Raw genomic sequence first — 72,089 nt, 5'->3', positions numbered from 1 at the left:
TATAAAGTGAAAAGAAAATAAAAGAAATAAAAATATAGAATTTTAATTCCATTTTGACCCAATTAAAATTTTAGTATCAATGGGCTTTGGACAACTTAATTGAATGAATTAAATAAATAAAAAATGGAGATAAATATATAAAGGGAAAAACCCTCTTCTCTCCCCTATTTAGTTACCACCCACTCTCTCTCTTTCTCTCTTTCTTTCTTTCTTCTTCTTCCTTCTTTCTCCATTGACACCCATTCTCAAAACTCAATTCCTTGCTTTTCCTCCATGGGTTTTCCATCTAATTGGTAGAGAGCATCAAATTAATCTTTGATTTAGAGATTAAAAGCAAGGGGAAACAAAAGATTAGAAGAAAATTGAAGATTTGGGGAGTTGGAAGGAAGTCATCAAGAGGTAAGTTTTTTAATGCTCATTTAGTTAGACAAACCTTAAATTAAGTTAGATTATGATGAAATTTCATAAGAAAATGAAAGGAAACATGCATGGAACCTAAACTAGGGTTTTGGCCAAATTGGAGAAAAATTAGGGTTTCATGTATTTCAATGAAGATGATGATGAAATCAAGCTTAGTTGAAGTAGTATGCATGATTAGAGTAAAGAAATTGCATGAAATGCGTATAAATTTAATTATGGGATATTAGGGTTCATGAGAAAATTGGGTTTTGGTGCTAGAGAGTGAAATTGGTGTGTGTATGGTTAAATTATTATCATTTGAGGTTTACTTAGTTTGAATTGACATTGGGTTGATGAATGGAAGTAACAAAATGGTAGGATTAGGGAAAATTACAAACTTTTGTGTTTGAAAATTGTGGGTTTTGTGTTAGGAAGTGCCATTAATGTGTTAATGCTAAATTATAGTCATTTGGGTGAATTAAATGTGAATTGAGGTTGGTTAGAGGGAACAATTGAAGAAATGAAAAATTGAACTTAGGGCACAATTTTGCACACTAAATTTAGTGTGTTTAGAAGCTCATAACTTGAGCTACACAACTCCAATTGGTGTGAAACTAATTGGAAACAAAACTTAAGACATAGGGCTAGAATTTTCGTGAAGATATCCTGCCCCATAAATGACCTTAAGCTACTCGAAATGAGCCTTGAAATGGGAGATAAAATTCTAGAACCTGCAGAATTTGACCATATGAACAGTAAATTTTGCATGGCCATAACTCTCTCTAGAAAAGTCCGATTTAGGCGATTCTTGAACCAATGGAAACCTAAGACATAGTAGAACATTTCGTATGAAGAACTTGAGGCCAAATTATGAAAATGTGTTTTACTTTGAGACTTATGAAAATGTAATTTTTGTAATATTTAGTCTATCAATATTTCAAATGAATGTTTACATGGAATTTTAACTATTTTCATGCAGTTTTCGACAAAAGAATTGATAAGATAAAAAGCTATGGTTTGTTTTAAAATCCTTTGTGACATAACTAATGGGTTATCGGTAGGTAGAGTTTGGTAATTCATTAGGTATGCTACGAGAACATGTCATGCCTTACAAGGGATAAGGTGTGACACTCTAAAACTCTATACACATAATAAACATTTTATTATAGGCCCTTAGGAGCCATAAAAACATGGTTTGTCACCTTGGAAAATAAGGGTGAATAGGCCTAGCAGAACCCACTTCGGCTGTTGAAGTCTTGGACTTCGGTTGCTGAACCTAAGAATTTTTTAGATTTTCCTAAGAAACTACATGCTTCGGCTACTGAATCTGGGAATTTGCAGAATTTCCAAGTCGAAAACCTATAAAATCCTTCTCCCCTCAACACACAAACTCACTTCAAGGTTTTAAAACTCAAACAAAATATATAAACATGTCCCTAGGTGATACACTTGTAACATATAGATATTTTCATGCACTACTGCATTACATTTTATACATAGTCAAGTGCATGCATTTTGCTTAGTTTCATAGTTTTTTGTTAATTTGGTTAATCTCTACTTAATTTCATATTCTCTATATCTTTTCAGGTATTTTAAAGGAAGTCCAAGGCATGGGAGTCAATTAGACAAGTTTGAAAAGCAAAAGAAGTAAGAAAAGCTACTGCACAACATTGCACGGGTCGTGTAAGCATGAAACCTAACCCGTGTAATCCTCTAGCCAAGGAAAATTAAAGAAAACATGAGAAGCCACAGTAAACGGGTCATGTAATTGCCCCCATGTACTTCACATGCCCTCGTGTAAGTCTCTAGAAACCAAAACATAGAAAGCTAAAGAGAGGTGACAGTACACAGGCCGTGTACTATAACTCGCATAAACTTAAACACCCCTATGTAACATGCTGCTTCCATCTGAATGAAGCCCAATTTTACCCAAAAACTCACACAACCCTGGGCCATGTAGTACTACATGGGCTGTATACTTTGTAGCAGGTAGTTTTCTGATGCGACTCCAACTCTATTCCATGCTTTTCGAATAGACTTCTAAGGCTTTTAGGACTCTAAAACATAACTCTGAGGTACCTGATATAAATATGAGATGATTGAAATGAGGAGAAGAACCATTACAAGAAGTCTTTCAAGTTAGAATTAGTTTTAGCAAGCCCTAATTTTCCAAGCCGTTTGAAGAGAATTTGCATCAACATCAAGAAAAAGGGCTTTCAGCTGAAGTTCTAAAGATTCAAGGCTGTAGAATCTTTGTTCTAAGTTTTTTTGTTTTGTTTCTTCAAATTGCTTTGTGTTCTTTTATTTCAATTACAATATATTTGTTAAACTCACCATGAGTGAGTAGTTTGTTTAATTCTAGAATTAGGAGAGTAGCACTCTCACTTTCTATTATGGAAACATACTAAGTTTATTTAAAGGATTTGAGTTTCGTTCTTTAATTCAATCCTCTATGTTCTTAATGAATGCTATGTGTTGGCACCCACTTAGGCATGATATAAGATACTAGTTGAAAAACTGAAAGGTGAAAATTAGTATTGAAAATCATAATTTTGAACCTAAAAAATCTGACCTAGAGATAGGCTGATATCCTTTGTGAAATTTCATAATTAATCAAAGAGCTTAGAGGATTTTAATTAAGATTGATCACCACAAAAGTAGGGTTCAATTTAATTAAAATACACCTTAGTTGCCTTGAGAGAGGACCTAGGATATCTTATGATTAATTTCCATCAAAGTAATGATTCTCAATCTGTTAAATAGGTGAAGTTAAGTCCACAATAGGGTTAAAGTGTCAAATCTTAATTCAGAAATTGTTTAGTAAATTGATTTTTAATATATAGCTTTGTCTTCTTTTAATTCTCAACAATAATAGTTTAGAATTAATCTCTCAACATATTAGGTAGTTTAAACAGTTAAAATTGTTGTATAGCTTAGTACTTACACTTATAAATTTCTCATGGAAATGATACTCTACTCACTACCATATTACTTGTTCGTGATCCGTGTACTTGTGAGGTTGTAAACTAGCAAACACTAAGGCCTATAACTTGAAATTACACTCAATTTCAACATACGTCATCCAAGAACACAAAACTTTGGTTTTCCCCAAAACTAACATAACATAAACAAAGATTCCCTCAAATCCATTAAGGGAAACTAGCCATATAAGGCACAGAACACTTAAATATTGTTAAACTAATAATAAAACATGAAATTTCAACATAAAATCACAAAACCCTAACCTTAGTATGCATAAACTTCCCAAAACTCATCTTAAAATTGAAGTTATAAAAACCAAATTTATGTATATAACATAAATAAACATTCCCTCAAATCCATTAAGGGAAACTAGCCATTTAAGGCCCATAACACTTAAACATGACTAAACTAACAATAAAACATGAAATTTTAACATAAAATCATAAAAACCTAACCTTAGTATGCATAAACTTCCCAAAACTCATCTTAACCACAGCTTCACATGAAATTGAAGTTATAAAAACCAAATTTCTCATTAACATGCTTGGATCTTCTTGTTAGAACAAGAAAAAAGAAAGTTACCTCTTTTCTTGGAGCTTGGAAGTGAGATAACCAAAGACCTAAAAGTTGAATCCATTTCCCCAAGCTTCTAAATGGAAGAATCCACCTTCAAAACTTGTAAATGTTAAGGAAATCTCTTTAAAACCTTCTTGCATGTCTTCAAAAGTTTAGAGAGAGAGAAAAGTGACGGTTCGAGTCACTTTTGGATAGAAAGACAAGCTATTGGCCATTTATATGTCTAGGGAATTTCGGCTATCAGAAGTCATAGTTTTGGTTGTCAGAGTCCATGCTGGTCAAAAAAGATTTGAACAATAAAAATAGACTTCAGCTGTTAAAAGTCATTACTTCGACTGCCGATATTCCTTCTACCCAAAGAAATACATAAAAACTTTTAGGGATGAAAACCTTTAAAAAATTTTCATTTTTAAATACATTTTGAACTCATCACATATGCATACATACATACAGATATATATATATATATATACACACACACGCTCGTGCACACACACACACATATACTTCTACCACTATTTCCTTATCAGTGGAATCTTCAAAGTCACCAAAATATTCCATCTACGATAAAAATTTCTACGTGGGGATATGGTGGGTGTTACAATTAACTAGGACATGCTAACCCACACTAAGTTTTGAGTGGTGCAAATGGAGTAGAGACTACTATGAGTAAAGTAGAATATTTCTCAAATCCATGCTTCTTGTTATCTTCCCCAACTCCTTATTAATGATGCCCATTATGTGTTATTTTTATATGGATTTGGATGTTCCCCTATTTTCTTGGATAATAATAATAATAATAATAATAATAATAATAATAATAATAATAATAATAATAATAATAATAATAATAATAATTATTATTATTATTATTATTATTATTATTATTATTATTATTATTATTATTATTATTATTATTATTATTTGATATGTTTATGCATAGTAATATAGGTATGCAAGAGAGATTATGGATATTTACCTTTAATACATTATTAGTATTATTGCTAATTTTTCATTTTGGTGTATGATATATTGATACGAATGGATTTTCTTTTCTCCACTTTTATGCAGATATAATGTAAGTTAAGTAATATGTGTGTGTGTGTGTGCGCGCGCGCGCTCTCGCTTCTATACTCAAGCAAGTATCTTCTCTATTAATTTTATCCCATTAGTTTGGAACATTCGGGGACAAATGTTTTTAATAGGGGAGAATGTAACACCCCTCGCTTAGATGCGTTGGAATATACATCTAGGAACAAACCATTTCCCTAACTCAGGTAACTTGAATCTTAACTAAAACTAATAAAATAATAGAAGCTTATAATAATAATAATAATAATAATAATAATAATAATAATAATAATAATAATAATAATAATAATAATAATAATAATAATAATACAAAACTAATCACAAGGAAAATTCTAGAATAAACTTTGTTAAATATACTTTCGACTGCCGAACTTATTTAGACAGAAATATAAAGTAGGGGTTTGAGATATTTTCTTCTCTATAAACTTCTCTCTAAGGGCTTTCCTCTCATCTTTCCTTTTCTTCCTATTTTTTCCCTTCTTCCTTTCTCTTTCAAACCCTTATAACTAAAAAGTAACTAAAACCCAAAGAATGCTATGGAATCTTTTAGGGGAGGAAGAAACTATGAATTTGAAGAAATTAGTGTTAAGGAGGAGATTTAAGGATGTCAAACTCAACCTTGAGACTTTGAGGGCAAGAACCAAGGTTTAGGCTTTGAGCTAGGAGTAAGTATTGAATGGAAAAACTCTTTCCAAGGTGAGTAGAAATAATAAAATACTTTCTTAAATCTTATTTTACCTCACATGTGCATTCACGCATCATTAAATTATTTTATTTAGATATATTGCATTTAGAGCAACATGTATAGTTATATATGCATTTAAATCACAAAAGTGTTGCATTGTATCTTTGTGTTGTGTGGTAGTTGTGGATGACCCATTGATTCCCAATATAATGAAAGGAAATGGAAGCATGCATGCAATATGAGCTCAAATGAATGTAGGGTGTTAGGTAAGGCAATTTTGTGTCTCTGCCATTTGCTTGTATGAAATGAATGCCAAGAGGAAATCCTAAGGTGCTTCCATAATGGACCTAGCACATTAAACAAATGAAATGATAAGGGAAAGAGGAACATTTGGTGATATTGTTACTTTACTGTGAATTGTATGTGTTGTGGAAATGTCACGTGATTGTTGCATTCATGTGCTTGAATAATATTTAAATTGTACATTTTATTTCCCTATGTAATTCTCTACTCATTAGGTTATATATACTTACTCCCATTCTTTTGTCTATCTCCCACTTTTGTCTTTCCCCTTTAAGGACAAGAGTAAGGGATATAGTCAATAAATTTTGGATAAAAAAATGTCCAAGGTTTGATACAAAAATTATGTATATTCTTTTGTACTATTTTGTCAAACTATATTGAGATATGTATAATTTTTTGCTACATTTTCGCATTGTATGTAACACCCCTATTTGTATAGCCTAGTATATTTTACTGTTCCGGTGACTGGTATTGGTCCAGACAATTAAGGAGATTAGAACCACACTTAAGACAACTAGAGAAGCCATAAATACAAATAATTAGTAATTGCCAATTAGTTAAGTATAAATAAGAAAAACAGAATATAAGAAGTTAAACGAGCCGAGAGTCACAGCGATGGGTGACCTTCTCGGGAAGGACTGCGAAGTCATTTTAAACTCAAATTTCGAACTGTAAAATGTGACGCTGCGGTCCTTAGGACCCTTATGAATGCAATGGAAAAGAGAAAATCACAAAAAAGAACTGTTAAGTCAGTCAAATAATTAGATCAGGGAGTGGGAAGAAATATTGAATTATTTGCAAACCGGGATGAACCGGCGAGGGGCAATTTGGTCAATTGACCCCGAGAGTTGACTCCTGACCTAACTGTCAAATAAAATCAGAGAAAAAAAAATTTCAGAATCGAGCATTAAATTAAAGAACTAATAGAAAAAAAAAAAGAAAATGAAAAAGGTGTAGGGAGATGACATCATGCATGATGCCATAAATGTTATAATTAATAAATTAATTAAATTGATTTTTTTTGGGGTCTTCCATAAGCTAAAATAGATAAAAGAAAAGAAAAGAAAAAAAAAAATAAAGTCATCTTCCTTACCCAAACTTGCCGCCTCACCTCTCTCTCCCCATTCATTCACCTTGTTCCACCATTGTTAAGGGAAAGGAAGCTTAAATTTCCCTACTCTATCCATAAATTCACAAAGTCTCAACACAAAAAATTCTCCTTACATGTTGAGGAAACATTAGAGAGTAAAAAGAAGAAGAAAGAATTGAAGAAAGGAAAGCCCAGAAACCCTCCAAGCAAAGGTTAGTCTTCTAACTACTAATTATCTAATCAAATGCATATTTAGTTATTGAAATGTGCTTAGAAACTAAAGAAATGAAATAAAAACACTTGTAGAGGACTAAAATGAAATTTGGCCAGCATGATGGGGAGTGTGTTTTGCATGGTTTGATGGATTTAAATGAGTTTAGAAACTTTATTTAGTTGAATAGTTAGGATTAAAAGCACTAAATGTGGTTAAATGCATGAGGTTGGTGAATTAGGGTTTTGAACATTAGGGTTTATGAACCAAAAATGTGAGAAATGAGTAAATGATGTCTTTGACCTATTGTGAAGTGAAAAATGGTCATTTGTGACCAAATGAGTTGTGTTGGAATGGTTGGAATTAAAGCTAAATTCGGAGGGAGTGTGGTCATGTTGCTGGCAGCATGACCAAGTCAATTTTGAAGGACCAAAAATGAAATTTTACAAGTCCAATTGGTATGGGACCAATTGGGGATGAAAATAGACACTAAATGACATAATTTTCATTTAGGAACCATGCCCAAAAAGTGACCAAAACCTAGTGAACAAATTGACTCAATTCTGAAAATCTCAGTCTGTCCCTGTACAAACTGACCAAATGAACAGTGTTTGTTCCTTTGGTCATAACTCAAGCTAGGTAGGTCAAAATAACCTGAAATTTTACCAGTGGTTAGATTAGATATATTCCTAAAACTTTCATGAAGAACACAAACCCAAATTCTGCCAGCAACCAAGCCATTTGGCCACCCCAAATTGGTGACCCAAAACTGCCAGCACCAAAATTGCCCAGAAAATCTGGGTTGTGTCCAATCCGGCAGCCATGGTTCAAATGGCCATAACTTGAGCTACGAAACTCCAATTGGAGTGATTCAAAAAGAAGAATAAACTTAAGACAATAGGGAACATTTTCTATGAAGAAAGGGTTTGCCAAATTCTAACAGTAGAATGACCAATGGAACAGTGCAACTAGGGACACCAAAACTGAAAATTTGACAATTTTGCCTAAAGGGCTTAAGCGTTGAGAAAATGAACAAAACCAACAAATTTAATGACCAAAATGTGGTATGTGGGTGAAGTTGGAGTTCCCATACCTATTAAGCCTTAAAAAGTCAATAATTTGACTTGAATTGTGTAGTGAATAGTAACCCGAAACACAAAAACTTCGAGAACGTCGAATTTAGCACATTAAAGCTAGGTAAAAGTGAAGTTAAATTTATTTTTGGATTTATGCTAAGTTATGGTACTGAAACACTGTGAAACTGTGTGTTTCAGCTGAAAAAGGTTTGGAAGCTTTGAGAGACTGAGTCAAGGCCTAGAGGCGACTCACGTTAGGTTTGTGCACAATAATTCTTGTTTAAATATTTTATTCTAAAAAATTTGACTTCTGTGATTAATTATGTACTGTGTTGCCATTTTATAATTGTAAATATGACTTTGGAAATTAATCAGATTTCTCATAAATTATTTAAATAAATTATTTTGAATTGATTTTGTGTTCACACTTAGCCTGACAGTATCACATTATTCCTCCTCCATTTATGGGGTTGAGATCGTTTATTTTTCTCCCTCTTTGGCTTGCCAGTTGAGGTTGAGATCGGATGAGTACTCATTAGCTAGCTAGCCACCTCCCTCATTGATTTTGATTAATGGGATTGTAGATTGCTTTGTTGTGGTGTACAACATGGCATTGATCGAAAATTTTGTGTCATGGCTTAAGTTGTATATGCTTTTGGCAACACTGTGTTTATTAAATTATTTGACTAAATTGTGTTATTATGAGCTTTGATAATTTGTGAAATGTGATTGAGAAATATTTAAATTGTGTTTCATCAATGAATGATTTATGTATTGTATTTTAAATTTTTATTGTGCACCACTGAGTATTTTTATACTCGTGATAGCTTATTTTCTTTATCATGAGATAAGAGCAAGAAAAAAGCAGCAGAGTGAGCTGCTATTGAATTGAGGACCACACTGATCTTTAGTACGGGTATTATTTTATACCCTTGTAGTTAATTTTGATGTAAATATTATAATGCTTTATGTATCAATGTAAAGTTGAGCAGTTGTAAAATAAATTATAATAATATTATTTTTTGATTGCCTTCTGTAAATTAATATTTGTACTTGTGAATTTCATACTCTATGCCTTGTGAATGAAGTTATTAAATATTTTGAGATGATAAATTTTGATTTGGATTGCTTTATGTATCAATGTAAAGTTGAGCAGTTGTAAAATAAATTATAATAATATTATTTTTTGATTGCCTTCTGTAAATTAATATTTGTACTTGTGAATTTCATACTCTATGCCTTGTGAATGAAGTTATTAAATATTTTGAGATGATAAATTTTGATTTGGATTGTGGAATTATTTTGAAGTGAATTGAATTGAGTTGATTTGATATTAATTGAAGGTTGGGAGTTGAGAAAATTATTGGAAGTATTTTTTTTTTTCAGGTATTTGAAGAACTATTTTCTCCAAATACAAACGGAACTCTGTCAAAATTTTTATGAAATTTGCGGCAAAATTAAAATGGACAAAATTTTTTACTAGTATTTAAACTTTGAATAAATGGTTTTTAATTCCTACCAAAATGCTCACCACTTCCACAATGTAAGAAAATAGTTTTAAAATCCCTTGTAGAGTACTTAATGAGTTATCGGTAGGTGAAATTCGGTAGTTCATTAAGTATTCTACGGGATCATGTTATGCCTTACAGAGGGGTAAGGTGTGACATTGTACTTGCTGATGTCAATTTTTCATATTAATGTAATATCATTAAGACTATGACTAGTTTATAAAATAGTATGTTTTCAAATGAAAATTAGAATGAAGGTGTTGAAAGATCCCTTTTACACAGATTCCATCTTAAATGAAAGAATATAAAAGAATATGATGGAAGGATTGCCCTAGTCTTATGAGTTAAGCTCAAATGAAAAAGAAATGGAATCTAGTAGTAAATTGGGAGAATTCAAGGGAAATAATACTTTGTGTCTATAAATGAATAAATTTTCCCTTATATGGGTATAAAGATAAAGTAAGAATAAAGAAGGAAGGCCAAGGCTCAAACTTGCTAAGGGTTATTATGGCCTTATGCCTCTCAGTGGTCTAATGTCAGTAATGGTTCTAGATTTGGGTTGTTATATTAGTAGTATACCCCAAAGCATATCATTGTATTATATCATGTAACATTTATTCCCATTTAATAGCAATTATATTTTTCTTTTAAATTTGAATGGTTTGAATTTAATTGAAAAAGTCTTTTAATATCTTGTTAAATGTTTTATTCTTAAGTTGTTAAGAATGTGAGTGACAGAATCTTCTAGTACAAGATATTTGGTTCACAAGCAAAGATACCTCATTGGGAATGATTTATCCAGATTGATTGACACTTATGTTTGTGTCCATGAATTAGTATGAGATACTAATGGGATGAAGTGGCGAGTCTCATACCATAAGACAAACATAGTGGGCATTTATGAGATATGTAGGCCGAACTAGTGGCATAAGATGACTTGTACATGGAGTTTACTCTTTTCAATTCAAAGTCATCTAGATCATAATAGTGCATATAATTCCTTGACCTGAGATAACATAGGTATCTTTTATATTGGTGGCTTGAGTTTGATATTACTTTCATACTTGTACTATGTATGGGTATATGGGCATGTATCGGCTTTGACTAGTTATATATGCAGATAGGTTGTCACACTCTACGCCTCCGTAAGATGTAACATGATCCCGTAGTACACCTAATGAATTACCGTACTTCGCCTATTGGTAACCCATTAAATATACTACAAGGGGTTTTAAACAATCTCTTACTTCTTTTTAAAGTGGTGATCACTTTTGACAAGTGTTAAAACTTTTTAATCGAAGTTAAATCACACATTAAGTTTGAAATAGCCACAAATTTTATAAAAATTTCGGCAGAGTGCCGTCTGTATTTTGAGTAAAATAGTTCTTCAAAAACCTGTAGAAAACACTTCCAATATATTTGTTTCAGTCCCAAACTCTAATATGGCTCAACACAAATCAATTTTCTCAAACATAAGTCAAATTCAATTTAACATCACTTTCAGTAGTTTCAAAAATAGAATGCAAAATGTTACTAATTTCATTTTAAAGCTTATTGCATTTTATTGCCATTTTCCAGATTTCTTGGCCAATGTTTACTGTCTATTGGACCAGGCTACAGTGTAAATTTAATAGATTGCTCTTCATTAAATTGTTTCTCATTGTGTCTTCTTTAATTTCCTTTTTGAATCACTCCATTTGGAGTTGTATAGCTCAAGTTATGGTTAATTAACCATAACTAGGTCAAATCTAAGTTTTAGTTTCCTTTTTAGGCATTTTTCGGTTCTGATTTTACTAATTTATTTGGACTATTTGTAATCACATTGAGGTCTAGCATTCTTCATGAGTATTGTTGCCCTATGTCTTAGGGACAACCAAAAATTTGGCTTACCATTTTTCAAGTCTAATAGAATTCTTTATAGACAAATTGCTAACTTGGACTCAAAGGTCCTATATTGGCATGGTCCTCAATTAGGTCAATGGCTTTGACCTCAAATTATGACTTTATACATTTATAATTTGAGGAAGTTATCTAAAACAATGTTTTAGGCCTCTTTCTTAGCTTTCCAGATTGGTATAGCTCATTTAAATTGGACACTTCTGGTGGGAGATATGCTTATTTGAATTTTCTGGATTTTATGGTCAAATGTGCTAATTCTAGATTTAGTGTGCCAACTTAATCAAGTTAATTGACCTAGTTCCCTTGATTTTTGGTTTTTGTTCAAATCACCAATATTGTAGATCTATGTCTTATTGAAATTTTGGAACTGATTTCATGTCATTTGGAGTTCTATGGACCAAGTTATGGTCATTTTACTAATGCTGGTCAAGTTGCACTTATATTGCAAAGTTTAGGTCATTTTTAGGTCAAAGTCAATTCGGCCAGTTTTTGTAACCCAAATTGTGCAAGCATTTTGACTTGGTTCTGGTCATTTATGGGCTTTGGTGTCTTCATAAGAGTTGTAGTTCTATGTCTAAGCTTTCCATGGTATAAATTTCAGGTCATTTGAACATGTTTTGAGTGAGTTATGGCCAAAATATTGACCACTATTCAAATAGTCAAATTTCAGGTTTGCAATGTTACCAATCCAGATTTGGTCAATTTTCATGTCACTTTTTGGACATAATTTAGGTAGGCTTCCAACATGAAAGTTGGCACATTTTGTGCCTAGTTTCATCTCCAATTGGCCTCATACCAATTGGGGTCACAATTTTTCACTTATAGCTCAATTTGCATACTGCCCGTACTAACCTAAAACTGCATTTGAGAATTTACACTTCTAATGTTTACCATTCACATTTCAATTTGGTCAAATGACCAACAACAACTCAATTTAGTAATTTGTCCAGCAACAACTCAGTTTAATGAAATAAAATGTCCAACAATAGGTCAATACAATCAATATCCAGCCATAATTTAATTGATCAAGTATCTAGTAATTTAATCCATGTCCAAGTACAATTCAACTCTCCAAACCCAATTCAACTAATCAAAATCCATAAAATACAATCCATTGCTCTTAAATTAACATTAATTATACATGAATTTAAGGCCTTCCTAAGCACATCAAGGCTACCCAATTTACACATATATTTCAAGCTCCCATTTTCAATTCACAACCTCACTTCACATACCCAATTCAAACTATACCCACGGTAATCAAACTCTTATATATTTAAATACTCTAATCAACCTTAATTCCCATCAAATACAAGTAAAAATAAGTCACTAACCATGCATTTTCATGGCTGCCAAAAGGTACCCCCATCAATAACTCAATTAATTCCTTAAAATTTTCAATCAAAATACTCTCCATAACTTCAACACAAACTTTAGTTAAGCAAGGGAAGAAAATAAGCACTTACCTCTTATTGCAGCTTACTAAAACCTCACCAATCTTGCTTCAAATTACCATCAAATGCTTCCTTGTGATGTGGGGATTAAAGTTAATGAAGCGAGCCTTAGGTTTTGAGTTGAAATTGGTGGAGTTATGGGAGCTTTAAAATTTGGCCATGGAGGTTTCTAATGGAGGAAGACAAATTTGGCTAGGGATAAAATGAGGAATAAGATGAAGATTGTGCTATCCTCATGTGGTGTTATATGGCCACTAATGCTCCACTAACTTAATTTAACATTAATTTATTCATAAATTTCCATTATTCCAAATTTCCACCCCTTAATTTCCTTTAATCACATTTTATCTTTAATTTCATTTTTCATTAAATTTTCAAAATATAATACCACTTATTTCTCATGAAAATTTAGGTCAAAAGCCAACTCTAGGTGTTAAATGACCAAAATGCCCCTCTTCGAGTTGCATTTCTGATTTTTCGGTGACACCGATTTTTATCAGTTTCTTAAATTTTTTGTTTTTCTTTGTACTAATTCTTTAATTTTCTTTGACATTTCTAATGTCAATTATACTTCAATAAGTCTTTAATTATGTCTCGATCACCCATCGCTATATCGGCTCATTGAACTTAGTTTCACTTTCTCTCTTTTATTTTTCTTTAATTTTTCTTGTTTTTTCTTTTTATTTATTTCATCATTTTATGCCTGTTATTATCACTGAAGTGTAGTTTCAGACGTTCTGACGTGTCCGGACCGACATTAGGTCATTGGAGTAGTCGAATGTACAGACTACGTAAAATGAGGGTGTTACATAGGTGTTAGTCAAGATAGGATCCATTGCCCTAAGTAAATAGGGATAAAATTCTATGTCCATTTAATTATTCATGATGAATTTAAGTTCCTGGCTAGGATAGATAGACTTAGTTAAAAAAGAGTTTCTGACAGGATAGTCTTATTAATCAAGTTTTAGAATTAAAAAAAGACATGATTCCAAGCAAAAGAGTTTGACATGAACCATGATTCTAGCTGGAATTAGGATTTTGTAACGAAGAGATTTTAGTGCATGGTACGTATGATCAAGGTTCATGAATTGGGAAATTAATTCAGAAGTAATTGGGTAGTCATGGCACATTATACTAGATGTCAACCATGATTTATGAGAACTTAAATGAAAAGGGAATTTCATTTTAAGTTTGAAATGGATCCAATAATATTAAGGAATTAATATTATTCTCATTGCCAATTAATAATAAACCTGGTAAGTCACACACATAAGAGCACAAAGATCAAAGTAAAATTAATTTGATTAATTAATTAAATAGTTTAATTAAGTAATTAAATAGTTTAATTAATTAATTAAATTAATAAATTTAGTTTGTAATTAGATTACAAAGTTCCTAGCATGAATTGAAACTAAATTTGCTAATAGAAGTGTTAAAGTTAATATTTAAAGTGTTTAAATATAAACCTGAAAAATCAAGCATATGGAATATGGAAGAAATCAAATTTTGACTAGTTTGACTAAGCTAAAATTTGACTATTTGACTTAGTAAAAAATGAGAGGTAAAATATTAATTAATCAATGGTTAATTAATTAGTTAATCAGTATTTAGAATACTAATTAATTAAGTTTAATTTTCTTAATTAAAATTAAAGGTATGACAAATGGACCAATATGAGTTAGAAAACAAATTTGGTCTTGAAATAAAAAGTTGACATTTATCATCTTAATTTTAATTAAAGAAAATTAAAAGATAAATATGAGAAGAAAAAGAAATCAATTGTCTTCTTCTTCTTCTTCTTCTTCTTCTTCTTCAGTTGCCATCCCATTCTCTCTCTCTCTAAGAAAAGTTTCTTTCTTCCTTGCTCAAATTCAAGAGATTCAAGTGTTGCACTCTTGAATTAAGCTTGGAGAAAGTGTTTCTCAATACTTCAATTCATTGGAAATCAAAGAAAACCCTAAAGACTCGCATCCTTCACATTGCCCAAACCATAAAAGAAGGGTAGCAAGGGTTTGAGTTGATCCAAAGGGCTTTGATCAAAGAGGCTTGTGTGGACAAGCTAGAGAGCTAACACTTAGTGGCTTCATTACCCAGATTAGAGGTGGAATATTGATTCTACTCCTATTTGGGTGAGTTTTCCCTAAAACCCTAAGTTGTTAGATTTTGAGAATTTTTTTGTCTAATAGCTACTTAGGCATGTTAGCAATTGACCAGAACTATGTGTTTTTGCAATAGTGTAAAGTGTGTATGCATGTTGCATGAAACCTAGGGTTAAAATTGATTAAGACTTGTTTTGGTGCATTTTTCTTTCAATTGGTATCAGAGCCACCCTAATTTGCCATTAGGAACTGTGACACCCCTTACCCGTCTACAGTATATCCGGGTAAGATATGTCACAAACCGAAACTAGGTATGGATGAACAATCCTCAAATGCTCATCAATAAAGACCACTACGAACCGATCTAGGTATGGATGGAAGATACGGTTCATAAGGTCCATGAATGCCGCTGGTGCATTTGTTAGGCCAAAGGGCATCACCAGAAACTCATAATGCCCGTACCGGGTCCTGAATGCAGTCTTGGGCACATCTACATCTTTCATCCTCAACTGATGATACCCTGATCTGAGATCAATCTTAGAAAATACTCCTGCTCCCTTCAACTAATCAAATAGATCATCAATTCTAGGCAATGGATATTTGTTCTTCACAGTCACTTTATTCAACTGCCAGTAATCGATGCATAGCCTCAAAGTCCCATCCTTCTTTTTCACAAACAGCACTGGAGCTCCCCATGGTGACACACTGGGGCGTATGAACCCCTTATCAAGCAACTCTTGCAACTGAGTTTTCAACTCCCTCAATTCAGTGGGTGCCATCCTATAAGGAGCAATGGAAATGGGTGCTGTACCCGGCAGTGTCTCAATAGCAAATTCAACTTCCCTTTTTGGTGGCAAACCAGGCAATTCTTCAGGAAATACCTCTGGGAAGTCTCTCACTGTGGGTATATTACTCAGGTTTGACTTAGCCTGCCTAGTATCCACCACATGTGCTAGGTAGGCTTCACAGCCTTTTCTCATCATTCTTCTTGCAACTGTGGCTGAGATAACATTGGACAAGAAATCTGTCCTTTCAACCACAAATGTAATCTCATTACCCTCTGAAGTTTTCAGAGAAATTCTCTTCAATTTGCAATCAACTATTACCTGATGACGTGACAACCAGTCCATTCCCAAAATCACGTCAAACTCATGGAAGGGCAACTCAATCAGGTCTGCCAAGAATTCATACCCCTGAATCCTTAACGGGCAACCCTTGTATACTTTGTTCACCACTACACTGTGGCCCAATGGATTAGTGACCAGAATGTCTTGGTCACTCTCCCCTATTAGTATCCCCCTTTCTACGGGTAGGTTGATGCAAATGTAGGAATGAGTGGATCCTGGATCCACCAATGCATGCACAGGTGTATTGTAGAGGGAGAATGTACCCCTAATGAAGTCTGGGGCATATTGCTCCTCCTGAGCTCTCAGGGCATAAGCTCTTGCAGGTCGTCTGCTGTCAGGCCTCTCTGCTGGCTCAGATGCAGGCCTCTGTGATGGTCCTACAGCCTCAGACTTGCCAGATTTTCTACCCCTCTATGGTGCAGGAGCAGGTCTGTCTGTTTGTGTTGGAGCAGCTGTAGTAGTTCTGTGTGGGCAGTTTCTCAACTAATGCTCTGTCGACCCACATCTTAAGTAGGCACCAGTTACTCTCCAACATTCCCCCTTGTGCCATTTCAGACAGTGTGGACATGCAGAAGATGTTGGGGCTGGTCCCCTGAACCCCATCCCTGGAGAGCTGCCCACTGATGGTGTGGACTGACCTCTCCTAGGTGTGAACTATGGCCTGGGCCCTTGAGACTGACCCTGACCGTGTGGCTGACCCGAACTCTATGCAGATGGACCCCTGAACTTCTTCCCAGGTGCAGGAGATGAGCTAGACTGACCTGGTCCCCTCTTTTGCTGTCTCTCCCTTCTGGTCTGCTCACTTATTCTTACTTTTTCAACCCTTATTGCAGCTTCCACTAACTTGCTAAATTCTGTGATTCCCAAGGAAGTGAGCTGGATCTTAATGTTATCATTTAGTCCCTCTTCAAATCTCTTACATCTTTCAACTTCATTAGGGACTATCTCCCTTCCATAGCGGCTTAATCGGACGAATTCCTTCTCATACTCGGCCACTGATAGCTGTCTCTGCCTCAGGTTAATAAACTCTCTTCTTCTCTCTTCCAGGTATACAGTACCCACATATTTCTTCTTAAATTTGGAGAGAAAGAAGTCCCAAGTTACAGCTTCTGGCTGCACTTCACTGGACACAGTATCCCACCATTCGTATGCATCGTCTTGCAACAGGGATATGGCAGCCTCTAAATTTTGCTCTGGGGTGCAGTGGAGTTATTTTAAGACTCTGCCCGTTCTGTTCAACCAATTCTCGGCTACAATAGAATCATCTTCTCTCTTGCCGAAAAAGTCCACCGCTCCAAACTTTCTTAGCCTTTCCAGGTGTGATTTCTGCTGTGGAGCTGGTGGTGGTGGTGGTGGTGCTAGCATTACCCCGGCCATTTGTCTAAAGAAGTTGGCCATTTGTTGGAACATGGCCTGTGGAGGCTGAGCAGGCTCTGCTTGGGCTGGCGAAGCAGGTTCTCCCATGCCCCCAGTCTCAGCTGCTGCAGGTGGAGCATGGCTCTCCACTTCCTCCTCGACTGCTCTTTGAGATGAAGGGTCCATATCCTATTCAAAATAGGAAAGACAAACAGATCTGCATTAGTGTCACCTCGACTCTTACAAATGCAATGCATGGTATGGACTCAATCTAGGCCCAGAAACGCCTAAACCGTGCTCTGATACCACTAAATGTGACACCCCTTACCCGTTTACAGTATATCCGGGTAAGATATGTCACACGGTGTACCGGCACACTCTATTTTACCTTAATTGATTTTTGTCATAATTTTGAATATAGTTTATGAAATATAATTTATTTAAGCCATTTATCAAAATTATTATTTATTTGAGGTTCCGAAAATTTTAAAGAAAATCCGGCAGAGTACCGGCTAAAAATGGAGAAAACAGTTTTTCGGAACCTGTTAAAAACACTTCCAAATAATTTCCAAACAATCCCAACTTCAATTCATCAACAAAATCTCAATATCAAGATCTCAACAACATTTCTCAATTTCAGTTCTCAATCATCCATCACATATTATAATCAAGTATAAATCGCAAATAGATATTTACTTTTCCAATTCACAAATACAATTTTCATAATTTACATGAACATTAATATACATTACACAAGTTTAATTACATATGAGAAAATCAAAATTTATTACAGAATGCCAAAATGACACCTAGTGTCCTACCAATGCACTGCAGAAGTTGAGGTGACACGGACATCATGCGTAATCTGCAGGATGGATTCACCCGATCGTGGTCTCACGGGCTCACGATCTGTATCTCCGGTACCTACGGCGTGGCAAAACGCGCTAAGCAATAATGCTTAGTGGTGCAATAATATAATAAAAGAAAATAGCAGAAAATAAATATTTATAGAATGTGTATGATTTGTTTGTTTGGTATTGGTATATCCATCATTTCATTAACTTTGTTCACTTTCATTCATTTGGTTGCCCAAGTAACCTACACTAGACAACTGGACTGGATAAATGGGTAAACTGGCTCTGGGTACCTAGTACCTCGGGCCGTCACACCATCGGTCACATATGCATCTCCCGGTGTGCAACAGAACAGCTAACAAGCTGTAAATACATCAGGCACAAGGCCAAATTTCAATGCAAGGTCAGAATGGCTAAAAGCCATAAAATCACGGAATGGCATATTGCCATGTACAGTACTGCTAACTGAACCCTATTGGCATGCCAAACTATCCAAACCAATCTTGTTAGGTATACTAGGGCATTTGAAACTTTTAAATTCTTCAATTTGTGAATTTCAAGTTTTGGTGTTACTATTCACCTCATTGGTCAACAAAAATGTTGACTTTTGGATAGAAAATATGTACATTGACTTTGGCACTCCCAACATACCACATTTGGCATTCAAAACTTGTTGGCATTAAGCATTTATACCATTTCAAAGTTTAAACCAAGGGAAGCAGAATTTTCAGATTTTGAAGCCGGACTTTACTATTTTATTGAGCACTGTTACAGTGGGAATTTGAGGAAATGGTAAACTTGAAAGTTGTTCCTTATTTTGTCTAGTTGAATTTCCTTTTTTGAATCACTCCATTTGGAGTTTTTTAGCTCCAGATATGGTCAAAAACCACAGCTGGCCGGATTGCCAAAACTGCAGAGTTACCAAATCTACAGTAACATGAACAGTGACTATGACTGCCATTTGGGTTAGGTTCTGGACATAATTTGGGGTAGGTTTCTTCATGAAAGTTGTTTGTCTATGTCTTAACTTGTTGTTGTAAAACTTTCAGGTCAATTGACCATTTCTACAGTGAGTTATGGCCAAATGAACAGTTACTGTTCATTTGGTCATTTCTGCAGGTGCTGTTGCAGGGTATCCGGATTGGGGCCAACTTTTGGTCCTCTTGCTTTGGTCTTTTGAGCATGGTTTCTTCAGAAAAAATGTGCCATTATAAGCCTAGTTTCATGTCCAATTGGCCAAACACCAATTGGACCAACACAGCCAAAGTTATGGCTGTCTAATTGGACTAGAATCTCAGTCACCATTGCTGCTGTCCCTAGGCAGCATAGTCATTCACTTTGCCATGCTATTTTTCAGTCCAAATTATGGTTAAATTTCCTCAAATGGTCACTAATTGACCATTAGAATGTCCTTTAACAATTTCATAAGCCAAGTCCACATTTTCACCCTCAAAACCCTAGTTTCTATTTCAATTTACCCATACATCTTAGTTAAGCACACTAATTCATTATCTATGTAGATATATAGCTTAAACATAATCTCCGATTCATTCTAAGTCCATTAAAACCATCAAAAACACTCCATCATTGTTCCTTCCTTAGGGCTGCCGAAATTCAAGGCATGCATAAACATAAATTTCATTCATTTAAGTTACAAATTCTTACTCACTTTAAGGCTTTAACATGGAATAAAGGAGATTTAAGTATATATGTGCACTAACCTTGTTGTATGCCAATCAAAGCTTGAAAAAAGCTTCTTTATTTTCACTTGTTTTTGCTGCCCAAGTATTGCACAAATTGTGATGACCAATTTTTGTGAAAGGAAGATGGGGTTTTATGGTGGGATGAAGGGAGAAATCAAGCTTACAAGGAGGCTTTCATGGAGGTTGAGAGAGGTGAGGGAGAGGGCTGCGAAATTTGGAGAAGAAGAGCAGAAAATTTGTTTAATTTTTAACTCATTTCTTTCCTTTTTAAGTGGTTTAAGAGTGCTTGTTAAAGTGTGATTGGTGGAGGCCTTTTTGATGACATCATTATGATGTCATAATTCAAGTTTTCATTCAATTTCTTTTCTTTTCTTTTCTACTAACTTTAAATTAGTTTTTCATCAACATTAATTCATATTTTATGTCATAATAATTATTTACTCAACTGGACAAGTCGGCCAAAAATCACCTCTGAAGGCGAAATGACCAAAATGCCCTCCGTTTGGCTTAACGGGTCAAAATTGTCTGTACCGATTGAAAAATTTTTCTAGGTATTTTCTTGGCATTCTAATGCCATGGGAACCTCAATAACCCTTCTCTGGAGTCCCAAAAATTATTTTATTATTTTTCCCCCGAGTCTAGGGCTCCTAGTTGCGAGAACCGCAACTTCCCTCTGGGTTACCCATCGCTAGGGCACCGGCTCGTTTAACTCGGTTGTATTTTATTTCTAAAACTTTTACTAAATTTTTATTATTAATATTTGAGTTAATTATGGTTCTTCACTTTAGTTTAAATATTTTTCCAGACGTTCTAGCTGTCCGGACCGACACCGGTCACCGGAACAGTAGAATGTACGGAGTTGCTACCGGGAGGGTGTTACAGGAACATTTAATCATGTTGTATGATTTTTGGGACAACTATATGTTGCATAAGATGCAAGTGAAAACAAGTAAAATCAAAAGAAAATTGCCTGAATTGAAGGAGCGGAAGTATGAAAAACACAAGTTTAGATCATTGAAATTCAAAATTTTCATCTAGGGTTACATGCATCATGCAAGATTCATTTTTATCCATTTGATTTCAATGATAAACACCATATTAAAACTCTTTTAATATATTTTATGGATCTACATTTGCCATTTAAAATTTTAGAATTAATCAAATTAATTACTAGAACCCTAGTTTAGATCAAGAATAAGTGCACTAACCTCTTGATGCATTGCAGTGTGTTTGACACCTTTGGGATGCATCTTTAGGACACCAGATATTGTCCCTCTAGCTTGTCCATACCAAGATCACCTATGGCAGCCCTTGAACAGCTTCTAAAACTTTTCTATAAATTAGAAAATCAAGTTTTGCCTTTTAAGAGATTACAGATGTAAACAGGACACAAGAAGCAATTTCTAGTATTTTTAATTCAAGAGATTGTTTGCTAATCTCTTTGAATTGATGAGAGAATAAGAAGAAGAGAAGGGAATGGCAGCCAAGGGTGGCAGCACAAAGAGAATGAGCAGTTTTTATAATTTTTTCTTTCATCCTTACACTTATAGAGTTAGGTTACCACTTAAAACCCTTGCCACATGTCACCTTTTCATTAGCTCTAGGTTTAATTGACCCAATCACATTGTGTCAAGTGTCAAACTTATATTTAATCTTGACTTTGATCATCTTAAATGACTAAAAGACATATGGCAAGCTTATGTGTAATGCCATGTGTCACCATCTCATGGTGCCACATGTCACCCTGCGAAATGACCAAAATACCTCTGTGTCTTAATTTTGAGTTCTCAATCCAAAATAATTATTTCTCTTCCTCTAATCAATTTATATAAAATATAAATTAATTAATTAATCTCTATTAATTAATTTCTCATTAATTAAATTCATATTTAAATACTTTAAATATAAATTTAACTTATACTATACATCCAATAACCTAGATTTGGTTTCAAGCTATGCTAGAGACTTTGCAATCTAATTGCAAACCAAACCTAATTAATTAATTAATTAAACTCTTTAATTAATTAATTAATTAAATCATATTTAATTTGGTAATTACTTGTGTATGTGTGTGACTTACTAGGCTCATCACTAATTGGCAATGAGACATGATATCAACTCTTAATATCATCAGAACTCTTTCTTACCATAAATGATTTCTCTAAATCATTTTATGCACCTCATAGACCATGGTTAACACCTAGCATAGCATGTCATGGCCACCCACTCAGTAATAAGGTTTACCTTAAATGAACCTATAATCATATGTTACCATGCACTAGAATCTCTCTGTTACAAAATCCCAATTCGAGCTGGAGTCATGGCTTATGTCAAACCCCATTTGCTATGAATATTATGTTCTCATTTAATTCCAATTCTTGATTAAAAAGATTTTCTCATCAAAAACTCTTTTCTGATTAAATCTATCTATCCTGGCCAGGAACTTGAAACATCAAGAGCAATTAAATAAACATAGGATTTTATCCCTATTTACTTAGGGTAACAGATTTCATCTTGATCAACAATTACCTCCATATATAACTAGTAGGAGCCAACACATGCCCATATATCCATACACAGTACAAATATGAAAGCAGTAACTCAAGCCACCTATATACAAGATAACTGTGCTATCTCAGGTCTAAAGATTATATGCACTAATATGATTTATGACAATACATTAACAAGAGTAAACTCTATGTGCTTGTCATAAATGTCACTAGTTTGGCCTACTTATCATGTATAAGTGCCTATCATGTTTGTTATATGGCATGAGACTCACCATTCCATCTTATTTACAACTCATATAAATAACTTGGAAACAAACATGATTACAATCTTTCTGGATAAGTCATGTTCTTATTGTGAAGTATCCTCACTTGTGAACCAATTTATGATACTTTGTGCTAGAAATACTGTCACTCATATTCTTAACAACTTAAGAATAGAATTTCTAATAAAATATCAATGGACCTTTTCTATTACACATAGATATATTATGTAAACTGAAATGTGAAAATGCCTTTTATTAATAAAATATATACAAGATACATACTAAATGATATGCTCTAAGGCATACTACTAACAATCTTCCACTAGCAATAGAGCCATTCATTACAATACCTTAGACCCATCTTCTCAAGATGTCGGTCTAGCTGTGCTTGTGACAATGAATGGATCAGCCGGATTTTTCAATTGATGCTATTTTCTGCATGGCTACATTGCCTTGCACAGCTATCTCTCTGATAATTTGGTAGCGCCTTTCTACATGTTTGGATTTCTAGTGAGGCTGGGGTTCCTTATATCCAAACAACTTCTTTTGCTACATCTGATGCCATAATATACTCTGCATCGGTAGTGGAATCTGCAGTCATACTCTGTTTGGAACTCTTCCAACTGACTGCGCATCCATTATAAATGAACACAAACTTAGAGGTAGACTTTCTATCATCGATATCTGATTGGAAATCAGAATCAATTTAATCATTCAATTATAAGTCACCATCTCCATAAATCAAGAATAAATCTTTAGTTCTTCTCAAGTACTTAAGGATATTCTTGATAGCTATCCAGTGTTCCAAACTTGGATTGGGATTGGATTGATACCTGCTAGTCAAACTAACAACATATGCGATATCTGGCCTAGTACACAATATTGCATACATCAAACTTCCAATAGCCGAAGCATATGGAATCCTGGCCATTTTATTTCTTTCTTCAGGTGTCTTAGGAGACATCTCTTTAGAAAGGTGGATACCATGTCTCACTGGTAACAATCCTCTCTTGGAATCAAGCATGTTAAACCTCTTTAACACCTTTTCCAAGTATAGACTTTGGGATAAACTAATTATTCTTTTCGCTCTATCTCTATAGATGCGAATCCCAAGAATATAGGTTGCCTCCCCTAAGTCTTTCATAGAGAAAGTATTTGACAACCATACCATTATAGTTGTCAACATACCTGTGTCATTACCGATCAACAAAATATCATCCACATATAAGACGAGGAAAGTGACAGCACTGTCACTAACCTTCTTATATACACATGGCTCATCCTCATTTTTTATAAAACCAAATGGCTTAATAGCTTCATCAAAACGGATGTTCCAACTCCTTGAAGCTTGCTTCAACCCATAAATGGATCGCTTTAGCTTGCATACTTTGGAACCATCTTAGGATTCAAAACCCCTAAGTTGTTCAATGAAAATGTTTTCTTCAATGTATCCATTGAGAAAAGTTGTTTTGACATCCATTTGCCAAATCTCATAATCATAGTATGCAGCTATTGCTAATAGAATCCTAATTGATTTAAGCATGGCAACAGGCGAGAAAGTTTCCTCATAGTCGATTCCTTGCCTTTGGCGAAACCCTTTCGCTACTAGCCTTGGTTTATAGGTCTCTACCTTTCCATCAAAATCAATTTTCTTCTTGAAAACCCATTTGTTCCCTATAGGTACAATACCTTCAGGTGAGTCAATAAGATCTCAAACTTGATTCTTATACATGGAATCAATTTCAGATTTCATAGCATCAATCCATTTTGAAGAGTCTATATCAGATATAGCTTCTTCATAGGTAAGTGGATCATCTCCATGATCTACTTCTTCATGAGTAGACAACTGTAACACCCTCACTGTAGCAACTCCGTACATTCTACTGTTCCGGTGATCGGTGTCGGTTCGGACAGCTAGAACGTCCGGAAAAATATTTAAACTAAAGTGAGGAACCATAATTAACTCAAATATTAATAAGAAAAATTTAGTAAAAATTTTAGAAATAAAATACAACCAAGTTAAACGAGCCGGTGCCCTAGAGATGGGTAACCAGAGGGAAGTTGCGGTTTTCGCAACGAGGAGCCCTAGACCCGGGGAAAAATTCATAAAATAATTTTTGGGACTCCAGAGAAGGGTCATTGAGGTTCCTATGGCATTAGAATGCCAAGAAAATACATAGAAAAATTTTTCAATCGGTACAGACAATTTTGACCCGTTAAGCCAAACGGAGGGCATTTTGGTCATTTCGCCTTCAGAGGTGATTTTTGGCCGACTTGTCCAGTTGAGTAAATAATTATTATAACATAAAATATGAATAAATATTGTTAAAAATTGAATTGAAAATGAGTAGAAAAGAAAAGAAAAGAAAATGAAATAAAAGTCATATTTATGACATGAGCATGATGCAATTAAAGTATTTTCACCCAACCAAATTTTGACACATCATTATAAACCACTTAAACATGAATAAAAGGAGATAAAAATTGAAAAAAGTGGACAGCCATCTTCATATTTGGGCTGCAGAAACGTTGAGAGAGAGAGAGAGAAGAAAAAAACTCCATGAAAGCTCTTGTTCAAAGCTTGATTTTCCCTAAGCTCTCCACCCCAAAACCCTAAACTTCCTTCACAAAAAATTATCCCTAAACCTTGAGGAAGCATAAGGCAGCAGAAATTTGAGGAAATTTTGAAGTTGGGCAAGTCCAAGTTAGGTCACAAGTGAGGTTAGTGCTATACTTTCACTCTCACTCTTTTAATCCTTGTTAGAGCATCACTTTAAGTTAAGAAATTGTAAGAATTTGAAGTAAATCATATATGTTAGGGTATCTTCAATTTTTGGCAGCCCTAAGGAAGGATGAGTTTGATTGTTTTAATGAACTTAGAGTGGTTAGAAATGATGTTTAAGGTATGAATATGCATGGATGTTGAACTAGTATGCTAATTAAGGTTTATGAGTAAATTGAATTGGACATTAGGGTTTTGAGAAGTGAAAATTTGACTTGGCTTATGAAATTGTTAGAGAACATTTTAATGGTCAATTAGTGACCATTTTAGGTAAGTTAACCATAAATTGGACTGAAATGTAGCATGGTAAAGAGAATGAGTGTGCTGCCTTGTGAGGGTAGCAGGGTGACTGAAATTTCAGTCCACTTGGACTGCCATAACTTTGGCTGTATAGGTCCAATTGGTGTTTGGCCAATTGGACATGAAACTAGGCTTATAATGGCACATTTTTGCTGAAGAAACCATGCCCAAAAGACCAAAGCAAGAGGACCAAAACTTGGCCCCAATCCGGATACCCTGCAACTGATTCTGCAGAATGACCAAATGAACAGTTTTGGCCATAACTCACTGTAGAAATGGTAATGGCAATCAATTCCAACAAGTTTTAAATAAAAAATGTGGTATGTTTGGGGTGTTAAAACCAATACACCTATTTTCTATCCAAAAGTCAACATTTTTGTTGACCAATGAGGTGAATAGTGACACCAAAACTTGAAATTCAAAATTTGAAATTAGAAATGCATCTAGGGGACTTTAAATTGCAATTGGCAATTAATACTAGCAAATGTAAAACTCAAAATGTGGGATCTTGGTGTAATTAGAATTAACATATCCCTTAAGTATGAAAAAGTCAACATTTTGGTTGACTAGTAAGGTGAATAGTAATCAAAATGAGTAACAAACTAAGATGAAGACCTAGAACCAATTCTAAGCTTAAATGCTTAGAATTGTATGACAAATGTGGACTATGTATCTTAGTCAAAATTGTTAAAAGGAAATTAAGACCATAAATTTGAAATCCATGAAATATTCATGGATTACTTGAAACATGAAAAATAAGTCACCTAATTGATGTGAATAGATAGTTAGGGCTTATATGCCCATCACAAATGGAATTCATAAAATATTAATAACTCAACTTGAAATATAAAATTGTGACTACATAAGTAGATTCTTAAATGTATAAATGAGAAAGGAAAATGTTTTGAATACAATGGTACATGTGAACCATTGTTTAGAATTGTGATCAATAAGAATAACATAATGAATGAATAAATGAACTATATTAATGTATGAATGAGACATTAGTTCTCATTATTATAGAAAGGAGAAGTATTTTGAGTACAATGGTATAAAAGGATAATTGATGTGAATTGTGATCATATAAATGATCAAATGAATGTATGAATTATAATTGAAATTTCTCATGAAATAATGAATTCATAAAACACAATATATTAATATTTAATGATATTATGTGCCCTTGTATTGCCTAGACACGTGTGTCAGATTGGATAGATTGGCATGCCAATAGGGTATTGTTTTAGCAGTACTGCGAAAGGCTTTATGCCTGTATTCATGGCTTTATGCCCGTATTTATGGCTTTATGCCAACATTCATGGCTTTTATGCCCGATTATGTGTTATCATGGCTTTTTAGCCATCATTTATCGTGGTTGACGTTCTGCGTCCCATGGTATGACGGCCCGAGGCACCGCGGTGTCCAGTGCCAACGACCCGTTATCCAGTTTAGTCAGCCTGACGTAGGTTACTTGGGCAGTGTAATTTATTGAGATAAGTTAAGAATATTAGCAATTAAAAATATTAGAAATAAAATAAAATAAATGAGTAAGATGATCTAAAATAAATTAGGATAGTTATTTATTAGAAAGAATTGAAATGAACTGGACAGATATCAAAATTTACTTATTATGAAATAATCTGAGACAACCTAGCAAGTATAGAGAAAATGCTAAAAGATTAGCAAAGAAAATTATAACATAAATAAATATTGCAAATGTGCTTATATAACAATATAAGCATAAATTTATTATTTTCAAATCATTTTTCTTTGTACATTATTACTGTACATTGGCAAATAAACACTTTCAAAGAAGACTAAATTAGGATATAACACATTAAATTTTAGAAACCGCATGTGAAATATAAATAAATCTTGATTATTTGAATTATGTTTTATTTTTATATTTATTTGTATATCATTTCCTTGTTATATTATCGCACCACTAAGCAGCAATGCTTAGCGCGATGGAATTGTTTCCTTCGCGCAGGTACTGAAGCTAGAACCCAATGGACGTTTGACTGGAAATTTTGGGAGTTTTGATCTGCGGAAGTATCTGAAGTATTCAAGGTTGTCACCTCCTCAGCAATGCATGTAGATAGGGCCCATATAGATCCTATTTTGTATTTTGTATAAAATGCTAGATATTGCATTATGATGTAAATTATGAAATTTTGTAATTATTTCGTAAATTATGTAAATTAAGGAAATTTGAAAATTTTGATTATATAATTTGAGAATGTTTACATATGAATTGAGTATGCATGGAAATAATTATAAAATTGAAATGTATGAATGAGATTTGAAATATGAGAAAATTATGAGAATGATTGATGAGATAATTATGATTAGCATGGATAAGACTTTATTCTGAAAATATTGTTAAAACTTTCAAACAGGTAAATAGTAAAACACGTCAACTGGTAATAAAATAGGAGAAACTCCGCTGGTTTCTCCGTCGAAAAATAATTAATATTAAAATATAACGAGATCAAAATATGAAAGGAATAAAGTAAGATAAGATAGGATGCTCCGGCACCGAATGTAGCACACTTTGCTCGGCTACACTGTAGTCGGGTGAGAGGTGTTATAAGGAAGGATGAGTTTGATTGTTTTAATGAACTTAGAGTGGTTAGAAATGATGTTTAAGGTATGAATATGCATGGATGTTGAACTAGTATGCTAATTAAGGTTTATGAGTAAATTGAATTGGACATTAGGGTTTTGAGAAGTGAAAAATTGACTTGGCTTATGAAATTGTTAGAGAACATTTTAATGGTCAATTAATGATCATTTTAGGTAAGTTAACCATAAATTGGACTGAAATGTAGCATGGTAAAGAGAATGAGTGTGCTGCCTTGTGAGGGCAGCAGGGTGACTAAAATTTCAGTCCACTTGGACTGCCATAACTTTGGCTGTATAGGTCCAATTGGTGTTTGGCAAATTGGACATGAAACTAGGCTTATAATGGCACATTTTTGCTGAAGAAACCATGCCCAAAAGACCAAAGCAAGAGGACCAAAACTTGGCCCCAATCCGGATACCACACTGCAGACTGCGAAATGACCAAATGAGCAATCGTTCATTTGGCCATAACTCACTGTAGAATGGTCAAATTGACCTGAAATTTTTACAGCAACAAGATATGATATAGACAAACAACTTTAATGAAGAACATCACCCCAAATTATGCCATTAACCCATTCAAATTATTGGGCAAAGTTAAGTTATCAAACCTGCAACTCTGCAGATTTTCACTTGAGCAGTAATGTTTGGATGGCCAAAGTTGGACAAAAAATCTACCAGACCCAAAATCTCAGCATGAACAGTACACGTGAACAATAAACTTATTTTGGCCATAACTTGAGCTACAAAACTCCAAATGGAGTGATTCAAAAAAGGAAATTCAACTAGACAAAATAAGGAACAACTTTCATGTTTACCATTTCCTCAAATTCTTACTGCAACAGTGCCCAACGGAATAGTAAAGTTGAGTTACAAAAATTGAAAATTTTGCTTCTCTTGGTTTAAGCTTAGAAATGGTATTAATGCTTAATGCCAATAAGTTTTAAATGCAAAATGTGGTACATTGGAAGTGTTAAAACCAATGCAACTATTTTCTATGCAAAAGTCAACTTTTTGTTGACCAATGAAGTGAATAGTGACACCAAGACTTGAAATTCAAAAATTGTGAAACTTAAAAGTGCAAAATGCCCTAGTAGGCCTAATGTGATTGGTTTGGATAGATTGGCATGCCAATAGGGTATTGTTTTAGCAGTACTGCGAAAGGCTTTATGCCTGTATTCATGGCTTTATGCCCGTATTCATGGCTTTTATGCCCGTATTCATGGCTTTTATGCCCGATCATGTGATATCATGGCTTTTTAGCCATACTGACTGCATACGTGGTTGACGTTCTGCGTCCCATGGTATGACGGCCCAAGGCACCGCGGTGTCCAGTGCCAACGACCCGTTATCCAGTCCGGTCAATTTGTATAGGTTACTTGGGCATGGAAAAGTATAACTGTAATTGAACTGATTGTTAAAGAAAATACGAAAATTAAATATCAGGAATGATTATGATAGAATACAAAGAAACTCAAGATCATGAAGAAACTAATTAACAAAATGCATGAAGAAGTTAATATCATAAAACGTAATTAGCGCTCGACTAAACATTAAGTTGGTAATTATTCAGTTCTTATGAACACAATGGCTAAGAAATTATGATTTTTATTTGCATATTATATTTTCTTGTATTATTGGCACCACTAAACTTTATGCTTAGCGTGTCGCTTTTGCAACTCGTAGGTACTAAAGATTTGGACAGAGGGCCCAGTAGACCACAGATTCGGTAAGGCAGTTCACAGTTCTGCATAGTATCCGTGTCACCTCACCATCCACAGTGCATTGGTAGGACACTAGGTCCCATTTTGTATTTTGAGAGTTTTTGTAAATTTTGTAATTAAACTCTTATTTTATCATGTGTATTTGAAACAAATGTAATATAATTTTGTATTAATGTAAGTACTTGTAATTTGTGATTATAAATCACATGTGAGAATTTATTTATGATTTGAGTCTAATGATGATGTGAAATGAATGAATGACAAATAGAGAAATTGTTAAGAAAATTGTGTTTGTGAAAGGAAAAGTGAATGTGTATCTGTAATTTATATATGATTATCACATGTGATGAATGATTGAGAAATGAATGGTTGAAAAATGTTGAGAGTTTGGATATTGGAGTTTGAGATGATGGAATACAAATATTGGAAGTGTTTTTCACAGGTTCCGAAGAACGGTTTTCTCCATTTTTAGCCGGTACTCTGCCGGATTTTCTATAAAATTCTCGGAACCTCAAATAAATTATGATTTTGATAAATGACTTAAATAAATTATATTTCACAAATTATATTCAAAAGCATGATATAAATTAATTAAGATGAAATAGAGTGCTCGGCACACTGAGTGGCATAACTTGCTCGGCTACACTGTAGTCGGGTAAGGGGTGTCACAACAACTCTTGTTCTTCTTCATAAAGGAAACCATATCTCACTGGTGGGTAAGATACCCTGGTTGTTCTATGAGGAACAGTTATAGATGCTTCATCAATAGGTATTGGTTGACTAGATGGATTTATATCCATCTGATCTATTGGTTGGTCAGAATTCTCTAATTCTAACTCTATTTGTCTTCCTTTGCCTCCTTCTTGAACAAACTATTGTTCAAGAAATGTGGCATCTCTACTTATCACAACCTCTTATGATATAGGCAAATAAAATAATATCCAAAACTATCTTTTGGATATCCAACAAATCGACCCTTTTCTAATCTGGTTTTCAATTTATCAGTATTCAGCTTTTTGATATAATGTAACATCCTCCCGGTAGCAATTCAGCACAGTCTACTGTTCCAGTGACCGGTGTCGGTCCGGACAGCTAGAACGTCCGAAAAAATATTTAAACTAAAGCGAGAAACCATAAATAACTCAAATATTGACAAGAAAAATTTAGTAAAAATTTTAGAAATAAAATACAACTAAGTCACACGAGCCGGTGCCCAAGCGATGGGTAACCCAGAAGGAAGTTGCGGTTCTCGCAACGAGGAGCCCTAGACCCGGGGAAAAATTATAAAATAATTTTTGGGACTCCAGAGAAGGGTCATTGAGGTTCCTATGGCATTAGAATGCCAAGAAAATATTTAGAAAAATTTTTCAATCGGTACAGACAATTTTGGCCCGTTGAGCCAAACGGAGGGCATTTTGGTCATTTTGCCTTCAGAGGTGATTTTTGGCCGACTTGTCCAGTTAAGTAAATAATTAATATGATATAAAATATGAATAAACATTACTAAAAATGAAATTGGAAATGAGTAGTGGATAAAAGAAAAGAAAAATGAAATAAAAAGCAATTTATGACATCTTGATGATGTCATTTAAAAGCCATAACCAATCACAATTAAGTAACCATTTGACTAATTAATAAAAGAGATAAATAAAGACCAAGGAAGACCAAAAACAAGCAGCCATCTTCTTCTTCAAAACGTGATCCTCTCCTCCATAACCCTCCATGGAAGTTTTCTTTAATTACTTCCATTTTCCCATGAATTTGCACTATAAAACCCTAAGTCCCTTCACTAAAAGCTTGTCTCTACCTCTTGGGAAGTGTTTGGCAACCTAGAAAGCGAAGGAAAGTGAAGTTTTAGCTTGGAGAAATCTGCCCTACAAGAGGTTAAAGTGAGGTTAGTGCCTACTTATATATATACTTCTTTGATTCCATGTTAGAAGCTTGAAATAAGTGAGAAATTGTAAATTAAATGAATAAAAGTTAAGTGTATGCATCCCTTGAATTTTCAACAGCCCTAGGAAGGAATGAGTTTGATTGTATTAATGGACTTAGAGTGAATTGGAGATTATGTTTAAAGTGTATACATATATATATACAAAGAATGAAAGAGTTAACTAAAGAAATTGTGAAAACCATGACTTTGAGCTAGGGTTTAGGAGTGAAAATTTGACTTTGCTTATGAAATTGTTAAAGAACATTCTAATGGTCAATTAGTGACCATTTGAGGCAAGTTGACCATAATTAGGAGTGAATTATTGCATGGCAAAGTGGAATGGGCAGGCTGCCCAATGAGTGCAGCAGGGTGGCTGAGATTTCAGTCCATTTGGACTGCCATATCTTTGGCTGTGTAGGTTCAATTGGTGTTTGGCCAATTGGACATGAAACTAGGCTTATAATGGCATATTTTTTCTGAAGAAACCATGCCCAAAAGATCAAAGCAAGAGGACCAAAAATTGGCCCCAATCCGGGTACCCTGCAAACAGCCCCTGCAGAATGACCAAATGAACAGTAAGCCATAACTCACTGTAGAATGGTCAAATTGACCTGAAACTTTTACAACACAAGATATGATATAGACAAACAACTTTCATGAAGAACATTGCCCCAAATTATGCCATTAACCCATTCAAATTATTGGGCAAAGTTAAGTTATCAAACCTGCAACTCTGTAGATTTTCACTTGAGCAGTAATGTTTGGATGGCTATAACTCTCTCTAGAAAACTCAGATTTAGGCGATTCTTGAACCGATGGAAACCTAAGGTATGGTAGAACATTTCATAAGAAGAAAGTTAGACCAAATTATGAACTTAACTTGATCAAATTACTGACCAAAGTTGGACCAAAAATCTGCGGACTCCAAAATCTCAAGGCATGAAGCAGTACAAGTGAACAGTAAACTTATTTTGGCCATAACTTGAGCTACAAAACTCCAAATGGAGTGATTCAAAAAAGGAAATTCAACTAGACAGAATAAGGAACAACTTTCATGTTTACCATTTCCTCAAATTCCCACTGTAGAAATATCAAATGGAACAATAAAGATGAAGCACCAAATCTGAAAATTTTGTTCAATTAGCATTAAGCTTAGAAATGGTATTAGCAACCAATACCAACAAGTTTTAAATACAAAATGTGGTATGTTTGGGGTGTTAAAACCAATACACCTATTTTCAATCCAAAAGTCAACATTTTTGTTGACTACTGAGGTGAATAGTGACACCAAAACCAAAAATTGGCAATTTTGCCAAAATGACCTAAGCTTTGAGAAAGTGACCAAAACTAACAAGTTTTGAATGCAAAATGTGGTACATTGGGAGTGTTGAAACCAATGCACCTATGATCTATGCAAAAGTCAACTTTTTGTTGACTATTGAAGTGAATAGTGACATAAAAACTTGAAATTCAAAAATTGAAGAATTCAAAAGTATCAAATGCCCTAGTAGGCCTAATGTGATTGGTTTGGATAGGTTGGCATGCCAATAGGGTTCTGATAGCAGTACTGCGTATGATGTATGGCTTCATTGCCATTTTGTGATGTGATAGCCTATGGCTATACTGATTATGATGTTTTACTTGGCTTTATGCCTTATTGCTTATATGGCTTATTAGCCATTCTATTTTACCTGGAGACACATTGTGGTGATGGTGTGACGGCGAGTACACGGTACCCAGTGCTAGTTTACCGTTTATCGATCCGGTCAATTTGTATAGGTTACTTGGGCATGGAAAAGTATAACTATAATTGAACTGATTGTTAAAGAAAATACGAAAATTAAATATCAGAAATGATTACGATAGAATACAAAGAAACTCAAGATCATGAAGAAAATAAATAAACAAAATGCATGAAGAAGTTAATATCATAAAACGTAATTAGCCCTCGATTAAACATTAAGTTGGTAATTATTCAGTTCTTATGAACACAATGGCTAAGAAATTATGATTTTATTTGCATATTATTTCTTTCTATTTTATTATTTGCACCACTAAGCTTTATGCTTAGCGCGTCGCTTTTGCAGCGCTGTAGTGCGAAGATCTTGATCGAGAGCCAGTAGACCACAGATTGGGTGAGTCCATCCTGCAGTTCTGCATAGTATCCGTGTCACCTCACAGGCTACAGTGCATTGGTAGGACACTAGGTGTCATTTTGGTATTTTGTAATTGATCTTATTTTCTCATGTGTAAATGAACTTATGAAATGTAATTTGATGCTCATGTAAATAATGAGAATTGTGTTTGTAAATGAAAAAGTGAATGTTTATCTGTGATATATATATGATTATCACATGAAATGAATGATTGAGAAATGAATGTGAACTGAAAAGTATTGAGATTTTGATAAATGGAGTTGAGATGAATGAATAAGAATATAGGAAGTGTTTTTCACAAGTTCCGAAGAACGGTTTTCTCCATTTTTAGCCGGTACTCCGCCGGATTTTCTATAAAATTTTCGGAACCTCAAATAAATTACAATTTCAATAAATGAATTATATTTCACAAGTTATTTTCAAAACTATGATAAAAATGAATTAAGATAAAATAGAGTGCTCCGGCACACTGAGTGGCATAACTTGCTCGGCTACACTGTAGTCGGGTAAAGGGTGTCACATATAAGCTGGACAACCCTAAATCTTAACATGCTTAAGACTTGGTTTTCTTCCATGCCATATCTCATAAGGTGTGGAAGATACTGATTTTGTTGGAATCCTATTCAGAATATACAAAGCTGATTCTAATGCAAATCCCCAAAAGGAGATTGGCATATCAGTATAGCTCATCATACTACGTACCATATCCAATAGGGTACGATTTCTCCTTTCAGATACACCATTCAGCTGTGGTTGTAACACTCTCCCTGTAGCAACTCCGTACATTCTACTGTTCCGGTGACCGGTGTCGGTTCGGACAGCTAGAACGTCCGGAAAAATATTTAAACTAAAGTGAGGAACCATAATTAACTCAAATATTAATAAGAAAAATTTAGTAAAAATTTTAGAAATAAAATACAACCAAGTTAAATGAGCCGGTGCCCAAGCGATGGGTAACCCAGAGGGAAGTTGCGGTTCTCGCAACTAGGAGCCCTAGACCCAGGGAAAAATTCATAAAATAATTTTTGGGACTCCAGAGAAGGGTCATTGAGGTCCCTATGGCATTAGAATGCCAAGAAAATATTTAGAAAAATTTTTCAATCGGTACAAACAATTTTGACCCGTTAAGCCAAACGGAGGGCATTTTGGTCATTTCGCCTTCAGAGGTGATTTTTGGCCGACTTGTCCAGTTAAGTAAATAATTATTATGACATAAAATATGAATAAACATTACTAAAAATTAAATTGAAAATGAGTAGTGATGAAAAGAAAAGAAAAATCAAAATAAAGCAAATTATGACATAGGATGACATCATTAAAAAGCTTCCCACCAATTAGAAATTGACAAGCCAATTAAAATGAGATAAATATAACTAAAATGAAGTAAAAAAATAAACACAATTTCTGCAGTTCTCTTCCATTTCCCGTAACCCATTTTTCCTTCCACCCAAACCACCATTAAAGCTCCCTTAAGCTTCATTTCCCACTTCAATTCACCTCAAAACCTTATCCTCCCTTCACAAAAAATTATACCCACATCAAGGATAAGTGTTTGGCAGCCAAGAAAACAAAAGAAAGTGGAAGAAAGTGAGGTGTGAACAAGCTTAGAAAATCACCAAAGAGGTTAGTGCCATAACCTTTGCTTTTACATCTTTCTAATCATGAATTTGAGCTAAGTTAAGTTAAAAATTTGACAAAAATTGAATTAATGAAGCATGGTTATATTCCATGAAGTTTTGGCAGCCTTGACATGAGTTAGGGTTAGGAGAAATCTTTGGTTTAAAGTGACATATTGCTGCCCCTCTTATAAATTATATGATTAGTATAGCAAATTAGGAGTGGGATGCATGAATTGGAGGCTTGGTCAATTAGGGTTAGGGTTTTGGGAGTGAAACTTGGACATTGCTTATGAAATGGTGATTGAACATTCTAATGGTCAATTAGTGACCATTTGGGGTAAGTTGACCATAATTTGAAGTGAATTAGAGTATTACAAACTGAATTGGTATGCTGCCTAGTGAGGGCAGCAGGGGAGGCTGTGAGTCCAGCCTGTTTGGACTGCCATATCTTTGGCTGTGCAGGTTCAATTGGTGTTTGGCCGATTGTACATGAAAATAGACTTATAATGGCACAATTTTTCTGAAGAAACCATGCCCAAAAGACCAAAGCAAGTGGACCAAAAGTTGGCCCCAATCCGGATACCCTGCAAGCAAATTCTGCAGAATGACCAAATGAACAGTAACTGTTCATTTGGCCATAACTCACTGTAGAATGGTCCATTTGACCTGAAATTTTTACAAAAACTAGTTAAGACATAGACAAACAACTTTCATGAAGAAACCTACCCCAAATTATGACCAGAACCTATCCAACAAGGCAGTGGCAGTCACTGTTTATTGTACTGTAGATTTGGTAAATTCTGTAGTTTTACAATCCGGCCAGCTGTGGTTTTTGGACCATATCTGGAGCTAAAAAGCTCCAAATGGAGTGATTCAAAAAAGGAAATTCAACTAGACAAAATAAGGAACAACTTTCATGTTTACCATTTCCTCAAATTCCCACTGTAACAGTCACAAATGGAACAGTAAAGTTGGGGTACAAAAACAGAAAATTCTGCTCCCTTAGTTCTAAGCTTAAAAATGGTATTGGTGATTAATTCCAACAAGTTTTGAATGCAAAATGTGATACATTGGGGGTGTTAAAACCAATGTACCTATTTTCTATCCAAAAGTCAACATTTATGTTGACCAATGAGGTGAATAGTGACACCAAAACTTGAAATGCAAAAATTGAAGAATTTAAAAGTATCAAATGCCCTAGTATACCTAACAAGATTGGTTTGGATAGTTTGGCATGCCAATAGGGTTCAGTTAGCAGTACTGCACATGGCATTATGCCATTCTGTGATTTTATGGCTTTTAGCCATTTTGATATTGTGTTGAGACTTGATCTCGTGCCTAATATTATTTACAGCTTGTTAGCTGTTCTGTTGCATACCGGGAGATACATATGTGACCGATGGTGTGACGACCTGAGGTACTTGATACCCAGTGCCAGTTTACCCGTTTATCCAGTCCAGTCGTCCAGTATAGGTTACTTGGGCAATCAAATGAATGAAAATGGACAAAGTTAAAGAAATAAATGAATAACAAATACAAAACAAATAAGACATATACATTCGATACATATTTATTTTCTGCTATTTTCTTTTATTTTATTATTGCACCACTAAGCATTATTGCTTAGCGCGTTGCTTTTGCCACGCGTAGGTTCTGGAGATACTGATCGAGAGCTCAGTAGACCACAGGCTGGGTGAGTCCATCCTGCAGCTCTGTATAGTGTCCGTGTCACCTCACCATCCACAGTGCATTGGTAGGACACTAGGTTTCATTTTGGTATTTTGTAACTATTTTTTTTTATTTTCTCATATGTAATTGAACTTATGTAATGTATTTTGATGTTCATGTAAATAATGAGAATTGTATTTGTGAATGGAAAAGTGAATATCTATCTGTGACTTGTACATGATTATCACATGAAATGAATGATTGAGAAATGAAATTGAAAAGTGTTGAGATTTTGATATGGGAGTTTGAGATGATTGAATATGATTATAGGAAGTGTTTTTCACAGGTTCCGAAGAACTGTTTTCTTCATTTATAGCCGGTACTCTGCCGGATTTTCTTTAAAATTTTCGGAACCTCAAATAAATTATAATTTCAATAAATGACTTAAATGAATTATATTTCACAAGTTATATTCAAAACTATGATAAAAATTAATTAAGATAAAATAGAGTGTTCCAGTACACCGTGTAACATATCTTACTTGGATACACTGTAGACGGGTAAGGGGTGTCACAGTGGTGTTCCTGGAGGAGTCAGCTAGGAAACAATGCCATGCTCTCTCAAGTATTCATCAAATTCAGTACTCAAGTATTTATCTCTACGATCTAATCAAAGAGCTTTAATACTTTTTCCTGTTTGATTTTCTACTTCAGATTTAAATTCTTTGAACTTTTCAAAGGATTCATGTTTGTATTTCATTAAATACAAATACCCAAACCTTGATTTATCATCAGTTAAGGTAATAAAATAATGAAAACCGCCTCTTGCCATTATTTTAAATGGACCACATACATCACTATGTATTAGCTCTAAAATATTTTCAGCTCTTAGCCCTTGTCCAACAAAGGGAAATCTAGTCATTTTGCTCTGAAGGCAGGATTCATAGGTTGGAGTAGGTTCAGAATCCAATGAGGATAGAATCCCCATTTTCTCCAGTTTAGCAATCCTATCTTTTGCAACATGACCTAATCTTAAGTGCCAAATATATTTTAAACTTGTATTGATTTTCATCATGGCATTGCATTCTTTTAGATTGCTTGCATTAGATTTGTATTTAACATTATTATCTAGATAATAAAGCCAACCATGCATATAACCTGAACCAACATATTTATTTTCAAAATAAATATTGCAAACATCATTTATGAATTGAAATTCACAACCATCTCTAGTCAAACTAGTTATAGAAATGATGTTCTTAAAAGGCATCAGGTATATGCAAAATCTTATTTAAATACAAAACATGTCTACACATGTATAAAGATTTAAATCCTATGGCTAAAGCTTCAACAGTTGAGCTTTTGCCAACCCGGAGTCTAATATCTCGTTACTGTAAGCTGCTATTATTGGCTATTCTCTGGGCAGTTCCTATTCCTGTGCCCATCATTATGGCAGTGGAAACCCTTTCTTTTTACCTTTGTCAGCTTTGGTCTTCCCTTTCTGTTTAGCTAGTTTCTTGGAAGGACCAGAAATCTGAGGTTTCTTTCTCTTAGTGCCCTTCTTCTTGTTGGACTTTCCAGCAGACGAAGATGCAATCAAAACTACCTCTTTTCCTTTATTGCCCGGCATATTCTTTTGAGCAATAACTAGCATGTTGAATAAACCAGTCAAGGTGCATTCCTGTTTAGTCATATGGAAATTTGTTACAAAATTACCAAATGACTCAGAAAGGGACTGAAGGATCAAATCCGTCTGCAGTTAGAAATCCATGTTAAAGTCAAGATGTTCTAGCTGCTCAATCAGCCGAATCATCTTATGGACATGCTCCCCAACATTCTGCTCCTCAGGCATCCTCATGCGGAATAGCTGTCTAGATATCTCATACCTAGCATTCCTGCTGTGCTCACCATACAACTCTTGTAGGTGAAGGAGGATCTTACTCGCACTTTGCATGTTCTCATACTGCTTCTGTAACTCATTACTCATGGAAGCAAGCATGTAACACTTAGCTCTCATATCATGCTCCTTCCACTTGTCCAAAGTTTCATGTTCCTCTTGATTTTCAAATTTCTTAGCCAATCAGATAAATTAGGTTCTGTCAACCTATTGTGATCAAGTATGCTTGCAAGGATATAGGATGGTGGTGGTTGTTTATTATCAGAAAATTAACTGCAGAAAATAACCAGATTAATTAGTAAATGTATCAAGTAATTAACCAAAATGATTATGGCCTTTTAATCAAATTGGTCCTCCCACTAACTTAGCGAATCCTACACTTCCAAAGTAGAAAACGGAAATCCTAGTTGGATGGATTTCTTGTGGGTGATTGAATTCTTATAATCCTATTAATCATCCTCAGGCACATCCATTATTGGAATTACAATAAACTATAACTGAGCAACTCCTTGCCCATCACATCTCATGTGAGGTTCAATCCTTTACCTAGTCCCTAATGCTCAAAATCTCAGGCACATCCATTATTGATTTATCTTACATTAGTTAAGTTGATCCATTGAGCTAGTAAACATGTAAATAATTTTAATGTACTCAGGCACATCCATTATTGGCCACCAAACTATTTACATATTTACAACATCTCATGCTTAACAATTATTCTTAAGAAAATCTCTTAAATTAATTGCATCATATGCAACTATTTAAAATTTCTTAAAATAATTGTCCCAATGAAGGGCCCATGTTATAATTATTTTAATTATAGCATATCCAACTTAATCATTTGTTCGGAAGATTTTGTGGTTTTCCTAATTACTATTATGGTCTCACTTTGCATATTATCCAATTAGCATGCATATATCATATAATTGCATACATTCCCATACATCTCATGCATTCATGGATAATAATAAATATGGTATGATCATGGACTTTCAAAGGGATTCAATTCTGAGCCACTAAGAATTGAATCAGGGCATTCCTAGTTGTATTTCATTCATTCATTTTACAAGAGTTGCTGAAGGAGTATATAATCAACACTTGATCTTGAATTCCTCCCACCGATCCCACCAATGCTCTTGACCTCCTTGACCTTCTTGCAATCCAATTACATAGTAATCCTTGGCATGTCAAGGTGAATTTACAAGAACTAAATAAATGAAATTACAACCCAAAATTATTATAACCTTAATAATACATGCCCAAAAATAAATTAACTAATTTACAACCCAAAGAAACATAAAAGAAATAAATCCAATCACATTGGTCTTTTATAGTCCATGATCATCCATCATGCATATCACTATTTAACAATTAAATAAAACATACATACTTACATTAAATTGAACATCTCATATTCAACTTAAAAATCCAGATTTGAATATGATTCAAACAAATTTAAAAATTCATATTTGAATCACATTCAAATAAATTTAAAAATTTAGATTTAAATTACATTCAAACAACTTTAAAAATTTCAGATTTGAATCATATTCCAACAACTTTTAAAATTCAGATTTGAATCACATTCAAACAACTTTAAAAAATTTAGATTTGAATATGATTTAAACAACTTTAAAAATTTAGATTTGAATCACATTCAAACAACTTTAAAAATTCAGATTTGAATCACATTCAAACAATTTTTAAAATTCAAATCTGAATCAAAATTTAATTGTGTGATTAAAACACCTAATTAAACACTTTAATTAGTCATGGGCCTAATTATGGGCCTTGGAACAAAGCCCACAAACATACCCAAACAGCCATGCACATGGTTGAATGAATCAAACCATGCGCATGGTGGTGTAGTTCATCAAGTCGCCACCTTTGTTGGTCCAACCAGCAATGAAACAATCATCTCATGATCAAATCACACAATTAAATCATATAATCAACAATCTAAATGGCAAACATAGTGGCTCTGATACCAATTGAAGGAGCGAAAGCATTAAAAACACAAGTTTAGATCATTGAAATTCAAAATTTTTCATCTAGGGTCACATGCATCATGCAAGATTCATTTTTATCTATTTGATTTCAATAATAAATAGCATATTAAAACTCTTTTAATATATTTTTTTGGATCTACATTTTCCATTTAAGATTTTAAAATTAATCAGATTAATTATTAGAACCCTAGATTAGATTAAGAACAAGTGCACTAACCTCTTAATGCACTGCAGTGTGTTTGGCAACTTTGGGATGCGTCTTTAGGACACTAGATGTTGTCCCTCTAGCTTGTCCACACCAAGATCACCTATGGCAGCCCTTGAATAGCTTCTAAAGCTTTTTCTATGAATTAGAAAATCAAGTTTTGCCTTTTAAGATATTACAGATATAAACAGGACACTAAAAACAATTTCTAGTATTTTTAATTCAAGGGATTATTTGCTAATCTCTTTGAATTGATGAGAGAAGAAGAAGAAGAGAAGGGAATGGCATCCAAGGGTGGTGGCACAAAGAGAATGAGCAGCTTGTATAATTTGTTCTTTCATGCTTACACTTATATAGCTAGGTCACCACTTAAAACCCTTGCCACATATCACCTTTTCATTAGCTCTAGGTTTAATTAACCCAATCACATTGTGCCAAGTGTCAAACCTATATTTAATCTTGACTTTGATCATCTTACATGATTAAAAGACATATGGCAAGCTTATGTGCAATGCCATGTGTCACCATCTCATGGTGCCACATGTCACCCTGTGAAATGACTAAAATACCTCTGTGTCTTGATTTTGAGTTCTCAACCCAAAATAATTATTTCTCTTCTTCTAATTAATTTATATCAAATATAAATTAATTAATTAATCTCTATTAATTAATTTCTCATTAATTAAATTCATATTTAAACACTTTAAATATAAATTTAACTTATACTATACATCCAATAACCTAGATTTGGTTTCAAGCCATGCTAGGGACTTTGCAATCTAATTGCAAACCAAACCTATTTAATTAATCAATTAAACTCTTTAATTAATTAATTAAATCATATTTAATTTGGTGATTACTTGTGTATGTGTGTGACTTACTAGGCTCATCACTAATTGGCAATGAGACATGATATCAACTCTTAATATCATCAGAACTCTTTCTTATCATAAATGATTTCTCTAAATCATTTTATGCACCTCATAGACCATGGTTAACACCTAGCATAGCATGCCATGGCCACTCAATCAGTAATAAGGTTTACCTTAAATGAACCTATAATCATATGTTACCATGCACTATTAGAAATCCCAATTCGAGCTGGAGTCATGGTTTATGTCAAACCCCATTTGCTATGAATATTATGTTCTCATTTAATTCCAGTTCTTGATTAAAAAGATTTTCTTATCAAAAACTCTTTTCTGATTAAATCTATCTGTCCTGACCAGGAACTTGAAACATCAAGAATAATTAAATAAACATAGGATTTTATCCCTATTTACTTAGGGTAATAGATTCTATCTTGATCAACACCTACCTCCATATATAACTAGTAAGAGCCAGCACATGCCCATATACCCATACACAGTATAAGTATGAAAGCAGTATCAAACTCAAACCACCTACATACAAGATAACTGTGCTATCTCAGGTCTAAATATTATATGCACTAATATGATTTATGACAATACATTGACAAGAGTAAACTCTATGTGCTTGTCATAAATGTCACTGGTTCGGCCTACTTATCATGTATAAGTGTCTATCATGTTTGTTATATGGCATGAGACTCATCATTCCATCTTATTTACATCTCATATAAATAACTTGGGAACAAACATGATTACAATCTTTCTGGATGAGTCATGTCCTTATTGTGAAGTATCCTTGATTGTAAACCAATTTATGATACTTTGTGCTAGAAATACTATCACTCATATTCTTAACAACTTAAGAATAGAATTTCTAACAAAATATCAATGGACCTTTTCTATTACACATAAATATATTATGTAAATGGAAAAGTGAAAATGACTTTTATTAATAAAATATATACAAGATACATACTAAATGATATGCTCTAGGGCATACTACTAACATGAATAGCATTCGGCCACGGTCAAACCATGGAGGAATTATATTCGGCCAAAATTTGGTTTTATGCAAACAATTTTGTTTTGTTGATTTTAATTGTTTTATGGTGTTTTACGTACATGAGATGTAGTTTGGAGCCATGAAAATCTAAGAAAAATCATGACTTTTCAGTGAAGCACCATTATGGCCAAAATGGTGTGACCATTTAACCTAAGATGTGATCTTGGTATTTTATCAATTTTCATGGCTTTTCTTGGTGATTAAAATGTTTAATCTAAGTCACAACATTAATATGACATGATTGTGAATGTGATTCATGGTTGATAGATTTAGTTTTGAATATGAGATATTTGAAATTAAGATGCATGTTCAAGTGTTGAGTGTGTGGATATTGGCATGAAGGATGATTATGGACTTTAAGAGACCAATGTGATTGTGTTCTTATTCATTTCTATGAGATTGTAATAATTAATTTTTAATTTTTCCAAGGGTTATATCATAAAGTTGTTGTGATAGCCTTAGGTTGTAATTTATTTATTTGAGCTTGTATACTCATTCTATTGTGATTTTCACCTTGGTATGCCAAGGATAAATGTTGTAATTGGCTTGGTAAATTTTACAAGAAGATATGGAGTTCAACACATTGATGGAGATCAGTGGGAGTACAAGCTTTAAGAGTTGAAGATTGTCAAAGAAAGCTACAAATAGATGAATGTTAACTTAGGATGCCCTTGAAGTCAATCCTTATAGCTAGGGTTGAATTCCCATAGAATAGTCCATGATCATGCCTTTTACATTACCATTGTATGAAAGCATTTATGTGATATGTATATTCATGATGTGTATGGGATATGCAAGAAAATGGTTAATGTGCAAAGTGAGACCGAATAGTACATAGGTTGGCTAAGGAAATCTTCTAACAAAATGATTAAGTTGGTAATGGTGTAATTTTGAAAATTGCATCATGGCCCTCCACTAAGGCAATTATTTAAGAAGTTTTAAACACTTACATTGTTGGCTATGGTTACATAGGAATGATGTATTTGGTTTAAGAGATCTTATTGAAATAATTATTAAGCGTGAGATGTTGTGAATGTGTAAATACTTTGGTGGCCAAGAATGGATGCACTTTAGGTCATTAAGGTTCAAATTTACACACTTGCTGACTTAGTGGACTCAACTTAACTAATGCAAGATAAACAAAGAATAGATGTACCTGAGGTTTTGAGCATTGGGGGCTAAATAAATCGATTGAAATTCACATAAGATGTGATGAGTAAAGAGTTACTCATTTATGAATTATTATGATTCCAAGAATAGATGTACTTGAGGATGATTAATATTTTATAAGAATTCAATCACCCACTAGAAATTCACCCCAACTGAGATTTCTGTTTCCTACTTTGGAAGTGTAGGATTCACCAAATTAGTGGGAGGACCAATTTGATTAAAAGACCACAATCATTTTGGTAATATACTTGATATAATATGCTAATTTGAATCTTGTTATTTTCTGCAGTATCATAATCTGATAAAATGAGCACTCAACCACAACCATCCAACGTATTAGCAAGCATTCTTGACCATAACAGGCTAACTGAACCAAACTTCTAGGATTGGTTAAGAAATTTGAGGATTGTCCTGAACCTAGAGCGTATAGGATATGTTCTAGATTTAAAGGTTCCTGGTCCTTTACCTGAAGGGGCCATAGAGGAAGAAAAGGATACCTTGGATAGATGAAAGGAGCTCGACATGCATGCTAGGTACTATATGCTTACTTCTATGACCAATGAGTTACAAAAGCAGCATGAAAAGATGCATAGTGCATCTGAGATCCTTGATCACCTACAAGAGTTGTATGGTGAACATAGTCGAAATGAAACATATGAGATATCTAAACAATTCATTCGGATGAGAACGACTGAGGAACAGGAAGTGGGAGCCCATGTTCATAAGATGATAAGATTGATAAAGCAGTTGGAAGCTCTTGATTTCACTATAGACTTTCAGCTTCAGACGGATTTGATCCTACAGTCTCTCCCTGAGTCATTTGGATCCTTTATTACAAATTTCCATATGACTAAATAAGAGTGCACCCTAGCCAGTCTGCTTAATTTGCTGGTCATAACCTAAAAGAATATGCCCGATAATAAGGGAAAGAAGGTTGCTTTGGTTACTTCTTCTTCTACTGGAAAGTCCAAGAAGAAGAAGGGCGATAAAAAAAAGAAACCTTTTGTCCTTTGTCCATCTAACAAGATTGGCAAGAACCAATCCAAGAAGAAGAAAACTAAAGATGTTCTAGAAAAGGGAAAGTGTTTCCACTGTCAGAAAGAAGGCCACTGGAAGAGAAATTGCCCTAAGTATTTAGTAGCTCTAAAAGATAAGAAGGATAAACCTTTTGACGGTATGTCCATATCTTATTATTTAGACTTAGATAATACTCATAGTTCATCTATAGCTTGGGTTTTAGATAGTGGTGCAAGTTCTCACATATGCTTTGATGTTCAAAAACTGGCAAGCAATGAGTGGTTGGACTCACATGATGCTAGACTCAGACTTGGCAATGGAGCAACTGTTACAGCCTTAGCCATTGGGTCTAAATATTTGCATCTAAATGGACACATTTTGTATCTTGATCATGTGTTGTATTTACCTAATGCTTTTAAGAACATCATTTTTGTATTTAGTTTGACTAGTAATGGATATGAATTTCGATTTATAGATGATGTTTACAGTATTTATTTTAGAATAAAATTATTGGCATGGATAAATTACATGATGGTCTATATTATTTGGATAATAATTACGAAACAGCTCCAAGCAATTTAATTGAGTTTAATGCCATCATTTAAACCAAATTAAGTCCAAAACATCTATGGCACTTAACATTAGGTCATATTGCAAAAGATAGGATTACAAAATTGGATAAAATAGAGATTTTCTCCTTATTGGGTTCTGAACCTACTCCAACTTGTGAATCCTACCTTCAAGGTAAAATGACTAGATCTCTCTTTATTGGATAAGAGTTAAGAGCTGAAGATATTTTGGAGCTAATACATAGTGATGTATGTGGCCCATTTAAACAAATGGCTAGAGACATTTATCACTACTTTATTACCTTTACTGATTATAAATCAAGGTATGGGTATTTGTATTTGATGAAATACAAACATGAATCCTTTAAAAAGTTCAAAGAATTCAAATTTGAAGTAGAAAAACAAACAAGAAAAAGTATTAAAACTCTAAGATCAGATTGAGGAGGAGAATACTTGAGTACTGAATTTGATGAGTTCATGAAAGAATAAGGCATTGTTTCTCAATTAACTCCTCTAGAAATGCCACAATTAAATGGTGTGCCTAAAAGGAGAAACCGTACCCTATTAGATATAGTGCGTAGTAAGATGAGCTATATAGATTTACTAATCTCCTTATGGGGATTTGAACTAGAGACAACTTTATACATTCTTAATAGGGTCCCTTCCAAATCAATCACTTCCACCCCATGTGAGATATGGTATGGAAGATAACCAAGTCTTAAGCATGTTAAGATTTGGGGTTATCCAACTTACATTAAAAAGCTAAAAACTGACAAACAGGAATCTAAATCAGAGACAGGACAGTGTGTTGGATATCCAAAAGATAGTTTTGAATATTATTTTTATCTTCCTTCATCACAAAGAGTTGTGATAAGCAGAGATGCTATCTTTCTTAAAAAAGGGTTTATTCAAGAAGGTGGTAAAAGAAAGCAGATAGAATTGGAATTAGAGAATTTTGATCAACCAACAGACCAAATGGATATAGATCCATCCAGTCAGCCTTAGCTTACTGAGTATATATCCACAACACAACCTCGAAGGTCAACCAGAATATCTCATCCACTAAAGAGATATGGATTTCTTCATGAGAATGAACAAGAGTTGTTTGTTCATGAGGAAATGGATCATGGTGATGATCCAATGATTTATGAAGAAGCTATATTAGATATAGACTTTTCAAAATGGATTGAAGCAATGAAATCTAAAATGGATTCCATATACAAGAACCAAGTTTGGGATCTTATTGATCCACTTGAAGGTATTGTACCCATAGGGAATAAATGGGTTTTCAAGAAGAAAATTAGTTCTGATGAAAAGGTAAAGACTTATAAAGCAAGGCTAGTTGCAAAAGGGTTTCGCCAAAGGCAGGGGATTGATTATGAGGAGACATTCTCTCCTGTAGCCATGCCTAAATTCATTAGAATTTTATTAGCAAGAGCGGCATACTATGACTATGAAATTGGAAAGATGGATGTTAAAACAACTTTTCTCAAATGGATATATTGAGGAAAACATATTTATGGAATGACCTAGGGGTTTTGAATTCCAAGACCATTCCAAAGTATGCAAGCTAAAATGGTCCATTTATAGTTTGAAACAAGCTTCAAGGAGCTGAAACATCCATTTGATGAGCTATTAAATCTTTTGGTTTTATCAAAAATGAGGATGAGCCATGTGTTTACAAGAAGGTTAGTGGGAGTGTAATCACTTTCCTGGTCTTGTATGCTAATGATATCTTACTAATAGGTAATGATGTCGGTATGCTTACTAGTGTAAAACTCTGGTTGTCCAATACATTCTCCATGAAAGACTTAGGGGAAGCTACTTATATTCTTAAAATTCAAATCTATAGAGATAAATTGAAAATAATGATAGGTTTATCCCAAAGTCTATACTTGAAAAAGGTGTTAAAGAGGTTTAACATGCTTGATTCCAAGAGTGGATTGTTACCAGTAAGGCATGGTATCCAGCTTTCCAAAGAAATGTCTCCTAAGACACTTAAAGAAAGAGGGAAAATAGCTAGAATTTCAAATGCTTTAGCAATTGGAAGTCTAATGCATGCAATGTTGTGTACTAAGCCAGATATGTCTTACGCTATTAGTTTGACTAGCAGGTTTCAATCCAATCTAGGTTTGGAACACTGGATTGCCGTCAAGAATATCCTTAAGTACTTGAAAAGAACTAAGGATTTATTTTTGATATATGGAGGAGGTGATCTGCAACTAGATGATTTTATAAATTCTGATTTCCAATTAGACCTGGATGATAGAAAGTCTATCTCCAGTTTTGTGCTCATATGTAATAGAGGCGCAATTAGTTGAAAGAGTTCTAAGCAAGCTACAACTATTAAATCTACTACAAAGGCTGAGTATATTGCTGTATCAGATGCTGCAAAGAAAGCTATTTGGATTAAGAAGTTCATAACAGAACTTGGAGTGGTTCCTTTAATTAAGTCACCAATTCCATTATAATGTAATAACATTGGTGCTGTGATCCAAGCAAAAGAACCCCGATCTCACAAAAAATCCAAACACATAGAACGATGCTACTATTTTATCAGAGAAATAGTTGGGAGAGGCAATGTAGCCATGCAGAAAATAACATCAGTTAATAATCTGACTGATCCCTTCACCAAGGCCATGATATAAAACCAGTTGGACAAACATTTTGAGAAGGTGGGTCTGAGATTTTATAAGGAATGGCTCTAGTGCAATTGGGAGATTGATAGTAGTATGTCCTAGAGCATATCATTATATTGTATCATGTAAACATTTATTCCCATTTAATGGCAATTATTCTTTTCTTTTAAATTTGAATGGTTTGAATTTAATTGAAAAAGTCCTTTAATATCTCATTAGATGTTTTATTCTTAAGTTGTTAAGAATATGAGTCACAGAATATTCTAGTACAAGATATTATAAATTTGGTTCACAATTAAGGATACCTCATTGGGCATGATTAATCTAGATTGATTGTTATTTATGTTTGTGTCTATGGATTAGTATGAGATACTAATGGGATGGAGTGGTGAGTCTTATACCATAAGATAAACATGTTGGGCATTTATAAGATAAGTAGGCTAAACCAGTGACACAAGATGACTTGTACATGGTGTTTTCTCTTATCAATACAAAGTCATCTAGATCATAATAGTACATATAATCCCTTGATCTGAGATAACATAGTTATCTTGTATATAGGTAGTTTAAGTTTGATACTGCTTTCATACTTATATTATATATGGGTATATGGGCATGTATTGGCTCCGACTAGTTATATAAGGAGATAAGTGTTAGTCAAGATGGGATCCATTGCCCTAAGTAAATAGGGATAAAATCCTATGTTCATTTAATTGTTCTTTATGAATTTAAGTTCCTAGCTATGACAGATAGACTTAGTCAGAAAAGAGTTTCTGACAGGATAGTCTTATTAGTCAAGAATTAGAATTAAAAAAGGACATATGATTCCATGCAAAAGAGTTTGACATGAACCATGACTCTAGCTGGAATTAGGATTTTGTAACAAAGAGATTTTAGTGCATGGTACGTATGATCAAGGTTCATGAATTGGGGAATTAATTCTGAACTAATTAGATAGTCATGGCACATTATACTAAATGTCAACCATGATTTATGAGAACTTAAATAAAAAGGAAATTTTATTTTAAGTTTGGAATGATTCCAATAATATTAAGGAGTTAATATTATTCTTATTGCCAATTAGTAATGAACCTACTAAGTCACACACATAAGAGCACCATGATAAAAACAAAATTAATTTGATTAATTAATTAAATAGTTTAATTAATTAATTAAATTAATAAATTTAGTTTGTAATTAAATTACAAAGTCTCTAGCATGACTTAAAACTAAATTTACCAATGGAAGTGTTCAAGTTTATATTTATAGTGTTTAAATATAAACTTGAAAAATCAAGCATATGGAATAAAGAAGAAATCAAATTTAACCATTTGACTCCGTAAAAAAATGGAGGTAAAATGTTAATTAATTAATGGTTAATTAATTAGTTAATTAGTATTTAGAATACTAATTAATTAATTTTATTTTTTTTTAATTAAAATTAAAGGTATGACAAATGGACTAATAGAAGTTAGAAAACTCATTTGGTCTTTAAATCAGAAGTTCACATTTGTCATCTTAATTTTAATTAAAGAAAATTAAAAGATAAATATGAGAAGAAAAGAAATCAATTATCTTTTTCTTCTTCTTCTTCAATTGTCATCCCATTCTCTCTCTCTCTCTCTCTCTCTCTCTCTCTCTCTCTCTCTCTCTCTCTTTAAGAAAAGTTTTTTTTCTTCCTCGCTCAAATTCAAGAGATTCAAGTATTGCACTCTTGAATTAAGCTTAGAGAAAGTGTTTCTTAATACTTCCATTCATTAGAAATTAAAGAAAACCCTAAAGACACCTATCCTTCACCTTGGCTGAACCATAAAGGAAGGGCATCAAGGGTTTGAGTTGATCCAAAGGGCTTTGATTAAAAAGGCTTGTGTGGACAAGTTAGAAAGCCAACACTTGGTAGCTTTACTACCCAGATTGGAGGTGGAATATTAATTCTGCGCCTATTTGGGTGAGTTTTCCCTAAAACCCTAAATTGTTAGATTTTAGGGATTTTATTTCCTAATGGCTAATTAGGCATGTTAGCAATTGATTATGACCAAAACTATGTATTTTTGCAATAGTATAAAGTGTGTATGCATGTTGCATGAAACCTAGGGTTATAAATTTTAAAATTGCTAACTATGCACCTTAAGGCTTATTTTGGTGCATTTTTCTTTCATGTTACTCATTTCATCACCAAGAACCCATTAAATACTTGCTGAAGAAAATGCCAAACACTAAAAAAACCTATTAGAGTAAGTAGAAATTTTAGCACTCAATATAAGCAAGAATCAGACTAGAACAAACCTTATAAAAGATTCAAACTTGAAGAGTCTTAAACTTAGAAATCAAACCTTATAAAATCTTCATTAAAAAAGCATGGTAGAACACACACAAATCCCTTAAACCTAATCCCTCATTCTCCTTTGGTTACTGGACAATGTCCTAAAAGACTAAGGCTAGCCTCCTCCCTTCTCAAGTAGAGCTCCAAATAAACTAGTGAGATACTTTCTCAATATTAGAATAACTTTGTACTAGAAGCTTTGTCTTTTGCATTGCATACAATGAAATATCAGAGAGAACTAACTATACTAAAGTAACATTATAGTTAAAAAGAGCTATTTGCATTCTAACGATAGACATGGGGAAACATTCCCATGAACATACTGATATGTGCTTTTTCAAATTCAGGAATAAGGAAGCAGAAATCCAAGGTACTTCCCAAGGTCCATGGTCTTTTGGAAACCTAGCTACCCATTAAAAAAAAATGATGATCATGTACTTCTACATTTTGAGAGAAGAAAATTGGGTCTTCTCATACTCACATTTTGCAAGACTCACATCAAATCGAATAAAAATTCTATGTTTAATCACAACCCACAATAAAAAACAAATTGATACACATAAGGAAAGAAAAATCCAAAATAAAACCCAAAAAAATTTCATTTATGACTATGAAGAGAATGTTATTGACCAAAACTTTAACATCTATGTTGTCCCAAATATTTAGTTCACATTTTATTCGGATGATCCTCAAAGCAACGATCACTCCAATCTTGACCCTAAGTTAAAAACTAATATAAATATTGACCCTAAGTTAATTTTAGCATAAATTAAAATGTAAGAAATCTATTTGACTATAAATTTTTATAGAGACTAATATAAATATTGACCCTAAGTTAAAGACTCAAAATGGGACTTTTGTCTCAACTTTTTATACGTTTCTTTACTAGCTAAAGCATGCATGATATTAAAGGCGTGGTTTCAAAAATAAAATTCATGCATCACATAAAATTCAAATTAATTGATTTCTACTAAGCATCAGCATGTAAAAAACAAATGGTTACAACACTTGTAACCTCAATTGATCTCAATCCCATAGAATTAGAAAGCTTTAAAAGAAAAATCCTAAATCAAGTTCAAGAATTTCTTATGCGTTGGGGCACAAAATCAAATTCCATTCTTTAGCAAGAAAGACCTCCAAGTGATAGTCTGTACACATTGTAACACCCCTAAGTTCGGTAGTGCGTTCTACTGTTCCAGTGACCAGTGTTGTCCGGACAGCTAGGATGCCTAGAACTACACTTCGATATGAGTGAGGAGACATAAAATAATGAAATACAAGAAAAGAAAATACAAGAAAAACAAAGGAAAAATAATAGCAAAGAAATGTAACCAAGTTAAGCGAGCCGAGAACCCTAGCGATGGGTGACCGCACCGGGAAGTCACGGCGTGGACCGTTGACTAGCCTTGGACCACGGGGAACCCTGCAAAATATTTTTAGGACTCAAATAAATATTTATTGAAGTATAAATATCATTAGAAATATCAAAGAAAAATTAAATAATTAGTATAAAGAAAAGTGAGAAATCGAAAAACGGACAAAACCCGGTGTTACCGAAAATTCGGGAATGAAAACCGAACAGGGGCATTGTGGCCATTTGACACCCCGAGTTGTCTTTTGACCTAAATTTCCATTAAAAATAATTAATATTACACTTGGAAAATATAATAAAAAATTAATTTAGGGGTACCTAATGTAAATAGTAAAAATGGAGGGCAAATTGACTAATTATCACATTTAAACATAAAATATAATTGATTTGTGTAAGTGGACCACTAAGGATTATAATATGTATTTAGTGGGCAGATTAATCCACTAAACTTCATCTTCAACCTCCATTCTCCTCCCATGCCGAATTGAATTCCCTCACAACCTCCATGGCCGAAACTTGAAGAAGCTTCATCATCTCCTCTATTTCACCCCCAAACACCAAAGTTCGTTCATTAATCTTGATCCCCACTTCACAAGGAAGAAGTAGATACCAATATTAAGAAGTTTTAGTAAAGATTTAGCAAGTCCCAACAATAGGTAAGTTTGAGTTTTTGATTATTGTTTTGTTAAAGTTTGTAAGGATGTTATGGGTGTTTGATTTATGGAGAAATTTTTGAGGTTTGATGTTAAATGGGAATGTGTACTTTTGGCAGCCATGGAAACACCTCGAAGGCAGTTTATTTGTGCTTGTAAATGGTGAATTAAATGATTGATTAAATGTATATTGTGTAGGAAATTGTTTGGGTGATGTATACTTAGTATATGTAAATGTAAAATGAAATTTAAAAGCTTGGAAAGTAATGGAATGTAAGTGTACCATTGTGGTAGTTTGCTAAATCTTGAGGAATGCTAGAATTCATGCTTGGTTTATGGAATAATGATGTTAAAATGTGTTGGTTGTTATGGCAGTTTGAGTGTATGTATGGTGGTGTGAAGTGGGACATATAAATGAGCATTAATAGGTGATTGAATTGTTGTAAATTGGATTGAAAAAAATTCTGCACTTGTTGGTGCACATTGAATGTAATTATAAGCTGCCAAAATGACCTATAATATGTTGTGAATTATGTTTAGGTCATGGTACAACCAGAATTGGCTTGAATGTTAAGTTTGGTAAGTGTTAAAAGTGATCCTTGATGTGTATAAAAGAAATGCAATAAGGCAGTTTGTGTTTTAGACCTAGAACTTTAAGTGTGTGGCTCCAATTGGTATGAGACCAATTGGAGGTGAAACTAGGCACAAAATGTGCCAACTTTCATGAAGGAAGCTTGCAAAAATTCTGCTTGCAAGGTAGCTTGAAAAATGACCAAATCTGGATTAAGTGCAATTGAGGATTGAAAATTGACCATTTGGGCAGCAGTTAGTGTTTAGGCCATAACTCACTCAAAATAGGTCTAATTGACTTGAAATTTTGACCATGAATAGTTAAGACCCATATATACAAGTCTTATGAAGACACCAAAGCCCAGAAATGACCATAAGCAAGTCAAACAGCTTGCACAAATTTGGGTCCAAAAACTGGCCGAACCTAAAATGACCTAAAGTGACCTAAAGTGACCAATTTTGATGCAATTTGACCAGCAATAGTAAAATGACCATAACTTGGTCTACATAACTCAGAATGACCTGAAATTTTGCCCCACGTTCCATAAGACAAAGATCTACAAGTTTGTAGTTTTGATCAAAACCCGAAAACTGAGGAAACTAGGTCGTCCGGCTAGGTCAAACTAGTATCCCGGAATCCAACAAATTGCAAGAAAATACAGTATACACTGAAATGAATTTAGTAACATGTACCAACCCTAAAAGACTATCGAATGTGACATATTAGTAACACTAAAACCTAATTTACCTAAAACGCATCGAGGGTCGATATATTAAGTTGATTAAGCAAATAATAGCATTCAGTGAATTACTTATCAAGCATTATCGTTAGAGACAGTTTAATTAAGTACTGAAAAACTTCAAATTGTGTTTCTCAGTTAGCAAAGACTCAGGAAAAGGGAAGGAAACACTGAGTCTATACCAAGAGACAGTTATCAGAGGTTTGTGCACAACAACTATTTCTTTTGAATTATTTTCAATTGAAATAAATTATGACTATTTGTATATTGTTGTTTTGAATTGTGAAACTGTGAAAAATTGTTTGAATGATATTTGATGGATATTTATTGCTTGAAAAGTATTGTAAATGGTTTGAAACTATGAAAAATTATTTGAATGATATTGATAGATACTTATTGATTAAAAAGCATTGGAAATGGTTTGAAACCACAGCTATCATGTATATTGATTGTATTCCTCGCTAGCTTGTCTAGTGGGACGAATTGAATTCCCTCTCTGGCTGAAGTGTTGAGGTGTGTGCCTGTTGAGGACGAATTGGATGAGTACTCATATTTTTGCTAGCTAGCTATGTTATTCCTCATTAGTCATCGACTTTTGGGACGAATTAAACTTTGGAACATGATTAAGCTGTGTGTGATTTATTGATTTGTATTATGAGATTGTGAAATGGAGTTAAATTCTTATTGACATTCCCTGTCTTTTGAATTTAATCATCATTTGATTTATTGAAATTATTGTGATATTGAGAAATGGAGTTTAAATTCTTGTTGACATTTACTGTCTTGAATTTAACTATGGTTTTAAGTATCCACTATTTATATAACTAGTGATTTGTGATTTAAAGTTGTATTTGGTTAATGTTGTGCACCACTGAGACATTGTCTCAGCGATAGCTTTTCATTGCTGTCGCAGGTAGACAGACGGACAGGGCAGCAGACTAGCTGCTAGTACATCCAGCGAAAGATTATCGGGTATAACAAGTATACCCCATTTTGCATTTTGTACTGTAATGTATGACCACTGTATGTACTTATTGTTCTTGGTTTTGAGCAGTTGTAAATGAAAATTGTACCTTAAAGTTGTAAAGTAAATTATGAGATATTTTGGCTTGTAAAAATTGTATTGTATTTCCTTATCTCAGTCTTTGAAAAATTACTGTGGATTTGAGTTGAGAAATATGTTGTGTTGAGAGATATGTTGGAGTTGAGATTTGGAAATATATTGATGTGCTTTTTACAGGTTTTCTGAAGAACTATTTTATCCAAAATACAGATGGCACTTTGCCAAAATTTTTACAGAAATTACTAATAGTCTAAATGTGTTAACTGTTTCAAGTCAGCTCACAAAAATTTTTTTAACACCTGTAAATAATGCTCACCACTGTAAAATGAAGTAAGAAAAGTTTTAAAATCCCTTGTAGTATATTTAATGGGTTATCAGTAGACGAAGTTGGTAATTCATTATGTATACTACGGGATCATGTTATGCCTTACAGAGGGGTAGGGTGTGACATGTTTTAGTGGTATCAGAGCTAGTTTTTAAATTCTGTTTTCACCTATTACTTGAATATTTTTTTCTTCATAGTACAACTGCTCAATATCATTGTTTGATACATACAGTACATTACATTATAAATATGCACTAAGGGGAGGAAATCTCCTTGTGTTGTTGGTCAGGAGGTCTAAGATTCTCGCATTGACCATGGAAGAGGGTGATCGTTCAGTCGATCAATCTATTGAGGCTGATGTGCAAGGGGATGCCCCAGCCCTACACAATGTCAATGGTTCAGCAGCACCAGCCCCTGTAGTACCGCAGTTTCCTGCTCAGTTCGCTCAACAGATGGCTGCAATGTTCCAACAAATGGGTGGTAATGTGCCTACTCAAGTCCCAATACAGATACCAGTGGTACAACCACAGTCTCCTACTAGGCAGCATGACAAATTGATGAAGTATGGGGCTACAGAGTTTAAGGGGACAGTAGATCCTCTAGAAACTGAACAATGGTTAGAGAGGATGGATAGGGTATTCAAGAAATTGCATTGCACGGAGGAGCTCAGATTTGAATACTCAGTATCTTTGTTACAGGGGGATGCTTATGACTGGTGGAAAACCATTCCCACGACCGTAGAACTGGTGCTAACATGGAATGACTTTCTCAGGGAATTCAGACTAAAATATGTCCACGATTCTTATGTAGACCAGAAGCTACAAGAATTCCTAAATGCAGAAGTCAAATGAGTATGAAAGAGAATTTTCTCGCCTAAGCCATTATGTAGTAAGTTTACTTGCTACCAGCAGGGAGAGATGCAAGAGGTTTGAAACCGGCTTGAAGCCAAGATGAAGTTACAAGTAGGATTCAAACACACTAACTTCTCTCGAACTTGTTTCTCAAGCCCTAGAGTTGGAAAGAATTGAGTCTCAAGTCATGAGAAAAAGAAATCAGAGAAGACAGAGAAAGAGGGAAAATCAGTAGAAAAGAGTTCCAGTGGTCCTACTGGAAAGAGGAAGAATCATGGGGGACATGGCAGAGGTAGCAAGAAGTCTGGTAGGGGAAGATATTCAGGACAGAAGCCTCCCCTATTTGGTCAGCAGAGTACCAGAGGTTCCTACCCTCCCCTCTAGTGTGAAACTTATGGAAGAAATCATAGTGGGATATGCTATAAGGCTATTGGAGCCTGTTATAACTGTGGAGGCACAGGACACTTTGCTAAGGACTGCACCAATAGTCGCAGAGTTGGACCACCTCCTACTACTGTAGAAGGGTCGGCCTGAGCCCCGTCACCGAGTTCACAACCACCCAGCAGAGGCAGGCAGGTAGAGGTAGCCCAAAGAGCCAAGGCACAGTGAAACATTCAGAGCAAGACAGTGTTCCAGTCAGAATCTATGCAATGAGACAGAGAGAAGAGGTCGAGACATCTGATGTTGTGGCTGGTACCTTCTCAACTTTTAATCAAGATGTGTTTGTATTATTTGATCCGGGTTCTACCCATTCTTATGTGAGTGCTAGCATCATTGATTGCATTGTTGTTCCATGTACAAAAATGGACTTTGAGGTGCTAGTAACAAGTCCGCTAGGACAGGAGGTCAGGGTTAATAGAATGTATAGAGATTGTCCTTTGGTGATCCAAGGACACATTTTTCTGTCTGATTTCATTGAAATGCCCTTCAGAGATTATGATATCATCTTGGGCATGGATTGGTTAGCTAGGCATCATGCCATGATTGACTGTAGGCTGAAGACAATCACTTTTGGCCTCCCTCAGTACAGTGATGTGGTAATACATGGGGAGAGGCAGTTATTGCCATCAAACATCATTTCGGCTGCACTAGCCAGAAAAATGATCAGAAAGGGGTGTGAAGCATACTTGGCACATGTGGTAGACACCCAAGTGGGGCGTCCAGCATTGAAAGACATCCCTACAGTATATGACTTTCCATATGTGTTTCCTGATGAATTGCCAGGACTACCTCCGGAAAGAGAAGTGCAGTTTGAAATTAATGTTATGCCTGGTGTGGATCCAATCTCCATAACGCCATACAGAATGGCACCAGCAGAGTTGAAGGAGTTGAAGATACAGTTGCAAGAATTACTTGAAAAGGGCTTCATCCGCCCTAGTGTGTCACCTTGGGGAGCGCCAGTATTGTTTGTTAAGAAGAAAGATGGCACTCTTCGCTTGTGTATTGACTACCGGCAGTTGAATAAGGTGAAAATAAAGAACAGATATCCATTGCCTCGCATTGATGATCTGTTTGACCAATTGAAGGGTGTCGCTGTATTCTCCAAAATTGACCTGCGATCTGGTTATTATCAGTTGAAGGTGCAAGAGCAGAGTATTCCAAAAACTACTTTCAGAACTCGGTATGGCCACTATGAGTTTCTAGTAATGCCATTCGGGTTAACAAATGCTCCAGCTGCTTTTATGGATCTGATGAACACTATCTTCAGACCATATCTCGACCAATTTGTGGTGGTGTTTATTGATGACATTTTGATATACTCAAGGAATGCAGAGGAGCATGACAGATATCTGTGGATTGTACTGCAGACTTTAAGGGAGAAACAGCTATACGCCAAATTGTTGAAGTGTGAATTTTGGCTGAAAGAAATCTCCTTTTTGGGACATGTTGTGTCAGCTAAAGGGATCAAGGTAGATTCCAGCAAGGTAGAAGCTATCCTTAATTGGAAGCCGCCCAGGAACATCACAGAAATTCACAGTTTTCTACGTTTAGTTGGATATTACCGTCGATTTGTGAAGGGGTTTTCTATGTTATCTTGTCCACTGACCAAACTGCTTCGGAAAGATGTGAAATTTCAGTGGACAGATAAATCCAGCAAAGTTTTGATGAGTTGAAGAGGTGTTTAACTGAAGCTCCAGTTCTCACTTTACCTACTCCGGGTAAAGAATACACAGTTTATAGTGATGCTTCTCACAATGGGTTAGGCTGTGTACTGATGCAAGATCGGAATGTCATTGCTTATGTATCACGCCAGCTGAAACAGCATGAGAGGAACTACCCAACACATGATCTGGAGTTAGCAGCTATTGTTTTTGCTCTGAAGATCTGGAGACACTATTTGTGTGGGGAGAAATGCTACATTTACACAGATCACAAGAGCTTGAAGTACTTAGGCACCCAGAAGGAATTGAATTTGAGGCAGAGGAGATGGTTAGAACTAATTAAAGACTATGATTGTTTAATAGACTATCAGCCGGGAAAAGCAAATGTGGTGGCTGACGCCTTAAGTCGCAAGACTATGGCAAGTCTCAGAGTTTCTCCTTTGTCCATGGTATATGAATTGAAAGCACAGCATGCCAATTTAGAGATTGATGATGAGGGACAGACAGTAGTTGTATGGCATGTACAGCCAGTGTTGATTGATCAGATCAAAATGGCTGCTCAGAATGATGATAAATCAGAAGCTACTGAAAGAAGTCAAGTAGGGCAAGAAACCTGAATTTTCTGTGAGAGATGATGGTTTATTACTACATCAGGGTAGAGTGTGCATTCCTAATGAAGTGGAATTGAGACAAATCATTATGAAGGAAGCACATGAGTCTCCTTTTGCTATGCACCCTGGTGGAACTAAAATGTACAGAGGGCTGAAAGAGCATTACTGGTGGATGGGTATGAAGAGAGATATAGCTGAATTTGTTTCCAAATACCTAACTTGCCAGCAAGTAAAGGCAGAACATCAAGTTCCAGCTGGTTTGTTACATCCTTTGCCAGTACCAGAGTGGAAATGGGAATGGATAACTATGGATTTTGTTACAGGACTCCCAAGGACACAGAATAATCATGATGCAGCATGGGTTATAGTTGACAGATTGACCAAGTCTGCTCACTTTTTGCTAGTTTGGATGGATTATAGCCTGGAAAGATTGGCCAGATTGCACATATATGAGATTGTAAAATTGCATGGAGTGCCAGTATCAATTGTGTCTGACAGAGATCCTAGGTTCACTTCTAGATTCTGGGGTAGTCTTCAGAGAGCCCTAGGAACTAGATTGAACTTTAGCACAGCATTCCACCCATGCATGCATGGCCACCGAGAGGGTTATTCAGATATTGGAGGATATGCTACGGGCTTGTGTGATTGAGTTTGAAGGTAGTTGGGATACACACTTGCCTTTGATTGAGTTTGCTTATAACAACAGCTACCAATCAAGTATTGGGATGCCTCCATATGAAGCTTTGTATGGCAGAAAGTGCAGAACTCCCTTATGTTGGGATGAAGTAGGTGAAAGGAAGATGATTGGGCCAGAGATTGTTCAGCAGACAGAGGAAAAGATCAGATTGATCAGAGATAGACTCAAGGCTGCATCAGACCGTCAGAAGTCCTATGTTGATCTGAAGAGAAGAGATATTAAGTATGCAATGGGTGATAAAGTATTCCTCAAAGTTTCTCCTTGGAAGAGGATTATGAGAATTGGCAGAAAAGGGAAACTGAGTCCTCGTTTCATCGGACCATATGAGGTTCTGGAAAGAGTGGGTCCTTTGGCATATCGGTTGGCATTACCTCCAGAGTTAGCAAGGATACACAATGTCTTCCATGTGTCCACGTTAAGGAGGTACAGATCTGACCCATCTCATGTACTATCAGTTGAAGAGATTGAAGTAAATCCAGATCTCTCATATGAGGAAGAACCCATAAAAATTCTGGCTTATGAGGTGAAGCAGCTGAAGAATAAACAGATACACCTGGTTAAAGTGCTATGGAACCATCATTCAGGCCAGGAAGCTACTTGGGAACGTGAAGAGGATATGAGGAGACAGCACCCACAACTATTCAGAGACTAATGCCAGGTAAAATTTCGAGACGAAATTTATTTAAGGGGGGGAGAATTGTAACACCCCTAAGTTTGGTAGTGCGTTCTACTGTTCCAGTGACCAGTGTTGTCCGGACAGCTAGGATGCCTAGAACTACACTTTGATATGAGTGAGGAGACATAAAATAATGAAATACAAGAAAAGAAAATACAAGAAAAACAAAGAAAAAATAATAGCAAAGAAATGTAACCAAGTTAAGCGAGCCGAGAACCCTAGCGATGGGTGACCGCACCGGGAAGTCACGGCGTGGACCGTTGACTAGCCCTGGACCGCGGAAAACCCTAGAAAATATTTTTAGGACTCAATTAAATATTTATTGAAGTATAAATATCATTAGAAATATCAAAGAAAAATTAAATAATTAGTACAAAGAAAAGTGAGAAATCGAAAAACGGACAAAACCCGGTGTTACCGAAAAATCGGAATACAACCCGAACAGGGGCATTGTGGTCATTTGACACCCCGAGTTGTCTTTTGACCTAAATTTCCATTAAAAATAAATAATATTATACTTGGAAAATATAACGAAAAATTAATTTAGGGGTACCTAATGTAAATAGTAAAAATAGAGGGCAAATTGACTAATTGTCACATTTAAACATAAAATATAATTGATTTTGTGTAAGTGGACCACTAAGGATTATAATATGTATTTAGTGGGCAGATTAATCCACTAAACTTCATCTTCAACCTCTATTCTCCTCCAATGCCGAATTGAATTCCCTCACAAGCTCCATGGCCGAAACTTGAAGAAGCTTCATCATCTCCTCCATTTCACCCCCAAACACCAAAGTTCCTTCATTAATCTTGATCCCCACTTCACAAGGAAGAAGTAGATACCAATATTAAGAAGTTTTAGTGAAGATTTAGCAAGTCTCAATAATAGATAAGTTTGAGTTTTTGATTATTGCTTTGTTAAAGTTTGTAACGATGTTATGGGTGTTTGATTTATGGAGAAATTTTTGAGGTTTGATGTTGAATGGGAATGTGTACTTTTGGCAGCCATGGAAACACCTTGAAGGCAGTTTATTTGTGCTTGTAAATGGTGAATTAAATGATTGCTTAAATGTATATTGTGTAGGAAATTGTTTGGGTAATGTATACTTAGTATATGTAAATGTAAAATGAAATTTAAAAGCTTGGAAAGTAATGGAATGTAAGTGTACCATTGTGGCAGTTTGCTAACTCTTGAGGAATGCTGGAATTCATGCTTGGTTTATGGAATAATGATGTTAAAATGTGTTGGTTGTTATGGCAGTTTGAGTGTATGTATGGTGGTGTGAAGTGAGACATGTAAATGAGCATGAATAGGTGATTGAATTATTGTAAATTGGATTGAAAAAAATTCTGCACTTGTTGGTGAACATTGAATGTAATTGTAAGCTGCCAAAATGACCTATAATATGTTGTGAATTCTTTTTAGGTCATGGTACAACCAGAATTGGCTTGAATGTTAAGTTTGGTAAGTGTTAAAAGTGATCCTTGATGTGTATAAAAGAAATGCAATAAGGCAGTTTGTGTTTTAAACCTAGAACTTTAAGTGTGTGGCTCCAATTGGTATGAGACCAATTGGAGGTGAAACTAGGCACAAAATGTGCCAACTTTCATGAAGGAAGCTTGCCAAAATTCTGCTTGCAAGGTAGCTTGAAAAATGACCAAATCCGGATTAAGTGCAATTGAAGCTTGAAAATTGACCATTTGGGCAGCAGTTAGTGTTTTGGCCATAACTCACTCAAAACAGGTCTAATTGACCTGAAATTTTGACCATGAATAGTTAAGACCCATATCTACAAGTCTTATGAAGACACCAAAGCCCAGAAATGACCATAAGCAAGTCAAACAGCTTGCACAATTTCGGGTCCAAAAACTGGCTGAACCTAAAATGACCTAAAGTGACCTAAAGTGACCAATTTTGATGTAATTTGACCAGCAATAGTAAAATGACCATAACTTGGTCTACATAACTCAAAATGACCTGAAATTTTGCTCCGCGTTCCATAAGACATAGATCTACAAGTTTTTAGTTTTGATCGAAACCTGAAAACTGAGGGAACTAGGTCGTCCGGCTAGGTCAAACTAGTATCCCGGAATCCAGCAAATTATAAGAAAATGCAGTATACACGGAAATGAATTTGGTAACATATACCAACCCTAAAAGACTATTGAATGTGACATATTAGTAACACTAAAACCTAATTTACCTAAAACGCATCGAGGGTCGATATATTAAGTTGATTAAGCAAATAATAGCATTCAGTGAATTACTTATCAAGCATTATCATTAGAGACAGTTTAATTAAGTACTGAAACACTTCAAATTGTGTTTCTCAGTTAGCAAAGACTCAGGAAAAGGGAAGGAAACATTAAGTCCAGACCACGAGACAGTTATCAGAGGTTTGTGTGTAACACCCCCGTTATATAGCCTGGTATATTTCACTGTTCCGGAGACCGGTGTCGGTCCGGACAATTAATGGGATTAGGGCCACACTTAAGACAACTTGAGAAGCCATAAACACAAATAATTAGTAATGTTTAATTAGTTAACTATAAATAAGAAAAACAAAACATAAGAGGTTAAGCAGGAGAGTCACGGCGATGAGTGACCTCTCGAGAACGAGCTGAAGTCGTTTTAAACTCAAATTTTGAACCGTAAAAAGTAGCCTGCGGTCCTTAGGACCCTTATGAACACAGTGGAAAAGAAAATCATGAAAAAGAACTGTTAAGTCGGTCAAATAATTAGGTCGGGAGGAAGAAATATTGGATTATTTGCAAACCGGATGAGCAGTGAGGGGCAATTTGGTCAATTGACCCCGAGAGCTGACTCCTGACCTAACTGTCAAATAAAATCGGAGAAAAGAGAATTTCGGAATCGAGAATTAAATTAAAGAACTAATAGAAAAAAAAAAAAAGAAAAAGAGATGAAAATGAAAAATTAAAAATTTATTACATAAATCAATATTTCATAACAAAAGTAATAAATTGAAATATTTAATTTTGGAATTAGGGGTATTACATAAGACAAAAAAAAACGTGTAAAGGAAACCAAAGGAAAAAAATTAGGATTTTCTTCTTCCTTGCCACCCCACTTTCCTCCCAAATTCCTCCATGAATGGTCCTCCATTTAAGCTTACATTTAAGCTTAATTTTCTTCACTTAATCCAAATAACTCTCTTAAAAACCACCCTAGAGCTTGTTATTGCAACTTAAGAAGGAGATTACAAGAAGAAAGAAGAATTAAAGATAGGGTTTTGAAGCTTTAACAAAAGGTTAGTATGTTAAATTGTTACTTTTCCATTCAAATGCATGTTTAGGTAATTAAGTGAGCTAATAACTTGATTTAAATGAAACAAATATGGGGAAAGAATTAAATTGAAATTTTGGGCAGCTTGAGAGGAGTGTGGTTTGCATGAATATGATGCAATTGAGTGAGTTTAGAAGCTTTACTTAGTGAAATGATTAACATTAAAATTATTAGAAGTAGTTAAATGCAAGAGTTAGTGAGATTAAGGTTTCAATGCTAGGGTTTATGGACCAAAATTTGGAGAAATGCATAAATGGCATGTTTAACCTATTGTGAAATGAAATAATGGTCAATTATGACCAAATAAGTTGTGTGGGAATGATAGGAATGAAAACTAAATTCGGAGGTTAATGGTCATGCTGCTGGCAGCATGACCAAACCCACTTTGAAGGACCAAAACTCAAATTTTACAAGCCCAATTGATATGCCACCAATTGGAGATGAAAATAGACATAAAAGAGCACAATTTTCATTAAGGAACCATGGCCAAAAACTGACCAAAACTTGGTGAAACAATTGACCAAAGTGAGTTGATTGCAGGCTGCCACTGCACAAAACTGACCAAATGAACAGTAACTGTTCATTTGGTCATAACTCGAGCTAGGTAGGTCAAATTGACCTGAAATTTTGCCAGCAATTAGATATGATATAGACCTAAAACTTTCATGAAGAACACCAACCCAAATTAGGCCATTAACTCATTCAAATCATTGAGCAAAGTTAAAATTACTGTACTGAAATTCTGCAGAATTTTCATTGAGCAGCAATGTTTGGAGGGCTATAACTCTCTCCAGAAAACTCGGATTTAGGCGATTCTTGAATCGATGGAAACCTAAGACATAGTACAACATTTCATATGAAGAAAGTGAGACCGAATTATGAACTTAACTTGATCAAACAATTGACCAAAGTTGGACCAAAAATCTGCCAGCACCTAAATTGCAGTATGAACAGTGCACGTGAACAGTAAATTATTTTGGCCATAACTTGAGCTACAAAACTCCGATTGAGGTGATCCAAAAATGAGAATACACTTAAGACAATAAGGAACATTTTCTATGAAGGAAGTTTTGTCAAATTCCAACAGTAGATCGACCAATGGAATAGTGCAACTTCGGAAAACCAAAACCGAAAATTGGCAATTTTGCCAAAATGACCTAAGCTTTAAACAAATGACCAAAACCAACAAGTTTGGTGACCAAAATGTGGTATGTGGGTGAAGTTGGAGTTCCCATACCCATTAAGCCTTAGAAAGTCAATAATTTGACTTGAATAGTGCAGTGAATAGTAACCCGAAACACAAAATTTCGAGAACGTCGAATTTAACACGTTAGAGCTAGCTAAATGTGAAGTTAAGTTTATTTTGGATTTATTTTAAGTTCTAGTACTGAAACATTGTAAAATTGTGTGTTTCAGTTGAAAAGAATATCGGAAAGGAACCCGAGGAACCGAGTCGAGGCTAAAGGACGACTCGTTTGAGGTTTGTGCACAACATATACTTTTATAATCATCTTTTGCATATCGTTTTAAATAATGTGAAATATTGGATTATGACATTCTTATGATGTTGATCTAAATTGTTGAAAGTTATTATGTATATTTGAAAAGAAAATGTTTAGCAAATTGTTAAGATAAGTTTTGAAACCACAGTGTCATGACCACATATTTGAACACCTCACTAGCACGACTAGTGGGGGTAATTAGTTTCGAATTTTGATTCCTTCTCTGGAGAAGTGTTGAGGTGTGCCAGTAGAAGAGGATGTGAATGGATATCCATATATTTGAGCTAGCTAGCCTTGTGATGTGATTTCTCTTTAGCCTCGGGCTATTGAGATTCTATTTGTTTCGAATGGCATGATTTAACTGTGGGTTTTATGAAATGTGTTTTGATACTTTGAAATAAACTTGGTTTACATGTAAAATCTTACAATGCATGATTGTATTTAATTTTCATGTTTAATCAAATTTTTGAATGAATGTGCTTTAAGTTTTGCATAAAGATTATTTTAGTATGTTGTGCTGCCCAGTCTTAGTACTCGTGATAGCTTTATTCTTGTCGCAGATCTGAGAGATTAGAGGAAGCGTGTATTTCTTGAGGTGTGTGAAGTCATCAGTTTGAAGCCTTCGGGTATAATTTATACCCTAGCTGTAAATACTTCTTTTGATGTATATATTGCACATAAATGTATGGACATGTAAAATGGGTCTTGAGCAGCTTGTACACATATTTGTATGTATTTTGTATTAATGTTTAGTTTTTGTTTCTTATGATATAAATTTGTTAGGTTGTGTATTAATTATTTTGTTATTAATGTAATATGAATGATATTGATTGTGATATTTTGAGAATTATTGAACTTGTGAATTTTGATAAATTGATTGAGTTTGATTGTGAAACCAAGTAGTGGTTGAGAAAATCTTTTAGAAGTGCTTTTTACGGTATTCAAGAACGGTTTTCTCAAAATACAGAGGAAACTCTGTCAAAATTTTTATCAAATTTGCGGAAAACTAAAATGGCCAAAAATATTAATTAGTTTTAATTTCAACTAAATGTTTTAAATACTCATTAGAAATGCTCACCACTTGTCAAAGATAAGAAAATTGTTTTAAAATCCCTTGTAGGGTACTTAATGAGTTATCGGTAGGTGAAGTTCGGTAGTTCATTAGGTATTCTACGGGATCATGTTATGCCTTCTGGAGGGTAGGTGTGACATGTTTTAGTGGTATCGAGCAAAATTTTTGAAGTATGTTTTAGCTTGTGAATTTGTGTCTTTTCTTTGTTAAGTACAAGCGCTCAATGTCCATATTTGTTACATACGATTGCATTACATCATGAATATGAACTAACGGAGGAAATCTCCTTGTGTTACTTGTTCAGAGATACCCTAACTTCACTTGAAATGGAAGAAGGATCGCTCGGTTGAGCGATCTGTTGAAGCCGAGGCACAAGGAAGCCCGACTTTACCGAATGTCGGTGGAGTCGTGACACCCCACAAATGCCGCAAATTCTGCCGCAGTTCGCCTGCAATGAAGCGGCAATGTTTCAACAAATGGCTGGGGGTATGCCTGCTCAAGCTCCACCCCAACCACCTGTGGCACAACCACTGCCTCCAGCCAGACAATATGATAAATTATTGAAGTATGGGGCTGCAGAATTTAAGGGTACAGTAGACCCACTTGAGGCAGAGCAATGGCTTGAAAGAATGGACCGAGTATTTAAGAAGGCCTTGCCAAGATGAATTAAAGTTTGAGTATTCTGTGTCTCTACTGCAAGGGGATGCGTATGACTGGTGGAAGACCATCCCCCACAGCTTGGCTGAACCACCAGTGCTAACCTGGGATGACTTTATCAGAGAGTTCGCATGAAATACATCCAGACATATGTTGATCGAACTTGCAAGAGATTTTGAGTCTAAAACAAGGGAATAGATCAGTGGCAGAGTATGAGAGGGAGTTCTCCCGCCTGAGTCACTATGCGGAGAGTCTCCTTACTACCAGTAAAGCAAGATGCAAGAGATTTGAGACGGGTTTGAAGCCCAGCATACGGATGCAAGTTATAGGATTTCGACACAGCAACTTCTCAGAACTTATGTCCCAAGCACTTGAACTGGAAAGAGTTGAAGCAGAAGCAACCCAGTGAAGGAAAAAGTCGAGAAATTAGAAAAAGACAAGGGGAAAAATCAGTTGAGCGAGTTACGGTGCTACCTCGGAAAGAAAAGAAGTTTAGTGGACCCAGAGGGTCGAGGTGGCAATTTGGCGAGGCAGATTTTCCAGTCGAGACCCCTAGGTGCAGTCGTGATCAGCGAGGGTTCACATTACGCCGCCCGTGAGACTTGTGGCAAGATTCATGGGGGGGAATGTTATTGGGCCACTGGAGCCTGCTTTAGCGTGGAGGCAAGGGCCATATAGCTAAAGATTGTACTAGTGCTCAGAGATATGGTCCGGCTCCTACTACTGCGAGGATCTATTGAGTCCCGCTCCTAGAGGTTCACGATGCATTGGCGGAGGAAGAGGCAGAGGTAGAGGCACCGCTTGCCAGGTCGAGAACGCAGTTGGTCGATGCACAAGGAAGTGCGTCGGCGAGTCTACGATGAGACAACGAGAAGAGGCGAGACTTAGATGTGGTAGTGGTACATTCTCTATCTCTGGTCAAAATGTATTTGTGTTGTTTGATCCGGTTCAACCCATTCATATGTTAGTGCTAGCATAGTCGGTTCACTTCATTGTTCCATGTGTGCAAATGGGTTTTGAAGTGCTAGTAACTAGTCCATTAGGACAAGAGGTCCGGTCAACAGAATCTATAGAGACATCCTTTGGTGATCCAAGGACATATTTTCTGTCGAGACTTAATTGAAATGCCCTTGAGAGTATGATATCATCTTGGGCATGGATTGGTTAGCTGTGCATCATGCCATGATTGATTGTAGATCAAGCGATCACTTTTGGTCTCCCTTTGTGCGGTGATGTGGTAATACACGGGAGAGGCATTTATCGCCATCAAACATCATTTCGGCTGCACTAGCGAAGGATGATTAAAGGGTGTGAAGCATACTTGGCACATGTGATAGACACCCGGTGGGGAGTCGGCACTAAGGGACATCCCTACGGTATGTGACTTTCGGATGTATTTCTGAAGAATTGCCGGGATTACCTCGAGAAAGAGAGTGCGATTTGAAATTGATGTTATGCACGGTGTGGATCCAATCTCTATAACGCCATATAGAATGGCACTGCGATTGAAAGAGTTGAAAGTGCGGTTGCAAGAATTGCTTGACAAGGGCTTTATCCGCCCTAGTGTGTCACCTTGGGAGCGCCGGTGTTGTTTGTAAAGAAGAAAGATGGCACTCTCGCTTGTGTATTGATTATCGGCGGTTGAATAAGGTGACAATAAAGAATAGATATCCATTACCCGCATTGATGACTTGTTTGATCGGTTGAGGGTGCGGTATGTTCTCCAAAATTGACACGAGATCGAGTTATTATCACTGAAAGTACAAGAGCAAAGTATTTCTAAAGCGCCTTGAGAACCCGCTATGGCCATTATGAGTTCTTGGTCATGCCATTCGGTTAACTAATGCTCATTTGCTTTTATGGATCGATGAACACTATTTTCAGACCATACCTCGACCGGTTGTGGTGGTATTCATAGATGATATATTGGTATATTCGAGGAATGCGAAGAGCATGATAGACATCTGCGGATTATCTTGCAAACTTTGAGGAGAAAGCGACTATATGCCAAATTGTCGAAGTGTGAATTTTGGTGAAAGAAATATCTTTTTGGGGCATGTAGTATCGTAAGAGGGCATTAAGGTAGATCCAAGTAAGATTGAAGTCGTCCTTAATTGGAGGCCACCCGAAATGTCACGAGATTCGTAGTTTTAGGTTTAGTGGATACTACCGTAGATTTGTGAAGGATTCTCCATGTTGGCATCTCCATTGACCAAGCCGCTTAGAAAAGATGTAAAATTTCGTGGACGGATAAATGCCACAGAGTTTTGATGAATTGAAGAGATGTTTGGTGAAGCTCAGTCTAACTTTACCCACACCGTAAAGAATATACGATTCTGATGCTTCTCACAACGGGTTAGGTTGTGTGTTGATGCAAGATCGAAATGTCAATGCCTATGCATAACGCAACCTAAAACCTCATTAGAGTAATTATCCGACAAAGGATTAGGAGCATGAACCCATTGTGATTGCTCTTAAGATCTGGAGACATTATTTGTATGGGGAGAAATGTTACATCTACACAGATCATAAGAGTTTGAAGTATTTGGGCACCCAGAAAGAGCTGAATTTGAGACAGAGGAGATGGTTAGAGTTGATAAAAGACTATGATTGTCTGATAGACTATCAGCCAGGGAAAGCTAATGTTGTGGCTGATGCCTTAAGTCGCAAGACTATGGCAAGTCTACGGGTTACTCCTTTGTCTTTGGTACATGAGTTAAGATCATTGCATGCCAGCTTAGAGATTAATGATGAGGGGCAGACAGCAGTTGCATGGCATGTACAGCCAGTGTTGATTGATCAGATTAGAATGGCTGCTCGTAATGATCGAAGTATCGGTGATGGAAGAAGCCCAGCAGGGCAAGAAACCAGAATTCTCACTCAGAGATGATGGTCTATTGCTACACCAGGGCAGAATGTGTGTTCCTAATGATGTTGAATTGAGGAGGATCATTTTAAAGGAAGCACATGAGTCTCCTTTTGCCATGCACCCTGGTGGTACAAAAATGTATAGAGGGCTAAAGGAGCATTACTGGTGGATGGGTATGAAGAGAGATGTGGCAGAGTTTGTATCCAAATGCCTAACTTGTCGACAAGTGAAGGCGAGCATCAAGTACCATTGGTTGTTACATCCACTACCGCATGCAGTGGAAATGGGAGAGAATAACGATGGATTTTGTGATGGGACTTGAGGACACAAAGAGTCATGATGCAGTTTGGGTGATTGTTTACAGACTGACTAAATCTGCTGATTTTACGCCGATTCGGATGGACTACAATTTGGGACAGATTGGCGGGTTGTACATCGATGAGATTGTGAGATTGCATGGAGTGCCGGTATCTATTGTATCGCAGAGATCCTAGGTTCACTTCTAGATTCAGGGTAGTCTTCAGAGAGCCCTAGGAACTAGATTGAACTTCAGTACTGAATTCCACCCACAGACAGATGGCCAATCTGAGAGGGTAATTCAGATCTTGGAGGATATGCTACGGGCTTGTGTTATTGAGTTTGAGGGTAGTTGGGATACACACTTGCCTTTGATTGAGTTTGCTTACAACAACAGCTACCAATCAAGCATTGGGATGCCTCCATATGAAGCTTTGTATGGCAGAAAATGTAGAACCCCGTTGTGTTGGGATGACGTGGGTGAAAGAAAGATGATTGGACCCGAAATTGTTCAACAAACTGAAGAGAAAATCAAGGTGATCCGAGATCGACTTAAGACGCATCGACCGTCGAAGTCCTATATTGATTTAAAAAGAAGGGATATTGAGTATGCGATGGGTGAAAGTTTTCCTCAAAGTTTCTCCTTGGAAGAGAATTATGAGATTCGCGAGAAAGGGGAAGCGAGTCCTCGTTTCATTGGGCCATATGAGGTTCTGGAAAGAGTGGGTCCTTTGGCATATCGGTTGGCACTACCTCCAGAGTTGGAAAAGATACATAATGTCTTCCATGTGTCTATGTTGAGGAGGTATCGATCAGACCCATCTCATGTACTACCAGTAGAAGAAATAGAAGTGAATCCAGACCTCACATATGAAGAAGAACCCATAAAGATTCTGGCTTATGAGGTGAAGCAGCTACGGAATAAGCAGATACCGTTGGTAAAAGTGCTGTGGAACCATCATTCGGGC

The 72,089-nt window shown here is 35.1% G+C and overlaps 2 protein-coding genes across 2 annotated transcripts; both read left to right on the top strand.

Annotated features, from left to right (window-relative positions):
* The first annotated feature begins 45,731 nt into the window (after positions 1-45,731).
* On the top strand, positions 45,732-46,067 carry LOC131181350 (uncharacterized). The gene has a single exon (XM_058149396.1). It carries the CDS (start codon positions 45,732-45,734, stop codon positions 46,065-46,067), a length of 336 nt encoding a protein of 111 aa, XP_058005379.1.
* A 51-nt stretch (positions 46,068-46,118) lies between these two features.
* On the top strand, positions 46,119-47,800 carry LOC131181349 (uncharacterized). Its single transcript, XM_058149395.1, has 3 exons — positions 46,119-46,383; positions 46,438-46,624; positions 47,659-47,800. The coding sequence occupies exons 1-3, from the start codon at positions 46,119-46,121 to the stop codon at positions 47,798-47,800; spliced, it is 594 nt and encodes a 197-aa protein (XP_058005378.1).
* The last annotated feature ends 24,289 nt before the right edge of the window (positions 47,801-72,089 follow it).

Source organism: Hevea brasiliensis, chromosome 7 (genome assembly GCF_030052815.1).
Source record: "Hevea brasiliensis isolate MT/VB/25A 57/8 chromosome 7, ASM3005281v1, whole genome shotgun sequence".
In the NCBI taxonomy this organism is placed as follows: Eukaryota; Viridiplantae; Streptophyta; class Magnoliopsida; order Malpighiales; family Euphorbiaceae; genus Hevea; species Hevea brasiliensis.
This window is presented reverse-complemented; position numbering and strand designations above follow the sequence as displayed.

Bases quoted from the DNA above. Each gene is read 5' to 3' on its own strand.
- LOC131181349 (XM_058149395.1), top strand. From the start codon at position 46,119: ATGCCCGATAATAAGGGAAAGAAGGTTGCTTTGGTTACTTCTTCTTCT. The intron at 46,384-46,437 runs GTATGTCCATAT...GTTCATCTATAG, and splicing joins GAAGGATAAACCTTTTGACG to CTTGGGTTTTAGATAGTGGT. The intron at 46,625-47,658 runs GTATTTACCTAA...TTCATCACAAAG, and splicing joins TTGTATCTTGATCATGTGTT to AGTTGTGATAAGCAGAGATG.
- LOC131181350 (XM_058149396.1), top strand. From the start codon at position 45,732: ATGCATGCTAGGTACTATATGCTTACTTCTATGACCAATGAGTTACAA.